Below are 72,089 nucleotides of genomic sequence, written 5' to 3'. Positions count from 1 at the left end.
TTCTCCAAATTTTAGTCATATTATCATGTTGTAAGCTTAGAATATAATAGTTGCACTCATATAAGTGAGTTAGTTATTAAAATTATTAGTGATTATAACTTTTAAATTAGTTTAGGAGTATTTGTTAAAACATATTATAATTGAAATAACATGAGACTTAATAACCTATAATTTACAAGTGGTTTTTGGTTTGATTATTTACATGAGAATATTAATCTTGGTATTACTTAGCAATTAGAATATGTTACATGGGGAAGGGTCTGTAATACAGACCTCTCTCTTTCTTTTTCTCTCTTCTCTCTCCTCTCCCACAAAACCCTAATTTTCAACCTACGGTCAACCACCACCCTTTTGGGCGGTGGTAAGCCCCTTTTCTCGTTTTATTACTAGCTTTTTATGTTTATGTTTCCAATAAATCTTAGTCTCTCTCTAATGGAGAGTTTTTCTACCCATATATTGGGTTATGTCTGCCCATATATTTGGTTCTATCTCTCTTCATGTGAGAGTTTAGAAAATTTGTTTTTGGGTTTTTGTGTCATTAGTAGAAAAACGACGATTTGCGTCCTCTGATTTGCGTCGCACAAACACGGAAGTGACGCAAAAAACCTATTTGCGTCGCATGCCAAAGAGCGTTCGACGTAAAACATCAACAACCGTATCAGGATACGACTAATATGCGTCGCACATACTGAGGGTGCGACGCATATTATATTTGTGCGTCGCATTCTGCTTTGGTGCAACGCATATTCTGCATCTCAGTGGGAGAAATTGAGGATAATGTGCGTCGCACTAGGAGTTGGGTGCGACACACAAAGGTAATCTGCGTCACACATACATAGTGTGCGACGCATATGGTCCACGAGGCCCACTACCACCCTTTTTATTTCATAACCCTAGCATTATCAGCGCCTCTCTCTTATCAGCGCCCTCTCAATTCAGCGCCCCTCTCTCTCTCTCTCTCTCTCTCTCTCTCTCAACTCAACCGCTTCTCTTCCATCTCCGTCGAACATCAACACCGATTTCAGCGAACAAATCACTCATCTTCTCAAATTCTTATCATATTGGACGATTTCATCAGCGAACGATTTCATCAGCGAACACGATTTCATCAGCGACCACGATTTCATCAGCGAACACGATTTTAGCGAACGAAACGAACGAATCACTCTCTCTCTTTGACAGGTTCGAAGTTGTTTCAATTTTTAAATTTGATATATTTTTTCATTTTTAGATCTGATTTTCTTTTTAGTTTTCAAATCTGAAAATTCGTTTTTCATTTTCAGATCTGAAAAATAAAAATTTAGTTCATGCAAATGAAAATTAAAAACTTTGATCCTTTCGTTTTTATTTTTCATATCTATTTTTTTGTTTACTTTTTAGCATTTGCATGAACTTTTTAAATCAGAAATAAAAACGAAAATTAAAAATTTAGTTCGATGTATAGTACTTTTTAGCATTTTTAGGGTTTATTTCAAGATGTTGATTTGTTGATCGAAATTTGTGTGAAGTTGGAACAAATGTCAAGACTTCGTTTACAATCACTTGAATTGAATCCGATTCTACTTCAAAACTACAAAAGATCGACAGACCCCCTTACAGAAGGCTGCATCAGACAACAATGTGAAAGACAAGAGTTTTCAGAAGTGTTAGATCTACTCAACGATCGTGGTTTTATCATATTAGAATTGTATTTATTTTATTTGATATGTATTTGTTTAGTTTTGACTTTTATTGTAGATGTCGTTTGACTTTGAATCAATGAATTAATGTTAATTTTTTTTTTTAAAAAAAAGAATATGTTACATGGGAGTATATCATGTAAAATCATTTCAAAGAATAAAAATATGAGTGACTTATACTTAGTAATATAAGCGACATTATTAAGTGGGTCATTTTAAGTTACTACCTACATATCTCTATTAATATAAGGGAAGGGGGAGCAATGGTGTCCTCTTTTGAAACGCCTATTTTCCCCCCCTTCTCTTTCTAAATTACAAAAGGAATGTCAAAATCAAATACCGAAAATAAATTTACAACACTCACTCACAAATCACTTAAGAGAAGAAACTTTACAAATCACCCATACAATTGAGAAAATCACGTTATAAAAATCACGCAAATCACGCAAACAATCAGGAAACTTTATTAAAACTTAAAATTAATATACAAACTAAAACTAATAACCTAGAACGTCAATACATACAAATCATTTACAAAAATTTACTTACAAATCACTATTCTCAAGAACCATTCACAATTAATGGTGGGCCATGATAAAAAAAATAGAGGTGTATTTGTAGTGAAATCAGAATTTAGAAATTAGACAAGGAAAAAAATTATTTACTTTTTCATAGTGTTTTCTATATATAATGAAACTTTTACATATATTTGGACGTATTGTTTTCTATAATATAATAGCGATAAATTATCAAGGTAAAAAGGTTTATATAAAATATCATTCAAGAATTAAAGTACAACATATCTTTATTATATAAGGGAAGGGAGGAGCAATGGTGTCCTCTTTTGAAATGCCTATTTTGCCCCTCTTTCCTTTCTAAATTACAAAAGGAATGTTACCGAAAATTAATTTACAACACTCACTCACAAATCACTTAGAAGAAGAAACTTTACAAATCACTCATACAATTGAGAAAATCACGAAAATCACTCAAATAATCAGGAAACTTTATTAAAACTTAAAATTTACATACAAACTAAAACCTAGAACATCAATACATACAAAAACATTTACAAAAATTTACTTACAAATCACTATTCTCAAGAATCATTCACAATTAATGGTAGGTCATGATAAAAAATGGAGGTGTATTTGTAGTGAAATCAAAATTTAGAAGTTAGACAAGGAAAAAAAAATTAGTTACTTTTTTATAGTGTTTCCTATATATAATGAAACTTTTACATATATTTAGACCTATCTTTTTCTATTATATAACAACGATTAATTATCAAGGTAAAAAGATTTTTGTAGAATATCATTCAAGAATTAAAGTACAACATATCTCTATTATATAAGAGAAGGGGGGAGCTATGGTGTTCTCGAATGAAGAGACTTTGTTATCCCCTTCCAATTCTAAGTTACAAATTCACTTACAAATCAAAGGGGGGCTTCAAACAAAAATACCAAAAATATAATTATAACAATCACTCACAAGTCAACTAAAATCATAAAATTGCACAATTTACGTTATGCAAATCACTAAAATGAGGAAACTTTAATTTACAAAAACTTTAAAATTCACTTACAAACTACAACCTATGAAAAAATTGACTTGAAATCAAAGTGTTCACTTTCTTCATAATTTATGAAGTACTGTACTTAATTCAAAAATCAACTAAAAAATTATAATATTAGAAATGATAAATAAATTCAATAAAGTTTATATTTTGTTCATAGAATTGAATTTTGAAAAGTAAAAAAAAAATGGTGAGAGACATAAGTGACAGAAACTAAACCAATCAAATTTTGCAACTAAAAACAATTATACTTCGTATGTCTAATGTTCAAATTTTGACTCTTATGTCGAAGAAAATCGAATTTCTGTTTTGAAAAAAAATCTAGCACGCATCGCGTGCAAAAAATTCTAGTCTCTATTATATAAGGGAAGGGGGGAGCTATGGAATCCCCGAATGAAGAGACTATCTTACCCCCTTCTTATTCTAAATTACAAATTCACTTACAAATCAAAGGGGGCTTCAAACAAAAATATCAAAATATAATTATAATAATCACTCACAAGTCAACTAAAATCAAAAAATTGCATAATTTACGTTATGCAAATCGCTAAAATAAGGAAACTTTACAAAAACTTAAAAATTCACTTACAAACTACAACCTATGAAAAAATTGACTTGAAATCAAAGTGTCTACTTTCTTTACAATTTATGAAGTACTGTATTTAATTCAAAAATCAACTAAAATATTTTAATATTAGAAATCATAAATAAATTCAAAAAAAATTCTATTTTATTCATAGAATTTAACTTTGAAAAAGTAAAAAAAAAAAAAAAGCAAAAAAAATGGTGAGAGACTTAAGTGACAAAAACTAAACCAATCAAATTTTGCAACTAAAACCAATTATACTTCGTATGTCTAATGTTCAAATTTTGACTCTTATGTCGAAGAAAATTGAGTTTTTGTTCGAAAAAAATTCAAGCACGCATCGCATGTAAAAAATTCTAGTACATTTATATGTCATAAAAGGTTGGGAAGCAAATTTTACAAACATAAAACTTACCCAGAATAAGGAAAATCGATTTTCCTTCTCAACACACACTCACGCACAAGGAAAGAAGTGGGGGGTTTGAATGGTTGAAGGTCCGGTTGTAATATTCCAAATTTTTAATTTTATTTAATCAATAACTAATCTTAATTATTAAACTAAAAGTGATCAAAATAGTAAATAACATTCACTAAGTTAATTTCTAAATATTGTTAAAAAGGTATTAAGTATTTTGTTTAATAATTTATGGATAATGAAGTGTATAAATCAAATTACTAAAATCTTGTAGTCAACCTTGTAAGTAATTTGGGTGTAAGATTTAAGAATAATAACAAACTCCGATGGCCCCTTTGCCTAAGTCCATGAGCCCAAATAAGTAAAAGAAACTTAAAATCAGAAAATGAGCTCAACTTCAAACCAAACATCAATAAACAAAATAAAGGAAAAAGAGGAAAACCATCTTCCTCCTTTGTCAATGGCGTGCAAGACCGGAACTTTCCAAACCATGGATTTCTTCATCTTCCCTTGTATTACAAAACCAGCAAACATTTTCTAGTTATACTTTTACTCTCACATTTGATCCATACCCACCGAATTAAGCTAAAAACCTCTGATTTTAGTTCTTTGTTTCTTTGAATTCCATGGATTCTCCATGATTTTGAAATATTTAATTGAAGGAAATTGATATAGAGATGAACCTTCCTATATAAATAGAGGAGTTTGAGTTCGAAATTCCATCACAAATAAACAAACAAAATTCAGAAAATAAAATCAATTAAAAGAAATTGGCAACAAAAAGTCAATTTTTAATTTTCTCTGTTTTCTTCGACCAACAGCACAACCACCAAGCAACCACCGCCACAACCTTTGACGAGGAAGTAAAATAACCAGAGGTCGGCCAAGCGCCACTCATTCCCCTCCCTGGTCGGGTCTCTTTCTCCTCCTTCGAACCTCCCTTCACGCCCACTCTCTCTCCTCTCCCTCGAGCTGCACACCACCACCACACATCATCACTCGCCTTTCTACTTGCCGCCCTTCTCTCGCCCTTGACCAAGCAAATACTATTTATGGTTAGTTCTACTAAAACATAGATGGTCAAACTTTAAATTATTTAAGTTATAACATGTTTAACATATACTCCTAAACTAGCTTAAAAGTTAAAGTCACTTATAATTTTAATAACTAACTCACTTATATAAGTGCAATTATTATTAGATTTTAAACTAATAATATGATTATATGACTAAAAGATGGATAATACATTTAATTCGATTTCGAAGTTATGTCTATTAATAAGTATATAAAGGATTCTTATGAACTATTATGTCAAGTATATACTAGAATTTTTTTTTGAATTTTTTTTGAAACAGAAACTCGATTTTCTTTGGTATAAGAGTCAAAATTTGAACATTAGACATACAAAATATAATTGTTTTTAGTTGTAAAATTTGATTAGTTTACTTTCTGTCATTAAGTCTCTCACCATTTTTTTTTTTTTACTTTTCAAAGTTAAATTCTATGAACAAAATAGAAATTTTATTGAATTTATTCATGATTTTTAATATTATAATTTTTTAGTTGATTTTTGAATTAAGTACAGTACTTCATAAATTGTAAAGAAAGTGGACACTTTGATTTCAAGTCAATTTTTTCATAGTTTGTAGTTTGTAAGTGAATTTTTAAGTTTTTTATAAAGTTTCCTCATTTTAGTGATTTGCATAACGTAAATTATGCAATTTTATGATTTTAGTTGACTTGTGAGTGATTGTTATAATTATATTTTTGGTATTTTTGTTTGAAGTCCCCTTTGAGTTGTAAGTGAATTTGTAATTTAGAATGGGAAGGGGGGAAAAATAGGCATTTCAAAAGAGGACACCATTGATCACCCCTTCCCTTATATTATATATATATATAATATAATTATATATATAATATATATATATATATATATATATATATATTATATATATATATATATATATATATATATATATATATATATAATATATATATAATATATATATAATATATATATATATATATATATATATATATATAATTAGTCACGTGAACGTTAAATAAGTCAAACTATATAACTTACATAAATAATATTGTAAATTAAGAATCGTACTTAAAGAGCACTAATACTAATGTTTTCTATTGATTACTAACTTATAAAAAAATACTCGTATTGAAACTTAAAAGAACTCGTTCTTTGGAGCTCAATAAGGATGATATCAAGGATATAAGAAGAGGTGTTATTTATTTTGCAATCGAGGTAACAACTACTGCTGGTACCCGCAATTCCTTTCAAATATATTTATGAAAATATGAGTATATAGTGGAATGGTAAATGTTTTTCAATATTATTATTTATTTTGAGTTGCGGGATAATACTTATTACTTTGAAACTATTCATGAACTGTCATGAGTTATGGAATTATGACTTGATTTTGCTACCTTAATATTGAGGTAGAGCTGAGATGAATAATTGGGATTATCATATATGAATGTTAAAAGTTATGAAACATGATAAAGTAAAGTGTAAGAAGTGGTTTGTTGAGCTGATTGGCAGTCGTGCACGAACCGAGCTGTTTATTAGGACATTGGCTCGTCACTTATTACCAGGCCACTGGCCCTTTATTAGTGTAGGGCAACGCCAGGGGCACAGGCCCTTGCACAGTGGTGCATACACATGGTTGGGAGACGTCCCAGAGCTGATTGATTTTGCAGCAACCAGAGTAAAAATGAGTGAAAGAACTTATGAATCATAGAGGTGATATGACATATATGTTGTTTTCATAAATGTTTGAAATATTCTTTCCCTCTGTTTGCAAATAAAACGAGTTAAAATGAATCTACGTTAGTAGACTAGTTTGTTACTGAGCCTCGGCTCATAACGTTTTCTATTTATATTTTAGGTACGGCTGGGGACGATGGTATTGCGTAGTAGCAAGGATTACCACCTTATTAAATCATCTAGCGATAGTGCTACTAACTTGTAAGGTTAACTTAACTAGAATATAAGACCATATACTTTAATATAAGTTATCAATGTTATATCAAGTAACGTCATCATTATCTACTTTGATATAATATAAGATGTCTAAGATATCGCTATTATATCTCATGATGTTTAAATATGTTATATGATTGTAGCCTCGCACGTGCCACCTTCTTAACCGAAAGTGCGACTATAATGCCTCGACTAAGTAGGTATTCCGCTGCTGATTGGGTCGTCTTAAATAGTGAATAATTGGTCGGGGCGTTACAGAATGGTATCAGAGCAAACGATTTTGAACCATTACGTTTAACCCTATGGTTTTACGTTAAATAAAAACGATTAGGTTATAAAAGGGATTTAAAGATACAATAACGAATTATGGTTACAAAATTAAAAAAAAAATCGAGTTGGGTAAATTGCGAAGTAAAAATGGTGATATATATATATATATATATGTATATATATACATATATATGTATATATATACATATATATGTATATATATACATATATATGTATATATATACATATATATGTATATATATACATATATATGTATATATATACATATATATATATATATATAGCGAGTGTGATCGTAGGATTACGGAAAAAGGGAAATATTTTCTGATTTTATTTCAACATACTGTAAATTGACATGCAGAATGTCGATTGACGTCAACAACGATGTTACAAACGGTACTGAAGATGTGCACGTAGAGGATGAGCAGGATGATGATTATGAACCTTTAGACAAAAATGCCAAAATAATGAAAAGATTAGAAAATAAGAGCACTATGTTAGCTTAGTAAATCCAGGAATCCAGGAGGAAGGTAGTTGCTAATGAAAATGAGAGCACTATGATGTTCAAGAAGTTATCATCTCTTAAACCGCTGTCATATGATGGTAAGCCTGATCCAGTGGTGTTTGAGGATTGGATTAATCGCATTGACCAGTTGTTTGAAACCTTGCAATGCTCTGAGAAATGGAGAGTAGACTTTGTTGTGTTTTATCTCACGGGTCAAGCAATTTTAAGGTGGAAGATTTGTTAAAGAAAAGAAAATTGAACCTGGGTTTGGATGGAGCAAACTTCAGGATTTGATGCGAGATAAATTTTACCCCCCCCCCCCCACTTAGGAAGCAAAAAGAAGATGAATTCCTTCACTTACAGTAAGGTACAATGAGAGTTTTGGAATATGCTAATAAGTTCATGGAGCTTTCAAGGTTTGCACCTGAGTTGGTGACTAGTGAGAAGTCAAGGATGAACCATTTTGAGCGAGGTGTGCATCTCAAGTATCAGGATAGGTTGGCATCTCAAAGGTTCACTTCTTACCAGGATATGATTGATGTTGCTGTTAATGTGGACGGGTAGTATTGCTTTGAGAATCTCAAAATAGCAACTTTAAAAGGAGGGATGATGGAAGGAGTGATAATCAAGGAGGAGGAAAAAGGCCGAATCAGGGTTATCAAGGAGGCCGAAACATGAGGAGGAACGATAACAATGAATCCGGTTACATAGGACAAGGAGGCAACAAACACCAGAACAACTATAGGGCAACTGCGAATAGATCTCAAGGGTGTACCAAGTGCAGAAGAATGAGTCGTTTAGCAAATGAGTGTCTTATTGGCACAAGCATGTAGTCATGAGCATTATGTTCAAGAGTGCCCAAAGCCACCAGGGACCACCAATGCCATAGGAGGGACTACTTCGGGTGATACTGACCGCAGCCAAAACAACAACAATGCCGGAGCATATCGAAATCTACCACGACAAGCACCGACAAGAAGCATCTATGTCATGAGGCAAGATGAGGCTGAGAATGATGATACTGTTACACTGGACCTTCTCTATCCATTCTTTGCTGTCCATGTTTTATTTGATTCTGGAGCTTCACATTCTTTATTTCCCATTGTTTGCCAAAAGCCTGAAATTGCAACCATCATGTGACTTTTCCTCTCTAAATGTTGCCCTACCTACTGGAGAAACTGTGAGATGTAGAGTCATGTATAAAAATTGTCCAATTCTGTTGGTGAAAGTTGAGTTTCTAGCTGACATTGTAGAATTTGAGTTTTTGATTGTGATTTTGGGGATGAATTGGTTGACTAAATATGAGGCTGACATCAATTGTGTTAAGCAGAGTGTGACCCTTAAAGCACCTGATGGCGTAGAATTTCATACCAAAAGATTTGTGCGAAAACCTCAAATCCAAATTGTTTATGGGTTGAGAGCTCAAAGGATGCCTGAGTTTGACTATTTTGAGTACCTTTGTAGTGTCATAGACTTCAATTCCCCTAAATCTTCCATAGATGATAATGTGGTTTGAATACCCAAATGTGTTTCCGATGAGATACTGGTATGCCTCAACAAGGAATTAGATTTTAGCATCGAGATAATCCCAGGACCGGCACCTATTTCTAAGGCACCTTATAGGATGGCCCCAACCGAGTTACAAGAATTGAAGAAACAATTAGATGAGTTACTTGAAAATGAATATATTTGACCGAGTGTGTCACCTTGGGAAGCCCCAGTTTTATTTGTGAAGAAAAAGATGGAATTTGAGGTTATGTATTGATTATCGGGAGTTAAACAAGATAACCATAAAAAATAAGTACCCATTACCCCGTATAAATGATTTGTTTGATCAACTTCGAGGTGCAAAAGTCTTTTTGAAAATAGATTTGAGATCTGGGTATCATCAACTTCATATCAAGCTAGAGGATATCCTAAAAACTACTTTTAGAACCCGATATGGTCATTATGAGTTTGTTGTTATACCTTTTGGGTTAACCAATACACCAGCTGTATTTATGGATGAACAGTGTCTTCAAGCCATACCTTGACAAGTTTGTGGTTGTTTTCATTGATTATATTTTAGTATACTTTAAGAACACAAGGGAACATATATAAGGAGCACTTGAGGAAAGTAATGGATATGTTAACAGAAAATCAATTATATGCCAAGTTGTCAAAGTGTGAATTTTGGTTGAAAGAGATATTATTTCTGGGTCACATCATATCTGAAAAAGGTGTGTTTGTAGAACCCGATAAAATAAAAGCAATAGTTGTAATACCCCAATAAATGGAGAAGGGAAAGGGAGGAGGCGTCGGAAATGGAGAAGGGAATGGGAGGGGGTGCCGGAAACAGGGATGGGGCGCCGGAAATGGAGAAGGGAAGGGGAGGGGTCGCCGGAATTTGTTGTGGTCACAGGCTAAGAGAGGGGAAATGAGGGTGGGATGGGTGGTAATGGTGGGGAGGATTTGAGTTTTTTTTTAAATTTCAAAATCAGTTTTTTGTAATTGAAAAATCAGTTTTTTAAATTAAAAAATGATTTTAAAATGCAATAAGGTTGAATAAAATTTAAAAAATAGAGTAGAGGGTTACCAAATAGAGGAAAGGTAAAAGTTGTCTACCAAATAGAATTAGAAAAAGTTGAGGGTCACCCTATAGAATTTCCCATAACAAAATCATCCCACCCATGACCTTGGACTTGCTGATGTTGTCTTTACCCTCAAAATTTGGAGACATTATGTGTATGGAGCCTCGTGTCAAAATTTTCACTGATCACAAAATCCTGAAATACATCTTCACCCAAAAAGAGCTCAACATGAGGCAATGTAGGTGGCTAGAACTCCTAAAGGACTATGATCTTGATATCCAATACCATCCTGGAAAAGCTAATGTAGTTGATGATGCCTTGGGTCGTAAATCTCACCTGAATACAATCATGTCTATTCCCCAAGCCATTCATGATGATTTGATGAGGATGGAGGTAGAACTCATTTAGAAGAAAAAGGGTGTTTGTTTGAATGCAATGGAGGTAAGGTCGTACTTAACTAAAGAAATAAAGGGAGCTTAGGGAAAGGATTCACAATTAGAACGAATAAAGGTTGGTGTGAAGAATAGGAAGTCAGCTGGTTTTGTGATTCAAGAGGATGGAACTTTAAGGTTTCAAGGAAGATTATGTGTTCCAAATGATAAAAATTTGAAGAAAAGAATTTTAACTAAGTCTCACAATGCACCATATTCGATTCACCCTAGAGGAAATAAGTTGTACAAAGATCTGAGGCAGGTGTATTGGTGGAGCAATATGAAACAGGAAGTAGCGGACTTTGTGGCTAAATGCTTGACATGTCAGAGGATTAAAATAGAGCACCAGAGGCCAGCTGGTTTGTTGCAGCCTTTGGTTGTGCCGGAGTGGAAATGGGATTCAATACCGATGGATTTTATCTTGGGTTTGCCTATGTCAACCAAGGGAATGAATGCCATTTGGGTTATTGTGGATCGATTGACAAAGTCTGGCACATTTCCTAGCAGTGAAGAGTAATTGGAGTCTGGATCGATTGGCTGAACTATATATGAACATGATAGTACGGTTACATGGAGTGCCTAGCTTGACTGTTTTTTATCGTGATTCAAGATTTCAAGCAAAATTTTGGAAAGAGTTACATAAAGCTCTAGGAACAAGGCTTAACTTTAGTACTGTTTTTCATCCGATAACAGATGGACAAACAGAAAGAACAAATCAGATTGTGGGCACTAGAGGAAAAAACTAGAAGGGTTGCGCTTTAAGGGTTGCGTTTTTTTAGAAAACGCAACCCTTAAGTATGAAGGGCTACGATGATCCAGAAAACGCAGCGCTTTTGATACGAAGGGCTATGGTTTTTAGGCCACATGCAACTCTTTATGTGAAGGGCTGCAGATTCCCAATTAACCGTAACCCTTTTGAGACGAAGGGCTGCAATTTTTTGACGTCTGCAATCCTTCACTAATGTGAAGGGCTGCGTTTAGCCCAACAACTGCAACCCTTCACTTTAGAAGGGCTGCGGTGAAGGGCTAAAAACAACCCTTCCTTGACAAAAAAAATGCATACATAACTTTTACTAAAAACTACACGAATTTCCCTCGCTCACTCACTCACTCACTCCCTCGCACTCCTCACTCACTCCTCACTCTCTTCACTCTCTCCTCTCCTCTTCACCATCGATCCCTAACTCAACCACTGACGACGCACACCTTACTCCCTCTCACTCCTCACGTATCTTACGCCACCTTCATTCTCTCCTCTTCTCTTTTGTAGTTGCGGGTTTCTATAGTTGTGGGTTTCATTTTTTGGCATGCGCACCACCACCACGACGCATCACCACCTTCACTCTCTCCTCTTCTCCTTTTCCGGTAATTCCCCTCTTTTTCTTTTTTTTCACTTTCCAAAACATTAATAATTGTGGGTTTCATCTTTTATAGTTGCGGATTTTGTTAATTGGAGGGTGAGGGAGGGTGGGCAGGGGGTTGGCAGGGGTGGGGGAGGGCTTTGGAGGGTGTGCAGGGGGTGTGTGAGGGTGTGGGGGATGGCTCGGGAGGGTGGGCATGGGGTGTGTGAGGGTGTAGGGGATGGCTGGGGAGGGTGGGCAGGGGGTGTGTGAGACCTTGGTTGGCTACGTGAAACTCAGGAGCCATTTGTACTGGCCTCGCAAGTTAAACAAGTATTTTATGTAACTGATCCTGCTGATAATAAGTAGTCAATTGTTGTCTTGGCAAAAGGAGTATCCTCGGCGTTGGTGATATTGATGATGTGGAAGAGTATGATGCATTTAAGGACATCCCAACTTTTACCTATCCTGAAAATAGAGTAGAAGATGATGTGAATATGTCGGAGAACTATATGCGTATAGATCACATGGAAGATACATGTTGTTGAAGATCCTAAGAAACGGCAGAAGGTCAAGAAATCATGAGACATATACTCAGGTATGACTAATTTGTCCACTTCGTAACTAATATAATGATTTTTTGGCTTATTCTTGTTGTTGGTTGAATTTCTGGAACGTTAAATGTGTTTTTAGGCCTACATGGTAAAGGGGGAATGCAGTGGGGTGGCAGTGGTTGTGGAAGTGTTACATATATGGAGAGTGAGGTCACATGGCATCGGAATGCCCATCTAGTGCTCTCCACATTTATAAGATTTCCATCACCACCGCCGCTACCACCTAATGGGCATTCTAGTGCCATGTGACCTGACTCTCTGCATTTGTAACTAGCCAGTAGATTATTATTAGGTTTGTATTAGTTGATTAAATTTCGGGAACAGTAAATGTGCTTTTAGGCCTACCTGGCAAAGGGGGAATGCAGCGGAGTGGCGATGGTTGTGGAAGTGTTACAAATGTGGAGAGTGAGGTTGATCACATGACATTGGAATGCCCATCTAGCGCTCTCCACATTTATAACACTTCCAAGACCACCGTCGCTACCACCTAATGGCCATTCCCTTGCCATGTGACCTGACTCTGTATATTGGCATCCATTCCCACCACCTCCGTTGCGACTACCAGATGGGCATGCCAATGCCATGTGACCTTACTCTTATCATTTGTAATTAGCTAGTAGATTTTTTTTAGGTTTGCATTAATTGGTCGAACTTCGGGAACATTAAATGTGCTTTTAGGCCTACATGGTAAAGGGGAAATGCAGTGGGGTGGCAGTGGTTGTGGAATTGTTACAAATGCGGGGAGTGAGGTCACATGGCATTGGAATGCCCATCTGGCTCTCCCCACATTTGTAACAATTCTATGACCACCGCCGCTACCACCTAATGGCCATTCCCTTGCCATGTGACCTGTCTCTCCATATTGGCCTCAGTTCCCACCACCTCTGCCGCTACTACCAGATGGTAATTCCCTTTCCATGTGACCTCACTCTCCGCATTTTGTAACTAGTGTTTAGATTTTTAGGTTTACATTAGTTGTTGGTAGAGTTTCGAGAACGTCAATGTGCTTTTAGGTCTATTTCGGCCTTTTCCTTTCCAATTTGTAGTATTCGAGTCATTTAACACCAAATTCGCTTTGAGCATGATAATATGAGGTATTATATAACTAGTGTGTAGATTTTTAGGTTTGCATTAGTTGTTGGTCAAATTTCGGGAACGTAAATGTGATTTTAGGCCTATTTCGGCATTTTTTCCATCCAATTTGTAGTTTTCAAGTCATTTAACCAAATTCACTTTGAACATGATAATATGAGGTATTATATAACTACTATGTAGATTTTTAGGTTTGAGTTAGTTGTTCGTTGAGTTTCGGGAACGTAAATGTGATTTTAGGCTTATTTCGACCTTTTACTGTCCAATTTGTACTTCTCGAGTCATTTAACCCCAATTTTTTTTTGAACATGATAATATGAGGCATAATATAACTATTGTGTACATTTTTAGGCTTGCATTAGTCGTTTGTCGAATTTCGGGAACGTAAATGTGATTTTAGGCCTATTTTAGCCTTTTCGCGTCCAAGTATTAGACTTTGAGTCATTTAACTCCAATTTTTTTTATATGATTCTATAAGGTATAATATAAATAGTATGTGGATTTTTACCCTTCAATTTATTGTTGATTGAATTTCGGGAAGGTATATGTAATTTTTAGAACTATTAACTACGGTAAATAATTGAATTCTTATAGTATGTGTTTTATTCCTTGGTTGTTTTACAAGGTTTTATATGAATAGAAGTTTGAAGCGCTTCACCATAGAGGAATTAAATAAAATCCGGGATAGGTTGGCGACTTACCTTTTTGACGATTGCTTCTGAACATTTTGGGAGGATTTGTGATATTATTTTCCTAATAATATGTACTTTGTCAATTATATGTACACTTTATACATTATTTCAATATATTTATTAAGTTATTTTACAATTTTTTATTGCATTATTTCGGGGTTTTTTTTTTAGAAAGGAGGTGTTCGGCGGGGGCGGGGGCAGTTGGGTGGGCAAGGGTGTGGAGAGGTGGCAGGTGGGTGGGCAGGGGTGGGCAGGTGGGCAGGGGTGTGGAGAGGTGGGTAGGTGGGTGTGGGCTGGGGGTAATAGGGGGTGCTGGGGGTGTGGGAGGTGGTCTGAGGGTCTAAGGTGGGCAGGTGTGTGGGCAGGGGTGTGGGGAGGTTGGCAAGTGGGTGGGGAGGTGAGCAGATAGGGGCAGGGGTGTGGGCTGGGGGCAGCAGGGAGTGCTGGGGTGTGGGAGGTGGTCTGAGGGTTTGAGGTGGGCAATAGTGATGGCCACTGGTGCGGGCTGGACGGGCCGGACCATGGGCCGTAGTGGGCTGAGCTGAGATTTCACGGCCCAAGACCGGACCGTGAAATTCATGGACTGGTTGGGCTGGTCTGCGGGGTGAAAAATCTCGGCCCACACCGGTCTGTTACCGGTTTTCACGGTTCGTGGGTTTGGTGGGCTTGACCGGGCTGGCGGCCCGGCATGATAATTTTTTTCAAAATTATTTAATCATTGAAATTATTCATTATTGTTATATAAAATCTTTACAATTAATTAAAAATATATACAAATATTAATATTAATGAATAATTTCATCATTTTAAAATTTTATTGAATTATAATATGTGCAATTTGATTAGAATATATACAATTTGATTAAAATATACACAATTTGGTTCAATATTTACTTGGATTGGGCTGGTCTTGTTCATGGGTCGGGTTGGACCGGTTTCATGGTCCGGGCTGGGCGGTTTTTGTAGTGGGCTTTAGTGGGGTGGGCTCAAGAAATCTGACCCACGACCCACCCACCAATTTCACGATTCGAGCTGGGCTGGACCGGGCTTTTTGCTGGCCCGGCCCACATGACCCACGAGGTGGGCTGGGCTGGATTGGCCCGCAATGTTGGCCATCTCTAGTGGGCAGGTGGGTGGGCATGTGGGTGGGAAAGGGTGTGGGGAGGTGGGTTGGGAGTGCTGGGGGCAACAGGGTGCGTTTGTGGCCTATGGCCTGTGGGTATTAATTTATTTTTTAAAAAAGTGTTTAAATGGGCTGCGGTTTTGGGCATAAACCGCAACCATTCTATTTTTGTAGGGTTGCGGCTTATGAACTAACGCAACCCTTTTGAAAATGAAGGGCTGCGTTTTTTTATTAAACCGCAACCCTTTTAAAAGTGAAGGCCTGAAGGGTTGCGGTTTGGTTAAAACCGCAACCCTTCCTTTTAGGTGAAGGGTTGTTGGCTTTGTTTTGACCGCATCCCTTGCATATTTTTCCACTAGTGGGAGGATATGCTTAGAGCTTGTGTTTTGGATTTTCAAGGAACTTGGAAGAAATTCTTACCTATGGTGGAGTTTTCGTACAATAATAGTTATCAAGCCACCATTGGGATGGCTCCCTATGAAGCACTTTATGGGACAAAATGTCGCACGCCTTTGTGTTGGAGCGATATTGATGAAACACGTGTCAAAGGCCCAAAATTGATTCAGGAAACCACTGATAAGATCCGATTGATTCAATCAAGAATGAAAGCAGCTCAGAGTAGACAAAAGAGTTATGCAGGTCAACGGATAATACCATTGGAGTTTATGGTAGGAGATTACGTATTCTTGAAAATATCACCCACAAAAGGAATCATGAGATTTGGCCAATCGGGGATGCTAAGTCCAAGGTATATTGGACCATATGAGATCGTAGAACTAGTTAATGATGTAGCATATCGGTTAGCATTACCGGCTGACTTGGACAAGGCCCATAATATATTCCATGTGTCGATGTTGCGAAAATATGTCCCAGATCCAAGCCACATAATTAGACATGAGCCTTTACAGCTACGAAATGACTTGACCTATGAAGAGAATAATTGCTATTTGCTGCGGTAATATTGCTGCGGTTTTACCCATACGCAGCAATATATCACGTAAAAAAAAGAAAAATATAAAGTAACCATATTGCTGCGGTTTCGGCCGAAAACCGCAGCAATATGATTTCAGAGGAAAATTTTTAACCATTTAACCAAATATATTGCTGCAGTTTTTGGCAAACACCGCAGCAATATATTAAAATAATAATAAAAAAATATTACTTAGACCTATTGCTGCGGTTCCTACATAAACCGCAACAATAGACTTTTAAATTAATATGAAAGGACCCATTAGGGTTTCCTTATTTCACTCCTCTCACCCTCAATTACACGCCTCTCCCTTTCCCTCCCACTCTCAGTTCCACGCTGCCTCTCCTTCTCCCTCTCAGTTCCACGCTGCCTCTCCTTCTCCCTCTCAGTTCCACGCTGCCTCTCCTTCTCCCTATCAGTTCCACGCTGCCTCTCCTTCTCCCTCTCAGTTCCACGTTGCCTCTCCTTCCTCTCCTCCCTTCATCTTCTCTCTCCCTCTAAACCCTCTCATCCTCTCATCTATCAACGGTCGCGAGGGTTGTCTCGGGTTGCCGTCGACAACTCTTCATTCATTCGTCACACGCATGAAGTTTCGGTTGGTGGCTGGCGACCTCGACCCAATTCATTCCTCACGCGTTTCCTCGACCGCAAGTCGTCGTCGGAAGTTTCGGTTCGTCGTTCGCTCGCAGTCCCTTCGTCCGCCAAAGCTTCAACCGCAGTTCGTCGCTCGCAAACCGGTCTTCGTCGCTCGCAGTCCCTTCGTCGTCGCTTGAAGACCGTTCGACAGCCGATGGGTCGTCCATCTTCGTCGGCCGTTCGATCTCTTTGTTCCTTTTTTTTTCGTTTTTAAGCTCTGTATATAAAAAAAAAAATTAAATGCAACAATATTATTTCCATTATTTTAGTTTTAGGATTTCTGTTTTGATTATTTTCATTTTTATATGTGTGTAGATTTTTTGTTTTAGTGTTTGTAGATCAGTTTCTCATTTCACTTTATTATACTTTTTGTTTTTATTATATTTACTCTTGTAATGAATCAGTTGTTTTTTTTATACTTTTGATTTTTATACTATACCTTACCTGTATTGTAATAATATATTTCAATTTGTATTGTTTATATTTTTGAATGTTATATAATAATATGTTGTCATTAGTTTTAATCAGTAGTGTTTTCTTTTATTTAGCCTTTTTGTCTTTCAAATTTGATGACAAAATACCAAAAAAATTTTTTTTTTTTTACCTGTACGACTACATATTGCTGCGGTTTTCCTAAGAAACCGCAGCAATATCCCTTTTAAATCTGATAAAAAAATATATATTGCTGCGATTTTTCAAATATGTTCAAATATTGCTGCGGTTTCAAACTGCAGCAATATAATTAATATCTATTGCTGCCCTCTTAATTGCTGCGAGCCCAAAACCGCAGCAATATGACACTTTTTAACCGCAGCAAATGGCATTTATTCTACTAGTGAATTGAAATACTTGATCGTACGGAAAAACAACTGAGAAGTAAGGTGTTCCAAATGGTGAAAGTTTTATGGGCTAACCACTTGACCTCTGAGGCTACTTGGGAAGTAGAAGAACAAATGAGAGCGAAATACCCCCACCTTTTCTCTTAGGGTGATATGATCTTTTAAGTAATAAATGCTCTAAGTAAAAGTTATATACTACTTGAGTTGAATGATTATTTGATGGAATGATTTATGACACTGCTTGGTACTCATATATCATGTGGATTGAATTTTTATATGAATGTATATCAATGATATAGGTTCTAACTAAGCTCCAGTTTCGAGGACAAAACTTTTTCTAAGAGGGGAAAGATGTAATATCCCAAATTTTAATTTTATTTAATTAATAACTAATTTTAGTTATTAAACTAAAAGTGATCCAAATTTAGTAAATAAAAATCATTAAGTTAATTTCTAACTATTGTTGAAAAGGTATTAAGTATTTTGTTTAATAATTTATGGATAATGAAGTGTATAAATCAAATTACTAAAATCTTGTAGTCAACCTTGTAAGTAATTTGGATATAAGACTTAAGGATAACAACAAATTCTGATGGCCCCTTTGCCTAAGTCCACGAGCCCAAACAAATAAAAGAAACTTAAAATTAGAAAATGAGCCCAACTTCAAACCAAACATCAGTAAGCAAAATAAAGGAAAAAAAAAACCATTTTTCTCCTTTGTCAATGGCGTGTAAGACCGAAACTTTCCAAACCATGGATTTCGTCATCTTCCCATATTACAAAATCAGCAAACATTTTCTAATTATACTTTTACTCTCACATTTGATCCATACCCACCGAATTAAGCTAAAAACCTCTGATTTTGGTTCCCTATTTCTTTGAATTCCATGGATTTCCCATGTTTTGAAATATTTAATTGAAGGAAATTGCTATAGTGATGAACCTTCTTATATAAATAGAGGAGTTTGAGTTCGAAATTCCATCACAAATAAACAAACAAAATTCAGAATATAAAATCAATTAAAAGAAATAGGCAACAAAAATTCAATCTTTAATTTTCTCTGTTTTCTTCGACCACCAGCACAACCACTAAACAACCACCGCCACAACCACCACTGCCTCACTTCCAGGCCCGACCCTGAGTATTGTTTGGAGGGGCAAGGGACAAGGGCCCAAGACTGGGGGGGCCCAATCCTAAAAATTAAAAAAAAAATTAAAAAAAATAATAATTAATGACCCGAGTGAGTAGTGAATCACACGTACAATTCTACTGCTTCTGAAACAAACTAAAAAAAATCAAACCTTCAACATTGAAAGTTGAAACAAACTCAGAAACTCTTCAAATTCCTTCCGTAGTTCCATATTCCATTCTACTGTTTCTTCACTCCTTCTCTATTTCTCTTTCCAAGATCCATTAAATTCTTCTTTTAATTTCCAAAATTTTCTCTAATCTCCATTAAACTCATTGAAAATTTTCATTTTTCCCCAAAAATTAGCTGTTAAATTTTCCTTAAATATGGCAACGGGAATTTTTTTCTACAATTTAAATAGAGAAGAATTGGATTTCTATAATGCAATACTCATACAATTTAGTCTCAATCAAGTGAAATTATTAAGATTTTATGAAATTAAGAATATGAGTAAGGTTTTGGGGAATTTTGGCTGAGTTTAAGTTCTGATTTGACTGAGTTTAAGTTCGAATTCCTTCCGTCGGTGGTTGTGCGTTGCCGGATTTCCGCCTGCCGGAGCCCGGATACCATCGTCCATCGTAGTCTTCGGTCTACTGTCTACTGTCGCTTGCGAGTTGCGGCCTACTATCTGGCACCACCTGCTTGCTGTCCTGCAGCAGCTTTGGCCCTTGTTCGTGCTGCTGCCCCGCTGCCGCCCTGCCGTGCCGCGGCTGTCGCCTTCCGGTGGTTTCAAGGTGTTGTTGTTCCTTTCTCTTGTCTTTAGTATTCTCAATTCTGTCAAATTGATTGTTAATTTATGTGTTTTATTTATTTTATTTGCAAATTACAATGTTGCCTAAAAAACATTTATCAGGAAGTGAAAAAAGGAAAAAAAGAAAAATTGCTGAAGAGTTAATAAAATCACAACAAGGTGCTATTGACAGATTTGTTCTTAGAAATGTAGTTCATGAAAATTTAAATCAACCAAATGAAAATTTACATGATGGAGTAAATAACAATAATGAAAATGTTCCTAATGAGCCTATAGATGTTCAAAATGAGCCTATTGATGTTCTAAATGAGCCTAATTTGCCAAATGTTGATATTGACATTGATGAAGAACAACCAATTCCTACTAATAATGGTATTGATGAAGAACAAGAAATTCCTTATGTTGATATTTATGATCCTTGTAATTGGAATAACCTTGATAATAAAACAAGAGACATTATAGTTGAAAAGGGGCCTATAAGAGAATTAAATCTTAACTTTCCTCTTGATGATAATAATAGGCATTTTTCATATGCTTATTTTTCTAAAAAGTTGAACAATGGTGAGATTAGTGATAGAAAATGGTTGGTTTATTCTAAACATGTTGACAAAGTATTTTGTTTTTGTTGCAAGTTGTTCAAGTCCATTACTAACAAATGTTTGTTAGCAAATGAGGGTTTATGTGATTGGAAGCGTATTAGTGAGAGACTAAAACAACATGAAAATAGTACCGAGCATATGAAGAATATGTTTACTTGGAATGCAATGAGAGTAAGGCTAGATAAGAATGAAACAATTGATAAAAACTTGCAAGAAGCGATTATGAAAGAGAAAGATCGATGGAGGCAAGTTTTACTTAGAATATTTTCGGCCGTGAAATGTCTTGCTACTCATAATTTGGCTTTTAGAGGATCCAATGAAAAATTATATCAAGATAGTAATGGTAATTTCTTAGGATTGATTGAAATGATTGCCGAATTTGATGTGATAATGAAAGATCATATTAGACGCATTCAAAATCGTGAAATTCATTATCATTATCTTGGGCATAAAATTCAAAATGAATTGATCTTTCTTTTAGCCAATAGTGTGAAGAGTTCTATAATCAAGACTATTAAAAAGGCAAAATATTTTTCCATAATTCTTGATTGTACTCCGGATATTGCTCATCAAGAACAAATGACTTTGATAATACGATGTGTGAATATGACAACAAAAAAGATACAAATTGAGGAGTACTTTTTAGAGTTTTTAGAGGTAAATGATACATCGGGATTGGGACTTTTTATTGAATTACAAAATGTTTTAAAGTCTCTTGATCTTGATGTTGATAATATAAGGGGTCAAGGTTATGATAATGGTTCCAATATGAAAGGGAAGCACCAAGGTGTACAAAAACGTTTACTTGAAATAAATCCGAGAGCATTATATATGCCTTGTGCTTGTCATAGTTTGAATCTTGCTCTTAGAGACATGGCACATTCTTGCACTAGAGCTATTTCATTTTTTGGAATTGTTCAACGCATATATAATCTGTTTTTTGGTTCTACAAAAAGATGGAAAATTTTGTTGGATAATGTTTCCGATCTTACATTGAAATGTTTATCTAATACTCGTTGGGAGAGTCGAATAAAAAGTGTGAAAGCTATTAGATTTCAAGCTCCCCAATTAAGATTGGCTTTATCAATTTTATATGATTCTTGTGAATGATGCAAAGTCAAAGAGTGAAGCGGAGTCTCTATATAACGCACTTGGAAGTTTTGAGTTTTTACTTGGTATGGTTATTTGGTATGAGATTTTATTTGTTATAAATAAAGTGAGCAAAAAATTACAATCTAAGTCCATGTGTATCGACACTACCATAGAACAAGTTGAAGGTATGGTGTCCTATTTCGAAAAGTTTAGAGAGGAAGGTTTCACTTCTAGTATGAATATTGCTAGAAGTATTGCACTTGATATGGATGTAGAGCCTACACTTCCTATAAAACATCGTATTATTAGAAAAAAAACGTTTTGATGAAAATAACCTAGAGGATGAACAAAACCAGTCGCCTGAAGAAAATAACTTATAATTTTAATAATTAACCCACTTATATATGTGCAATTATTAGATTATAAGCTTATAGTATGATAATATGACTAAATGGTGGATAATACATTTAATTTGATTTCAAAGTTATGTGTATTAATAAGTATATAAAGGATTCCTATGAACTATTATGTCAAGTATATATATAAACAATTAGTCGCGTGAACGTTAAATAAGTCAGACTATATAACTTACATAGATAATATTGTAAATTAAGAATCGTACTTAAAGGGCACTAATACTAATGTTTTCTATTGATTACTAACTTATAAAAAATACTCGTATTGAAACTTCAAAGAAATCGTTCCTCGAAGCTCAGTAAGGACGATATCAAGGATATAAGAAGAGGGTTATTTATTCTGCAATCGAGGTAACAACTCCTGCTGGTACCCGCAATTCCTTTCAAATATGTTTATGAAAATATGAGTATATAGTGGAATGGTAAATGTTTTTGAATATGATTATATATTTTGAGTTGCGTGATAATACTTATTACTTTGAAACTATTCATGAACTGTCCGAGTTATGGAATTACAATATGATTTTGCTACCTTAATTATTGAGGTAGAGCTGAGATGAATAATTGGGATTATCGCATATGAATGTTAAAAGTTACGAAAAATGATAAAGTAAAGTGTAAGAAGTGGTTTGCTGCGCTCAATGTTGTTAAAATCGAGATTCTAGTTTGAATCGAAAACAACCTTTAGAATCGAATCGTAGAATCGTAAGATTTTACAAACATGTATAATCAAGATATTGCACTCAATCTTCATTGAATTGCTAAAATTATAAGTTAAAAGACCTACAAATTGAAAAAAAATAGTTGTTTACCCACTATATTGGCAATAACTAACAATATATATCTCTTATTTTCTTTTTTAGCATGATATAAACTTGCGAGGTTTTCGCTAGTCAACAGAAATGTATAGAATCGTCTAGAATCGCGAATCGAATCGTCTACCATATTTTGAATCGTAAGATCGTAAGATTTTAAGATTTGAATCGCGATTTTAATAACTTTGGTTGCGCTAATTGGCGGTCGTGCACGAACCGAGCTATTTATCAAGGCACTGGCTCGTCACTTATTACCAGGGATTGGCCCTTTATTAGTGTAAGGCAACACCGGGGGCACAGGCCCTTGCACAGTGGTGCATACACATGCTTGTGGGAGACGTCCGAGAGCTGACTAATTTTCAGCAACCAGAGTAAAAATGGGTGAAAGGACTTATGAATGATAGAGGTGATATGAAATATATGTTGTTTTCATAAATGTTTGAAATATTCTTCCCTCTATTTGCAAATAAAACGAATTAAAATGAATTTTCGTTGCTAGAGTAGCTTCTTACTGAGCCTCGACTCATAACGTTTTGTATTTATGTTTTAGGTACGGCTGGGGATGATGGTACTGCGTAGTAGCAAGGATTACCACCTTGTTGAATCAACTAGCAGTAGTGCTACTAACTTGTAAGGTTAACGTATCTAGAATGTAAGATCATATACTTTAATATAAGTTATCGTTGTTATATCAAGTAACGTTAATGTTTCTCTGCTTTCATATAATATTAGATGTCTAAGTTATCGCTATTATATCTCACAATATTTAAATATGTTATATGATTGTAGCCTTGCACCTTCTTAACCGAAAGTGCGGCTTGTAATGCCTCGACTAAGTAGGTATTCCGCTGCTGATTAGGTCATCTTAAATAGTGAAACAGTGGTGGGGACATTACAGAATGGTATCAGAGCAAACGATTCTGAATCACAACGTTTAACCCCATGGTTTTATGTTAAATAAAAATAATTAGGTTATAAAAAAATATTTAAAGACACAATAAGGAATTATGGTTAGAAATTTTTTTAAAAAAATTGAGTGAATTAAATTGAGAAGTATATATATATATATATATATATATATATATATATATATATGACATGCAGAACGTCGACCTTTGACGTCAACAACGATGTTACAAACGATGTTGAAGATGTGCACGTAGAGGATGTGCATGTAGAGGATGAGCAGAATGATGATTATGAACCTTTACAGAAATGCCGAAAGAATGGAAAGATCGGAAAATATGACCACTATGTTAGCTGAGTTAATCCAGAATCCCGGAAGAAGGTAGTTGCTAATAAAAATGATAGCGTTGTGATGTTCAAGAAGTTCTCATCTCTTAAAACGCCGTCATATGATGGTAAGCCTGATCCATTGGTGTTTGAGGATTGGATTAATCGCATTGTCCAGTTGTTTGAAACCTTGCAATGCCCTGAGAAATGGAGAGTAGATTTTGTTTTATTTTATCTCACGGGTCAAGCAAGTTTATGGTGAAAGATTGTTAAAGAAAAGAAATATGAACATGGGTTTGGATGGAGCAAACTTCAGGACCTGATGCGAGATAAATTTCACCCTCCCTCACTTAGGAAGCAGAAAGAAGATGAATTCCTTCACTTACAGCAAGGTACAATGAGAGTTTTGGAATATGCTAATAATTTCATGGAGTTTTTAAGGTTTGCACCTCAGCTGGTGACTAGTGAGCAGTCAAGAATGAACCGTTTTGAGCAAGGTCTTCAGCTCAAGTATCAGGATAGGTTGGAATCTCAAAGGTTCACTTCTTACAAGGATATGGTTGATGTTGCTGTTAATGTGGAACGGGTAGTATTGCTTCGAGAATCTCAAAATAGCAACTTTAAAAGGAGGAATGATGGAAGGAGTGATAATCAAGAAGGACCAAAAAGGCTGAATCAGGGTTATCAAGGAGGCCGAAACTTTAAGAGGAATGATAACAATGAATCCGGTTACAGAGGATAAGGAGGCAACAGACACCAGAACAACTATAGGGCAACTGCGAACAGATGTCAGGGGTGCACCAAGTGCCGAAGAATGAGTCATTTAGTAAATGAGTGTCGTATTGGCACAAGCACTTGCTATCGGTAAGGAAGTCATGAGCATTATGCTCGAGAGTGCCCTAAGTCACCAAGGACCACCAATGCCATAAGAGGGACTACTTCGGGTGTAACTGTCCGCAACCGAAATAACAACAATGCTGGAGCATATCGAAATCCACCATGACAAGCACCGACAGGAAGAATCTATGTCATTGAGGCTGAGAATGATGACACTGTTATTACTGGTACCTCTCTATCCGTTCTATGCATGTCCATGTTTTATTCGATTTTGGAGCTTCACATTCCTTTATTTCCCCATTGTTTGACAAAAGTCTGAAATTGCAACCATCATGTGACTTTTCCTCTCTAAATGTTGCTCTGCCTACTGCAGAAACTATGAGATGTAAAGTCATGTATAAAAATTGTCCAATTGTATTGGTGAAAGTTGAGTTTCTAGTTGACCTTGTAGAATTTGAATTATCTGAGTTTGATGTGATTTTGGGGATGATTTGGTTGACTAAATATGAGGCTGACATCAATTGTGTTAAGCAGAGTGTGACCCTCAAAGCACCTGATGGACGTAGAATTTCATACCAAAAGATTGTGCGAAAACCTCAAATCCAAATTGTTTATGGGTTGAGAGCTCAAAGGATGCTTGAGTTTGAATATTTTGGGTACCTTGTAGTTTCATAGACTTAAATTCCCCTAAACCTTCCATAGCTGATATACCTGTGGTTTGCGAATACCTAAATGTGTTTCCCGATGAGATACCTGGTATGCCTCCACAAAGGGAATTAGATTTTAGCATCAAGATAATCCTAGGATCACCCTATTTCTAAGGCACCCAATAGGATGGCCCCAACCGAGTTACAAGAATTGAAGAAACAATTAGATGAGTTACTTGAAAAAGGATATATTTGACCGAGTGTGTCACCATGGGGAGCCCCAGTTTTATATGTGAAGAAAAAAGATGGAAGTTTGAGGTTACGTATTGATTATCGGGAGTTAAACAAGATAACCATAAAAAATAAGTACCCATTACCCCGTATAAATGATTTGTTTGATCAACTTCGAGGTGCAAAAGTCTTTTCAAAAATAGATTTGAGATTTAGTTATCATCAACTTCGTATCAAGCCAGAGGATATCCCAAAAACTGCCTTTAGAACCCGATATGGTCATCATGAGTTTGTTGTTATGCCTTTTGGGTTAACCAATGCACCAGCTGTATTTATGGATTTAATGAACAGTGTCTTCAAGCCATAGGTAGACAAGTTTGTGGTTGTTTTCATTGATGATATTTTGGTATACTCTAAGAACACGGAGGAACATAAGGAGCACTTGAGGAAAGTAATGGATATGTTAACAGAAAATCAATTATATGCCAAGCTGTCAAAGCATGAATTTTGGTTGAAAGAGATATTATTTCTGGGTCACATCATATCTGAAAAAGGTGTGTCTATAGATCTCAAGAAAATAAAAGCAATAGTGGAGTGGCCTAAACCAACTAATGTTCCCGAAGTTTGGAGTTTTATGGGTATAGTGGAGTGGCCTACTTTTAAAGTTACTATTTTGAGATTCTCGAAGCAATACTACCCGTTCCACATTAACAACAACATCAACCATATCCTGGTAAGAAGCAAGTGAACCTTTGAAATGCCAACCTATCCTGATACTTGAACTGAAGACCTCGCTTAAAACGGTTCATCCTTGACTGCTCGCTGGTCACCAGCTCAGGTGCAAACCTTAAAAACTCCATGAAATTATTAGCATATTCCAAAACACTCATTATACCTTGCTCTAAGTGAAGGAATTCATCTTCTTTCTGGTTCCTAAGTGAGGGAGGGTGAAATTTATCTCGCATCAGGTCCTGAAGTTTGCTTCATCCAAACCCATGTTCATATTTCTTTTCTTTAACAATCTTTCACCATAAACTTGCTTGACCCGTGAGATAAAATAAAACAAAGTCTACTCTCCATTTCTCAGGGCATTGCAAGGTTTCAAACAACTGGTCAATGCGATTAATCCAATCCTCAAACGCCAATGGATCAGGCTTACCATCATATGATGGCGTTTTAAGAGATGAGAACTTCTTGAACATCACAACGCTCTCATTTTCATTAGCAACTACCTTCTTCCGGGATTCTGGATTAACTCAGCTAACATAGTGGTCATATTTTCCGATCTTTCCATTCTTTCGGCATTTCGGTCTAAAGGTTCATAATCATCATTCTGCTCATCCTCTACGTGCACATCTTCAACATCGTTAGTAACATCGTTGTTGACGTCAAAGGTCGACATTCTGCATGTCATATATATATATATATATATATATATTTATATATATATTATATATATATATATATATATATATATATATATATATATATTTATTATATAAGTGAAGGGGGGAGCAATGGTGTCCTCTTTTGAAATGCCAATTTTGCCCCCTTCCCATTCTAAATTACAATTTCACTTACAAATCAAAGGGGGCTTCAAACAAAAATTACAAAAGTATAATTATAACAATCACTCACAAGTCAACTAAAATCATAAAATTGCATAATTTACGTTATGCAAATCACTAAAATGAGAAAACTTTATAAAAACTTGAAAAATTCACTTACAAACTACAACATATAAAAAAATTGATTTGAAATCAAAGTGTCCACTTTCTTTACAATTTATGAAGTACTGTACTTAATTCAAAAATCAACTAAAAAATTATAATATTAGAAATCATAAATAAATTTAATAAAATTTCTATTTTAATCATAGAATTTAACTTTGAAAAGTAAAAAAACAAAACAAAAAGAATGGTGAGAGACTTAAGTAACAGAAACTAAACCAATCAAATTTTGCAACTAATAAAAACAATTATACTTTGTATGTCTAATGTTCAAATTTTGACTCTTATGCCGAAGAAAATTGAGTTTCTGTTTCGAAAAAAATTCAAGCACGCATCGCGTGCAAAAAATTCTAGTATATATATATAGGATGGCTCTTATGAGAACACCTCCTCTATGTGAGAACACTTTTTTATATGAGAACAAATCTGGACCTTTGGATCTAATCTAATCTAACCATTCTAAATACACTTATGAGTAATGGCATTTTCGTAATTTAGTATAACCCTTATCCCCTTCTTCCCCACCCCTTTCACGCTACCTTTGGATCTCTTTCTATCTTCTCTTTCTCTCTCCTCTATATCGTCGTTCATGGAATTTTAGTTCTTCAATGTTTTAGTTCGATTATTTGCGGATTCCACGCTATTTTTTTCATAAAGTGTGTTGGTTACTATAATACAACAGAGGGTCACTATGATATAGCAGAGGGTTGTGTTGGTTACTATCTATGATACAACAGAGGGTCACTATGATATAGCAGAGGGTCACCATGATATGGAAATAGTAAATATTATTTTTTCTTGACTAATTTCTTTAACACATGTGATAGATGGGTTATTATGATATAACACATGGTCACTATGAAATTTTCTCATAGTTTTGCAGGCTTAGTTGCTCAATGTCATTTTCTTGATTCTCTTGTTAATTTTCTTCAATTTTAGCTTTAACGGACAAAAAAAAAACAGCTCAAACACATCTGACATATAGTGACCGTTATACATATATAGTCACCCTTCAAATATAGTTTTAAATGTAATCCTAGAATGTCGTGATTTTCAAAGAACAAGTTCAACGCGTGAGAGAGAAAAAGTTGCTTGATACAACAGAGGGTCAATATGATATAGCAGAGGGTCACCATGATATGGAAATAGTAAATATTTTTTTTTTCTTGACTAATTTCTCTAAATATGTGATAGATGGGTTATTATGATATAACACATGGTCACTATGATATTTTTTCATAGTTTTGCAGGCTTATTTGCTCAATGTTGTTTTCTTGATTCTCTTGGTAACCTACAGATGATATTCATTCTCACATAAAAAAGTAATCTCACATAAAAAAGTAATCTCACATAGGGACCTATTCTCACCGGATCCCAACCATATATATATATATATATATATCACTATTTTTACTTTTCAATTTACTTCACTCAATTTTTTTAAAAGTATTATCCATGTTTTAGTCATATTATCATGTTATAAGCTTAGAATTTAATAGTTGCACTCATTTAAGTAAGTTAATTATTAAAATTATAAGTGATTATAACTTTTAAACTAGTTTAAGAGTATATGCTAAAACATGTTATAACTCAAATAACATAAGACTTGATAACCTATAATTAAGTGGTACTTGGTTTAACTATTTACATGAGTATATTAATTAATCTTGGTATTACTTAACAATTAGGAATATGTTACATGGGAGTATATCTGTATATCATGTAAAATCATTTCAAAGAATAAAAATATGAGTGACTTACTACTTAATAATAGAGCAACATTATTAAGCGAGTCATTTTAAGTTACTACCTACATACATTTATAAAGGTTGGGAAGCAAATTTCACAAACATTAAACTTACCCAGAATAAGGAAAACTGATTTTCCTTGTCAACACATACTCACGCACAAGGAAAGAAGCAGGGGATGTGAATGGTTGAAGGTCCGGTGGTGTGGCAGCAATTCTCGGCGGCCGAGGCGGCAAAAGAGAGGCAGAGAGACGGCGAGAAGAGGGTAGGTGGCGGTGTGCGGTGGTGCGTGCGGCTCACGAAGAGGAGAGAGATTGGGCGAGACCACGAAAAGGAAGGGGTCGAATGGGGTGGAAGAGAGCAGCGAGTGGGGAGGGCGCTTGGCCGGCGTCTGGTGGTGTTCCTTCTTCGGCGGTGGTTGAGAAGTGGGGACAGTAGTGGTTGAGGTGGTGGTTGCTTGGTGGTTGAAAAAAACAGAAAATTAAAGATTGAATTTTGTTGCCAATTTCTTTTAATTGATTTTATTTTCTGAATTTTGTTTGTTGATTTGTGATGGAAATTTCGACCTCACTCTCCCTATTTATAGATGAATTGCTATTTTTGAAGATGTATTTTCAGAATTAACAAATCAAAACCATGTGCATCCATGGATTTTCAAGAAAACAAGAAGCTCATCCAACTGTTTTTGAGTGAGTTTCAGTGGGTTTGATGTGTTTGTGACTAGTACACATGGCAATGGATCCTGGATTCGATCCAGACTTGCTAGGATCCGACTCATTTATAAGAGTATGGGTACAGAAATTTTAGATCCAATGGGTCCGGGTTGAGTTTGAGTCTTAGAGAGCATGAGACGAGTCTGGAACCGGATCCACATAAACTAGGCAGTAAGGTTTATCTAAATGCTAAGGTTTCAATGAGTTGTGAGTTGTGAATTCGTTACTGTTGTAACTCTATCTAAGACTTGTAAGTTGTAATATTTTATAAGTTAATTCTTAAAATTTTATTTAGAAAATGTTTAATCATGAATATAGGAACCTATATATACTAGGGCAAAATTTTTTAATTACATATATTAAAAAATAGGAAAAATTGACGATAGAGGTCTCAACTTTGGATGATAATTTTTAAAAGTTATGAATTATTGATTAACATGTGTAGGTCCCAAATTTATGGGGTATTAACTTTTAGCGGGCCTTAGTGACTTGAAACTAGCTTAATAGGTCATAACTTGTAAAGCTTGGGTCACACCAGAAAGGTTAATTGAGGAAGGGAAGTAGGAACTAGGTGAGATTTAAAAAAAAATCGTCAGTTTTAAGTCACCGAGGCCCGCTAAAAGTTAAGACCCCCTAAAGTTGGGACCTACACAGGTTAATCAATAGTTCAAACCTTTTAAAAATTATCGCCCAAAGTTCAGACCTCTATTGTTAATTTTTCCTAAAAAATATAATGAGAACTTAAAATTAAGGACATGTGGACTCGCTAACCTCAAGTCTGAACCACCATCCTCAAAACTCTAACCTTTACTGTTCTTCTTCTTTGACATCCTGTTATCATCTGCTTCTTCAACATCCGGCCATCTACTCCGATCTCCTTCCTCCTACTTCTTTGATCCCCGCCGTCATCTACTTTTCCGATGCCCCCGTCGAATTCTACTTTTCCGACGGCCCATCATCATCTACTTATGTCATATCGTAATCTATTTTTATCGTCTATAATCAACACTCTCCTGGAGAGTGGTTCAGGTTCGAATCCTGGGAGAAACGTTAGTAGTGCACTGGTGCAGTGAAGGAAGGGCAGTCAACTACCTGGTCCTGGTCCTGGGGTGATACCTGAGATAGGTAACCTTCCCCATGCCTAGTGCTTAGCAGTCCAAAAAGAAGTAAAAAGTTCAGTGGTTAGTGGTTACAGGACAAATCAAGAGCAGCTTAATAGTACATCCATCCATATGAACCTCTTCCATTTTTTGAGAGGCATATGTTTTTACCCATATAAAATGTGGATAACTAAATATTACAATAAACCATACATTTGACTGTTTGAGTATTTCCCTTCAAAGTTGAAGAAGCTCCATATCATCCACTGACAAACACAAACTGCAGGCAGGGTTGAAAATCCCTCCTGGCGTCATGTCTGAAATGCAATAAACAGAATTCCCCACAACGATAAGCAGCCCACGACCCTCAAGATCATTTCCGAGGACAGTAATAGCACATTGCACACTCTCAGCTTTTTCATGGAGATACACGAGCTGTCTTGTCGGGAGATCATTCTTCTATTTTGAGTCTATGACTCCAAGAAAATACAACAGTCTTCTGATTTGCTCTGCGAAAGAAAATCTTGAGCAGAAATAATTGAAGATCTTGTTTAAGTTCATCTGTGATACAGCTTGGTACAAGTTGGTCTCACATGAGGGCATGCCACAATTAACCTTTCCTATATAAGATTGATAGAGTATAGATATATTCCTGGGGCCTCAACCATCAGCTTAAGCTTTTGGTTGAGTTGGTCCTTTAACATGGTATCAGAGCCAGGCCCATAGAGGGTCCGTTAATTTATTCTGGGCCAATTGAAAAAAGGGACCTCACATGTGAGGGGGAGTGTTGAAGCTATGATGTATAGCGCACACCACATATGAGTGTCCCACATTGATTAAACAAGAGAGATGGGTTCACTTTATAATGCAAAGGGGTTACTTCCCCTATTGCCATATGGTTTTAAGGTGGAGGTCTATACTCTATCAAAGATAACTAACACAATAAAGTTCTGAATCAAAATTTTATGAAAGAAACAGCTCCATTGAAGCAAAGTCCGAAAGAACCAAGGAGAGTGAATAGATTGGATGATGAAAGAAATTTCTCGACACATATAAATTCCACAGAAAATGCTTACCATGCAGAAGATTGACATGTAACCATGAAGACTGAAGTTATGGACATAGGCCAACCAAAAATCCATTAACGTGGAGATCTACACTTCTTAGAACACACCAAACCCCTTATAAACGTCCTCATCTCCACCAGGGTGATCCAGCTTCATAGACATATTTATCATCATCCCATGAAATTTGACATGCTTGAAGACCAATAGCTAAACTTGGCTCCTTTCCATGCAAGGAAATCCAATTATCAATAGCAAATCTTTTGTCATCCCCACGTGTATGTTCTGCTTTGCATTTACCAAAGGGAGAAACTCCGGGTTTGGTTAACTCAGCAAGTGCAGCTGGCATGTACATTGAATCGCCTATTATTGGAGCCCCACATGCAGCAAGTTGTGCTCGGATCTGTAGACACAATTAGGAACGGTATCAACACCACAAGTTTCTTCCAGTGCACCAACCACCAAAATCTAACTGAAAATGCATATTCATTTCTTTTTTGAGCATTCTGGCCCACAAGGACAAAACTCTATGAGTAAAAGAGCAAATAGGCCAACCTTTGTTTTTCTTTGCGTTCAAGGAATGATAAAAACAGCAGATATAGGAGAAAACATTGTTGCAGAATTAAGAAAAACTGAAACATACAAAAGCATTGATGGTGACATGGTGCTGAATTAAAAAAAGGCTTACGTAACACCATGAGGGGAGGGGGTTCTTATTTATCTCATATCTCTCAAAGAAGATCAACAAGTAGAAAACTCAACTAGAATATTGAACTCGCTATTATATGAAAAGTTCCCATGATTTTTGTCCAAAATTAAGTGTATCTATACCCATGTTGAAGTGTCAAGGATCTGACATGGGTACATGGGCTGAAACGAAGAGTCTCAACAGCATAGAAAAAGAGCATGAGCAATACCTGATGTGTTCGACCAGTCAAAAGATCGATTTTACATTCATAAGCAAAATTCTTGACAGGCCATCCACAGTCGTTTATTTGATACTTCTCTTCAATAGTAGAACTTGGCCAGGGAACTTTTTTGCAATCCAAAACTTCAAGCTGGCATAATTGCCATCCTTTCACATGTTCTGCATTCAATTAAACCCTCAGCTTTATGAAAGCGTTGCATATACAGCACTATACCAGATTACCAGTAGAACATAGCTTTAGTTAAAACAGGCTTATGTCAGAACTTCCAGTCATTTAAACACAAATCCTTTTTTTACCCATCACAATGTATGAAGAATCAACTACTCCTATACAAGAAGTTCTTATGCTGCTGCACTTATATAATTTCATTTTGGGTTAGGGTCTGATTCTCATCAATACCAGCTTGCAAAGTGTACAATGACATCTACACATTAATTTTATTGTAAAAGCTTCCTATGTCCCGAAATAATTATGAAAAACAAGAGGGACAATTGTTGATTATGATTCCATTACTCATCCATTACACTAAAACTAGTTTGGTGTGCATGATGCACAAGTGGGAAAAAAATGAGAATTGAAAACAAAATGTTCCATTATTTAGAAAAAAAAAAAAGAACACATGTCTTACTATCTGTAAATAAAGTTTCAGTACGCATCAAAAAGATAAAAGTGAAATAGATCGTCAGGAAAGATTTTATGTAATTTGTGAATCCATTGAGTTTCCAAAGTATTTTAATTTCCCTACATAGGTTATTCCAAAAAGAGCAAATTATTTTAGAGGCAACTTTTCCAAATCATAAACTCCCTTTGTCCCATACTTAAGTATTTCTTGGCAAATGGCACGGAATTGAAGGAGACAAACAAAGGTGAGTAGGTGGGGGGGTCTGGGCTCAACTTGTACATAAAGTAGGGAAGAAAAGCTTACTAAAATTGAAATATACACTTAAAAATATAAACCATTTTCTGTAATTGCATACAAAAATGTGGGATGGAGGGAGTATTTCCTCTAACTCTCCTAACAAAATTATACTCTCGTCCTAAAAAAAAATATAACTCAAATAAGGTTTGGGCACGCATATTAAGAGTTTTAGTAGGGTAGGGTAGTCTTTTTTGCAAATAGTCGATAAAAGTAAAATTAAAAAATTTGATTCTGAAAATATAAGTAGAGTCTCCCACATCATAAGGGGTTATGGGAGAGAGTGTGAGAGTCAAAGAGAAAGAGTTAGGCTCCGTTTGGTAGGGCGTAAAACGTTTTCCTGGAAAACTGTTTTCCTCTATTTTCTATTTTACATTGTTTGGTTGGCAAAAGAGTGTAAAACTATTTTCCCTTGGGGTAAAATTACTCTCACAATAAGGAAAACCTTTTCCTTCAAATGAAGGAAAAACTTATTCCTTATCTCTTTTGTACATTCTTCTCCCTACCTTCTTACTTTCCCTTTCTTTCCTTTCACTCCATCATTTTTCTTACATGGAACCAAACAACGGAAAACTAATTTTGGAATTGTGTTTTACATTGTAAATTGTTTTCCATGAAAATCATTTTACACTGAAAATGTTTTACACCCTACCAAACGGAGCCTTAGTGGGAGAGTCCACATCACATGAGTTGGGTAGGTAACAATTCTATTTTAGCTAACAAGAAAATGTTTTGTGTACATTCCAATAAGGAATACATGATAACTACATACTGGATGGAGGGAGTATATAATCTAACTGAAAAAGGAAAATACTTCGACATGTGCCGGAAAGGCCAAGTGACGAATTTTGGGCGATATATATGGATTTATATATTTAGATTTGTTGCATTACTAAAAAATTTGATCAAGTACCTTGTGTAAATAGGATTAAGGCTACAAGGATTGGGACCTTCCTACATAATAGTGAGATCGTTGTTCATGTTGTTATATTATTGAAATTTGACAACATTACTAAGTAGGACATATATAGAGATTAAGGGAGTAGACAGCAAATATGTTGACATGGTTACCTACAGAAAGTATACGTGGAGCAAGCTTGGCTGGTTGCATGTAATGGGTGATTATTCCGCATGACACTGGAGATGCAACAAGGGCAAGATAAAGTTTCTTGACCTTCTTATCCTGAAGTAAAAAATCAAGAAGAATATTGGATTTCAGCTTATTAGACTTTGAAAGACATGTTAGTACATAGGCTGGTTCTAGCTGAACCAACATAGAAAGATTAATCATTCAACATGGTTCATATATTTGACTGTCCACATCCAATACAATTGTGTTTGGATCATGCAGGAAACTGCATTGAAGAGACACGATAAACTTACTCTAATTTTTTCATGAAAAACAGAGCAGTAATCCTCAGTTCTGGCCATCACAACACTGCAATGAGTTTAACAATGACATGCTGATTGAGGCAGCACAAAAGTTCAGCTAATGAGTAAAGATACTTTGCAACTGTATCTACATACCATCCTTCAGTACAGTTATCAATCTGATGTGTAGTCAAGAGCGGACTAGCCAGTCCCAAAGCACGAGTAGCAAAGTTTGCACAGCTTTCTTCAATATTGTTAGAAGTTCCTCCTACCTAGACAAGGACGGGTAAGCATCAAACCAGATATTATTTTGGAGTTTTGCATAGGCATTCCAAATGAGTGCATTTAAAGATAGTCATGGCCCAGGCCTTGGCATGAATAGTCCTCGAAAGAAAAAAGAAAAGGAAGCACATCTACCTTCTCTCAAGAATGAAAGTAGTGAACACACTTAGTGAAAAAGCTTTAAAAAGAATTAGTTGCAAAACATTCAGAGCCAGGGAGAGGAACTATTTAATGATGAATAGAAGATCAAATAAGAGCCTTAGTATATCCAACTTTTAAGGCCTAAGATAGTTGTAAATTCTTAGGTGCTCCCGGAAGCACATTTTTTTGCACATTTGTCACATATATTTAACAGATTAGCAATACCTAAAATGTGAAAATATAAAAATGTGCAAAAAATGTGAGAGGGAGCATCTAGTTTTAAGTGCTTCCAGGAGCACTATAGAGGCTTTGCAATCTTAGGGTGTGTTCTCTTTGCCTGAATTTTGTTGAGCTGAATTTATCTAAACTTGTTGAAGCTCATTTATATATCTATTGCCTTTTATCAAAACTTATTTTTTTTAAGGTGAAGAAAATGCACCCTTAGCAAGCTACAGTCCGAAAAAACACTCTGTGCTGCTTAAAATGCTTCATGTAAGCACGCACTAGTGTGGTGGCAATGAGGACAAATTCTTTCAGCTTCTCAGTCCTACCAAGTGAAATTTATTCTTATCTCTCCATTCAAATAACACATACTCTTCCATTTGTAGACAAGAGAAGCATTAGAATGTAGCACGAACTTTAAGGAGACCCATAAGACAAGATGAGAGAGAAAAACCAGAAAATGGATGTTTATCTTTATAAGGCCAAAAGTGAGAAGTGTTTCACTTATTCCGCTATTTACATATGGGACAGTAAACTTTTCAATTAGAAGAATCTGAGGAATCTACATTAGCATTTTCAAGAATTACATACAGAGGTACCAGCAGGCTTGTCCAGAACCACATACGATTCAGTAATAGCTATAATCCTCAACTTCCAATCGATTTCATAGCACCTGTAAAGAATCCGATGCTTCATTTGTGTACAGAAAATATTCCAGTAAGTAAAAGTAACTTAATTCTCACAAACCTGGGGAAGCGTCGTGGATGTACATATACGCGCAAGTAAGTTCCAACTTCAACATGTTCGTCAACATGAGTTATACGAAAGGTCCTTTGTGCTTCCGGAATAGTTTTCCCCTTAAGTGACCGTCTCTTTTTCAGAAGAAGAGGTGAAGTAAAATTCTCATATACTTGAACTTGCTCCGGTGTCGCAGTTGTTGGAGGCTCAGGATGTACAAGTGCATAATATACAGCTCCAAAATGGATAAGATCAGCAACATACCTTCATAAATATTAAAGCAATTGACTATCTCATGATCACACCCAACTTCATCATCAAGGAAACACAAACATAAGGAAAAAAAGGTGACAGAACAGTAAAGCCTCACTTACAGAGCTGGGAGATCCAAAGTTCTGCTAATGTAATCACCAACAGAGCCTTCTTTTAAGACAACCAAGTGTTCAATTCTAGGTGGGTGAGTTGTTGAAGGACATGGTAATAGGCGATCATATTCTGGGTAGCTGAAAATTAACAATGACAATCAAATGTGATGCTCAAAAAGGAATAGATAAAGGCCTATAACTAAACATTATGTCTATAGCAGTCTGCTGAAACTTATGATCTGCAGTTCGTAAAGCATGGGAACTTGCAAAAGAAAAACTTAATGGAAAATGAAGAAACGTGCCCATATGCAAAAATGGTAGAACTTTAGAGTGTTTTTATATTATCACATAAGGGGAAAGTTATCTTATTTTCTAAGAGAAAGATATCTGTTATACTTCCTCCGTAACAAAATAGATGTTACACTTTTTAAATATGGTTGTAACAAAATAGATGTTACACTTCCTTTTTAGGCAACAATCTCTCTCTATCTTTTCTATCACATGGATCTCCTTTTTTCTTTCTCTCTCTCTCCTCTTCAAAAAATTGCCTAGAAAAGTGTGTTTTGAAAAGTGTAACATCTATTTCGTTATGGAGCAAGTATTAGTTCTTCCACAACACTTTATTTGACTTGGATTTGCATAAGTGGGGTGAGACGAGAGTTATGCTATTTAATACAAGAATTTGGGCAAGCAGCAACATCCCAAAGTTAGACCGCAGATTTAGCTAAGAAGGTGCAGATGTGCACAACATTTCCCTCACCATTCAAAAATTACCAATAGGAAAGTTATTTTAAACATGAACCCAGAGTCCCAGACAAAGGGAAAGTCCTTCTGAACATAGAGCAATCAACAAATTGTGACACGGAGGGACACCACAAAAACTAGTCATCCGAAAACCCTATATCATGTTTAGTTTCACACAGTTTTTCTCTCCGTAAGTCTTGTCCCTTCAGGCATCAGCAGATGAACCCCCTGACCACTGTATTTTAGAATGGCACGTCCATCACTTGTGGTGGACCTAGATATTTTTGTTCTTATGTGGGATCAAATGGTGTCACATATAAATGCTGGTGTTGGTAAAATGACAAAGAAAAATCTGATATCCAAGTGAACCTCCAAAGGAAGATGAGAAGCTGCTGCATCAAAAGGTTTTACAAGGATACAAGAACAAAAATCTTATGAACATGCATTCCACTAACGGAAAAGACCAAGCGCATTTAAGCATGTCCTTTACTGCTTTTCAGAAGCTTGTTTAAGACAAAAGAACAGTAAGTTGTTCAGGCTCCACGGTACGTAGTAGCCAGCAGTCTACATAGACGACACTGTCCCATGGTAGTGGATGGTGAATGAGCCAATACCACACCAAACAATCCATTTTCCTCAACGAATGTACAAGTCTAGGGTTCTACTGTGCCTTTTAATGAGCATATGCATGAGGATTCGCAGTCAAGAGGTGTCTCTATCCTAGACCATTCATCTTCGAATATCTCAACCCAATTATAAAATAATAGGCAATCTAATAACAATCATCCTAGGTATTAGCTCCAGAATTCCCTCCTAAAATAGTCACCAATATGGTTATCCCTCGAGAGATCACACGAAAAAACTTGCTCAGCGTAAGTTTTTTCTTTCCAGGTCCCTAAAAGGTGCAAACTAAAAATTGATAAGAAATCCTCAATAGATACTTATGGTCACCCTGTAAAGAAATTTTCCGCCCTCGATCAGGCTAGTAATATACTAATTTTTAGTAATACTAGTAGGCTAAACTCTAAAGGGATTGGAGAAAGTAATGCCAGTGAAATAGTACAACTAGAAATCCGATAGCGCGTTGAATTATAGATGGTCCAGTGTGCAAGTAATTCCAGAAGGGATCAAGTCACCAATAAATAATTCTTCTTTGCACCACCATGTTGATTAATGATGAACCTACATGCTTCCCAGTACTCCATCTTGCATAAGAACGTTTATATCATATCCACATAATCTGATCTTATCATCAGTTTAAACACACAATATATGAGCTCTCCAAGTATCATTGTTACAATCAACAAACTGATTTACCAGGAGAACTACATTACACAATAACATATGTCTAATGAACTGTGTAATACCTTAAAAGTCCGTTAAAAAGTTGTTAATAAACGGTGGTAATGGTAACAGTGACGGTATTATAGGTTTCATCATCGATGTCCATGGTAATAATCCTTGTCCATTCCCAAATAGCTCGTTTCCTTCACATATTTCCATTAACATCTATTACTGTAAGATAGTGACAATCTCCTTGATTGGAGTATGATTCATTGATTGAATATATAAGTATACACACTAGGAAATATGATCTATACAAAAGATATTTGCTAAACAATAATATCTACCATATATAACAAGTATATCTACATAGAATAATGTGAGAATATTTGCAAATTCTCTATCACACCCCCTTAGTCGGAGCAGGAAGAGGCCGGACGCTCAGACTAGATCGGAAGTCAGTGAAAAGTTGTCGGGGAGGCCTTTAGTGAAGATATCAAGAAGGAATATGAAGGACTCGCACATGACCCAAGGCGACCTTCTCACGAACAAAATGTATGTCCATCTCAATGTGTTTCGTACACTAGTGTGTGAAATAGGTAAATGGCCGAGATGTTGTCACAAAATACAATGGTGGCCTTGCGTAGGGGATAAGGATAATGTAGCTCAAGAAGGAGGTCGTGAAGCCAATAAGACTCAGCGACAACATCAGCACTTGAACGAGACAGAGTGGGTTGCCGTTTGGCAGACCAAGAGACCAAGTTATCACCCAAGAAAATACAATAACTTGAGGTGGATCGTTTAGTATCAGTATAAGTAACCAACCGATTCGGAGCAGAGGGATATAGATGAAGACCATGATCAAGAGTGCCTTGGATATAACGAACAATACGCTTAAGAGCGCTAAAGTGAGGCTCACGGGAAGCATGCTAAAAAGGCATACCTATTGAACGGCATAGGCTATGTCAAGACGAGTGAATGTGAGATATTGAAGCGCTCCAGCAAGGCTTCTATAGAGAGTGGGGGTCAGAAACAAGAGAACCATCTAATGCACTAAGTTTTGAGTTGGTGTGAACAAGAGTGGCCACAGATTTGCAGTTGGAGATGTTAGCACGCTGAATAGTGTCCTATTTTTTTTCTGATAAAGAAACATACTGGTGGAGGTGCATTGCACAGAAATCCCTAGAAAATAACTCAGTTTGCCCATCAGTCATGGCAAATTCTACTTTCGGAAGAGAGATGATATGATCGCGGAGAGCATCCAAAGAAGTTGTATAAACAATATCATCCACATATAATAACAGGTAAGCAAGTGTGAGTACCAATGGAGAATAAAGAGAGAAGAATCAGTGGTGCTGCAAGTGAAGCCAATCTGCAAAAGATAGTGAGCAAAGCACTGGTACCAAGCACGAGGTGCTTGTTTCAATCCATAAAGAGATTTACGTAGTTTGCAGACGTATGTGGGAGCCTTAGGATTTACAAATCCAGGAGGTTGATGCATATAAACCGTTTCTTTGAGATAACCATGAAGAAACGTGTTCTTAACATCAAGCCGGTGAATAGGCCACTTCTCACCGATAGCAATGCTCACACAGTCCTAATTGTGGCCGGTCTAACCACGGGATCGATAGTCTCATCACAGTCAACCCCAACCTGTTGAGAGTTACCATTATCAACCAAACACGCCTTATAGCGCTCAAGTTCACCTGTATCCTTGTACTTATGACGAAATAACCACATATAACGAATAACATTAACCCCTTCCGGTCTTGAAGATCCCAAGTATGTTGTTTAGTAAGAGCAGTAAATTCCTCATGTATGGCTGTATTCCAATTCGGGTTTTGGAGGGCCAATTTGGGATTTTTGGGGATGGGAGAAACGGTTTGGGTATGAAGATTGAGAATTTGTTTGGGTTTAAAGATGCCATGTTGGGATCGGTCACCATTTAAGGTGAATCAGGTGAGAGAGGGAAGTTGGGAGTGGTTATTGGACGGGGTGGGGGCACACGCAAAGGAGATTGGGGAGGGCTGATGACAAAATGATCAGCAGGGAAAAGGGATGGGCGCAAGTCGAGGGAGAAGTGGGAAGCTGAAGGGAAGGAGCTGGAGTGAGTGGGCGCAAGTCCAAAAAAGAAGCGCGCGGCCCATTAGAGGGATGTAAGGGAACTGTTTGTGGATTGGGCTCATGAAGGGTGGGAATAATTGGGTCAGGTTTAAGAAAATTGTAATCCTGATTTTATAATGTGACAGTCTGGGAGAAGGAAAATTCGGATTCTTGGAAAGTGATATGATGAGAGATGATCATGGCATTTTTAGATAAATCATAGCAAAGGTAGCCACGATGGTTGCTAGGAAAACCAAGAAAGACACACGGAGTGGTGCGTGGGGCCAATTTGTGAGAGCTGGTGGAGGATAGATTTGGATAACAAAGGCAACCAAACATTCTAAGGTGGTCATACGAAGGAGATCGATGATATAGAACGTCAGTGGGGGTTTTGTTATGAAGTGTTTAAGTGGGTAAGATGTTAAGAAGAGTAGCTGCAGTGGCTAAAGCACATACACAAAAGTAGGGAGGGAGAGAGGCTTGAAAGAGGGGGGAGGAGGAGACGTTGCCTCTTTCGCAGCGTTTGGGCATGGCGGAAGCTGGGTGGTGATGAAACGAACCTTAGGCGCCGAGAGGAGTAAGGAAAAGAGAGAGAAAGAGGATTCTTTTCCTAAGAAAATCTGATACCATGTAAGATAGTGATAATCTCCTTGATTGGAGCATCATTCATTGATTGAATATATAAGTAGGGTTTTTCTAACCTATGCACCTAGTGCAAAAGTTAAGCTTTATCTATTAAACAAATTGATTAACTAAAATAGAATATCTTCCCTATAATTATGCTAAATAGTTAGTTTCCTTGTTAATATATATTGTATCTTGTCTTTTAATCAAATCAAAATTATCATTAATATATATTTAGCATAATTATAGTGAGGATATTATATTTTTAGGGGGCGTTTGGTTTGGGGTTTTTCGGAAAGGGTAAGAGAATCAAATAGGTCGATTCACTTACTTGTTGTTTGTTAACACATTTTAATCATTCCCTTTACCCTCCTCATTACCCCAAAGTCCTCTACTTCCATTACCCATCCCCCCTAAGGTTTCACTTACCCTTTCCCTTCTCTACTCCATGGTCACCTTGACCAATGGTTGACCAGCACTCCAACCACCACAACCACCACCCTAGACATTGTACCACCACCCAAACCACTGACCCACCATCCTAGCCACTGTCACCACCACCTCCGCTACCCTAACCATCACGCTGCCGCCGTAAGCAATTGCCACCACCAAACCACCGGAAAAAAATCCACCACATGCACGCATAAACCCATCACCACTTCCTCCCAAACAACACAACCACCCAAAAATCAACCACCAACACTTGAAAACCCATAAGCCTAAAAACTTGAAAGAAAAAAAAAATAAAGAGTAAGAATGGATGAATACTTCTTCTTATCAATAATTATAACTTTAAGGGTCAAATTCGGCCATGAAAACTTCACATCTGAAGTTTTTATGGTCGAATTTGACCTTTAAAATCTCAAATTTCTCCTTCAATGGTGGTTTAAAAGAAAAGATAGAAGGGGGGGCGGTTACTTGGCGGTGGTGATGGGTGTTGGTAATTTCGCGGTGGTGGTGGACGGTGGTTATCAACAGCAGTGAGGTGGCAGAGGCGAGGGAAGGGGGTAACGTGAGGTGGAGGTGGTTCTTGGAGAGAGAGGGGGAGGGGGAACATGGTGGAGGACTGGTGAGAAGTTGAAGGAGTTTTTTTTATCCCAAACAACCTTTTTAATCAAAGGGTTTTCCTTTCTATTCTCCTTGTTTCTCTTTCTTATACCCTTCCCTTTTCCCCTATCTAAACCAAACACCCCCTTAGTTAATTAATTTATTGAATAGATAAGGCTTAACCTTTACACTATGTGCATAGGTTAGAAAAACCCATATAAGTATACACACTAGGAAATATGATCTATACAAAAGATATTTGCTAAACAATAATATCTACCATATATAACAAGTATATATGGAGAATCAAGATTAGCCTAGTGGTTGTGAGGCCCTCCTTCCACTCCTATGACAGGGTTCGATTCTCACCCCTTGCAAGAAGGATCCCCCATTTCCCCCCTTCCTTGCAAGGGAATTCTCCCTACCTTTAAAAAAAAAATATAACAAGTATATCTATATAGAATAATGTGAGAATATGAACATTCTCTATCAATTACAACTTTATAGGTAATTTGGAGTGGTAATGAAAATTTATCAAAACCAAATATTAGGTGACTAAACTGTAAAATGTTTGGTTTAAAGCATGTTATGTTATTACATACAGAGCACACCATCAATAATTAAAGCAATGAAATAGACTTTAACTGTAACATTGAAATTGCAAATTAAAAGCCATAATTGTAACAAAAAAAAAAAATAGTTAGAGAAAATGAGAGAGAGACAACAGTTGGATTACCCATTTGTTGAGGGAGCTGAAGCAACACAGTAAATAGCCGATTCAGCGTTCCCCACTAACGGGCACCGGAGAGTGGCGGGAGCTCCGATAAAATGGATATGATTGGTCTGAACTCGGCGAGGTGAGATTGGTGTATTTGTTGATATTGGCAGGTAATTAACGGCTCCAATTGCAAGCTGGTTTCCGAGCATATTTGAAATTTAATTTGACTGGAACCTCAACACTTCAACACTTCAACAGCTTGCTGTATTCTTCTATAGGGTGAACTGGGAACTGTGAACTGTGAAGTGAAGGGGATAAGTATAACGACTACTTACCCGTGCCTACTCCCAATTCGCTAACAATTCGTTCAAATGATGAGTTGAAACTTGAAAGCCAAATTCAAGGACTTTTTTTTTCTGGATAACGCTCAGATTATTTCTACTTTAGGCTCAGACTTTGAAATATTTCCCCACTTACACTTCCAGTGCTGCCTAGAGGTCCGAGTAGGGTCATATTCGTCTCATTTTTGTGTTTGGATTACATTCGGGTTGGGTCGTGTCCATATCAATTCGTGTCGGGATGAATCGGATCGGTTTCGATCAATTCGGATTGGTTTAAGTTGGGTCAATTTGGGTAAGGTCGTTCTTGAAAGTACATTACTTCGTATAAGAATCATCTTCGGGTCTAAAAAGGGTGGGTTATTTTCTTAAAAAATGTACGCTTTTTTCAATAGCAAATAAATAAAAACAAATTAGTTAACTTTTTACTTCACAAAAAAGGGTGGTTTCCAGTAATAATGATAAGAGGTTTTTAATGTGTCGTTAAGGCACTAAGAACCGCTTTCCAAACAATATTTATAGTCCTAACAAGCAATTACTAAAAGAATAGTAAGGGCAAGTCAACGGTCGATCCACAGGGAAACAGGGATTGGTTAAAGTCTATCAAGTCTAGACTGCCTAATTGAAAGGTATTTGGGGGTTTGAAAGAGTTTTGGTATCGATTAAGTCTAACTAATAGCACGAACAGGCAAATAACACGAGTTTAAATATCAGATAAAAGACACTAGAGTTAAGGTTACTAGTATGAATAAGAATAGCCAATGAATGCTAACGCGATTGTGATGTACGGAGATGATTATGCAAGGTTTAGTTTCCTTCTAAATTACTTGAGTCCTCTCTCGAATGGTCCTCAAGAATAATCACTTAATCAATCAACTAAATCCTCTCTCGAATGGTCTTTAGTCAATTGATTAAGAGATTCAATAAGTCCGGAAAACCCCTAATAAAGGATCCCCTTAATTTCTACCCAATATCTTGGCCTAGAAATTAAGTTGATTCTTGGGGGTGATAAAAAGAGTTCAAAATTCGATGGAAACATTTGAAATCAAAATACCAAAGTATAAATGTGATCAATATCTATCCTAAGGTTTCAAAACACCAAGATCAATGCATGAACTTCTCTAAACATCACAATCACATCAACAACACATTTAAAACCCTAATTCATACTTTCACCCTAACCCTAGATTATGAAACTACTCACTAATCATGGAGTTAAAGCAATTAAACAAAGAATCTACGACTAATCTAAGGCTAAAACATGATTAAGTAATGATTAAACTAATGGAAATCGCAATTATGAAACTAAGAGAATAAAGATCTAGAATAACCAAAAGCAAGAACAAAGACGGAAAGAATGAAATAAAAACTAAACCTTTGAATTAAATTGAATAAAAAGTACCTTGAAATGTATTGGAAATCACAAACTATGATCACTAATATCAATTCTCAATGGAAACTAAAGTGTTTTCTCCCTAATACAAAACCCTAGAATGTGTGTAAAAAACTAGAATGAAAGCGTAAGTCTTCGAAATAAAACAAAAACTCGTTTAATGAAGCCACGAGCTCCATTTTCTGGAAACGACTGGTGCGGGCGCACCAAGATGAGGTGCGGGCGCACTAAAAACAGGTGCGGGCGCACCTAACCCTTCTGCCTCAAACTGGACAGTTCAACTTAAAACGAGCATAATTTCTTCGTTTTATATCCAAATCAAGCTTTGACTAGTCGTTGGAAAGATATCGAAACGAGCTTTCACCTCCAACTAGAATTACCTTCATCCGATTTATGGTTTGAAAGTTATGTCCATTTGAAGTTCTCCGTTCAAGATTTCATTGTGCAATGTGCTCCTTTGTGCGAGCGGACATGGGGAATGGTGCAAGCGCACCATTTATCAATGTGTGCTTTGTTTTAATTGCTACCTTTTCCAACTTTACAAATCGTAGCCATCTTAGTAGTTTCACCTATATCAAGAACATGGCAAAACAAGGTGAAAGCAAATGTACTAGAAATTCGGTCAAAAATGACTAAAAATCTAGCAAAATATCATTATGATCAAGTATGATCAAGTGAATGAAATAGAAGGGGAAAGGGAGAATAAAGAGGGAAGAAATGGGAGAAAGAGGATCAAAATGAGCTAAAAGGAGTCCATAAAGTATGTTTGAAACACACTTATCAAATAACAGTTCGAATATGAATCTTAATGGTCGTTTTAACATATTTATAGTATATCATTTGCTTATCACGTTAATTATCGCCATTTAAGGATAACCATACTTGGACACATTTACATTAGGACACCAAGACTTAGACAATAATAGTGTAGTGACTTATATTCTACTTCACATTGAGACACTAACACTTAGACAAAAGCAGACACAATTGGACCATTTTTAGCTTCATAGGGGTTGATGAGGGGCAACAAAGCAAGTTGGATTCGGGTTGGGTCGGGTTAATTCTGTCCTAATTTTCGGATCCTTTCGGGTTATCTTCGAGCGCGTGTAATATGTGGGTGTAGTTGGATCCGGGTCAGGTCAGGTTGTTTCAGGTGTTGGTTCTATTTCGTGTGGTTACTTTTCAGGTGAAAACGAGTCTCGAATTAGGTGAACGACTACATGCTTGTTTTGCCAGCTATAAAGCTGCCCTATCTCAAAAGGGTTACGTATTACTTTCACATATTAGGGGCATTTTGGTAAATTAGTGTTTGAAAATACAACATTTATAAACTCAATTGCTATTCAACGCCTTATAATATCTTATCAACACCCTAAATACGTATTTTCATACTATATTGGTATACTTTCCATTTCTTTTATCTCTTTCTCCCCTTCCCTTACTCAGTTACTCCTTTCCCTTCCCTTTTTCTTCCACACCACCACTTTCCTGGCATCGCCATACCATAACTAGCGTCGTCGCCGTCGTACCACCACCACCTTTCACCTATTGCATCGCCTCCTATAACAAAAACATGTTGTTCTTTTTTATTAAAAAGAGAGAGAGGCGTCTGCCATGGATGCCCCAGCCCACCATTGGCATAGGTGTCCATGATAGGTGCCTCTTTTTGTGGTGGAGCGTCTGCCGTGAATGCCTACGGCGGTGCTAGGGCTTTTATGGCAAACTTCTCTCTCTTTTTTTTAACAACAAACGAGAATACTCAATTTTCCTTTTTCAAGTTCTTCACTCTCTTTTTCATGGCTAAAGATTGATATTTTTCGACGCCCATAAACTAAGACCTAGGCGACAAAAGTATACAACCTGAAGATCGATTCCAATTTAATTCCTTTTGTATTAACAATCACTTTTCATGATGTAGGAATTAAATTGAGGACGATTGTACAACTTTGTATAGTAATATTTGTACATATATTCTTTCTTAATTATTCTCCTTTCACGACTCTTTAATATGCTTTTATGCCTTTTAATTGCTTTAATTGACAGTATGATCATCATTATTATTTGCTAAATACTAGTAAACTTAAAAAAGATAAATAGGACAACTAGATTTAGGAACCGTTAATCTTGTGAATTAATAAAGTAATCACCAAAATCAGATCTTATGTGTTAAAATTAACAATGTTTTTCTTTTTATGCAATTAATCGATCTATTTGCGTTTTTGTTTTGCAATTAAATATCTCATTGAATGTACTTAAGGAAATTCACCTGAACAGCTCAACTCACATCTCTTACTTTTGGTTTATAATTTTTCCTGAAAACTAATTGGCAACACTTTCCAAACCAAAAACATTTAAAAAATGTCCTAAAAAAACATTTAAAAAAATTGTCCACAAAAATATATAAAAATTATGTTGTGTAGGCTAAAATATGATTCTTACATGCCTACAAGTGTCATTATTTTATTTGTAAAAAATGGTTTCTCCCATAATAAAGTGGCATATATAAAAGGTAATTTTGCGATTAGATATTCCTATATAAATCGACAAATATATGTGTTTTTGTTTAAGAATTGGTGATTACTATTTAATGTATTTAACATTTATGATTTAATTCAAGCATGATAATTGAAGTTTTGATTATCAGCTCACGACCACCTATTATGGTTAAAATATTATCACTCTTTAACCTTGTGTCATATAGGGCAACCTTTTATTTCATTATGTTTAATATCTCTCGATTGCATTTACCATACTTTCTCATATTCCTACCCTTATCTTCTATCGCCCTTATATATACCAACATTATATACACCAACATTATATGTGTCACCCATTTGATTGATTATTGTGAAATTATTCTTTGCTTTTCGCAAGTAAGAAGTAATTATATCAAGCCACCAAACAGCTTACAACCTAAAATATTCTTTGCTATATTTCTGTTTACTAGTTTTGGGACCCGTGCAAAAATGTACGGGAAGTGATTTGCTTAACAAGACAGAATTTTCAATGAAACCAATAGCAGACAACAAATTTTGTAATGAAAGAATAAGTAAAAGTTATATTAACAAACATTACAAAAATGTGTATGAAGTTATACATTTTAGAACACTTCCTTATAAACAACATTTGTGGTTGTTTTGCACACATTATTCTCTTTATCACAAATCAGAATTTTAAGTCCTTTTTTGCTCGTGACTCGAGAAATAGCGACATATAGCTGACCATGACTGAAAACAGGCCTCGGTAAATACAACCCGACGTGCGACAATGATTGTCCTTGACTTTTATTTATTGTCATGGCAAAACACACAGTCAAAGGAAATTGCCGTCTTTGAAATCTGATAGGAAATTTTGTTGAGTCAGACGGTGTTAGTGTCATTCGTGGGATGAATACCTTGTCACCAACATTGCTTTGGGGAACAAGATCGTGGTAGCGTTGTCTGCTTTGGTTTTGGTGTAACACCTAAAGATGTAAGAGGGTCTTTACCTAGTAGAGCTGAACTTATGGCACGTATCCAAGAGAAGGAACGAGAAAATGTTGATCTTAACATAAAAATAGATGAAATAAAGGAGGACTACGGCAAAAAGATGAATGATATGGCCTCACAATTAAGCATGTTAATGGAAGCTCATATTCAACGAACTAGTGGTCGGGACCAAGCTATGCATAAAATTTCAGGTTACTACGCTTTCTAACCTTTGAATTAAATGTTTCTGATTTGCTTTTGATCATATCCCCCTTCCTTCGTCTTGTGTGGTATTCAACTTTTTGTTATTTAGCTTTTATAAAAATTTCTTTCTCCAAATACAATATGAGCATATCACAGTTATATACTAGGCACAACTCATATTACAACATGAAATTAAATTGATGAGGCAAATTAAACAAGCTAGATATGAATAACTACTACTACTACCAGAAAGTTAAAACTTAAGTTTTCAGAACTCCTTGGCTGTAGGGCAGTGTCTTAATCGAAATTGAGTGTAGTTGGCATATGAGGAATTAGAATATGGTGTAGATAATAAAAAATGCTTTAATTGACTTTTGTTTTGGTCATTTTTTCTTACTTCTTAAACCTTAATATTTTGTTGTGCAATGGATTTTGACACCAGGGTAGTTGACTTTTGGTATTTGTATTAAGTTTGGATGTGTTCCTATGGAAATTGCAATTCATTTTTTATCTCAGATATAGTAAATGTGGCTCTTCCTTTAAATATCCTGATTCTTGTTTTTTGTAAAGTGGCTCTTCCTTTAAATATCTGGACTAATTTTTTTTCTCATTGTTAGTTATACTTCTACTTTGTCTGTTGTGTGTTAAAAATTTATACATAGTAATTTATAATTTGTTACCTTTTATTTTAGGGGCTTAGTAGCGAGGCGACTCGTGATTGGGCAAAACTAATAGTAGCAATGACACGTGGAGGAGATCCTTACGTGAAGCTTGAGTTGGAATGATATGGACTAACATTGCGGGTTATGACATTAGTTATACTTCTACTTTGTCTGTTGTGTGTTAAAAATTTATACATTGTAATTTATAATTTGTTACCTTTTATTTTAGGGGCTTAGTAGCGAGGCGACTCGTGATTGGGCAAAACTAATAGTAGCAATGACACGTGGAGGAGATCCTTACGTGAAGCTTGAGTTGGAATGATATGGACTAACATTGCGGGTTATGACATTTTCTACAATGTGAAAGAACTACAATAGTTATGGTTTTTTTAGCTTGTGAAACTTTTGACAGAGTCTCTAGACTTTTTTATCGTAGTATTGAACTGTTAGCTAAGATTGTAGATATTTTTGTTATTGGTACTTGTGTTTGCACATCTATGTACTTATGAATTATGTTTTATCACGATATTCAGAGTGAGTGGTATATGATTTACAGGTAAATATAGTGAATGCAAAGCAAGAATGGTCAGAAAATGTAACAATTTGGTCCGGCAAAAAAGGAAACAAATACGTTCGTAAGAAGGTGCTATAAAAATCATTTAATAAAAGAACACCGACAAGAATTATGGTCGTAAAATGTGTTGTAAGAAATGCATGAAAAAGAATTGCGACAAGAAATATTGTCGTTAGTGGTGTAATGAAATAATTCCAAGAGTATAATTGCGACCGAAAATTAGTCGTAGTTAGGTCAACAATGACTTCCAAGAAAGCGATTTACGACGAGAAAATCTGGTCGTAAAAAGAATTATTCGAATTTACAAAAACTCAATTGCGACAGGTAATCTCGTCATAGATATAAACGTTTTGCGACGAGTTTTTTACCTCGTCGTAAAATATCAATGACGACGGCTCATTCAAACTGGTCGTAATGTTTTTTGCGATGGAGCCTTTTGCGACCGCGGACGACGGTACGGAAATCTCGTCGTAAAAGGCTTTTGCGACGAGAAACTGTTCATTAGCAACCGGATTTCCCGTGGTTGATGAGGGTTATTCTTGTAGTGAGCTTCAATCACTCGATTGCCTAAATGCTTCACTACCAGCCTCGTGCCATTACACAATCCAGATGTCTGATCAATATTACGAAGCAACATGATAGGCGCACCAACTTATAACTTAATACTATGATTTGGCAGGCCCGAGCACTTTATTGTGTTTAAGAATTCAGTAGAATATATATCATGATCCCCTAAGTTCCCTTAATCTTTACTAATTGCATCACAACTCAAGTAAATTTTCTCATCACCTGGAATTGTGGACAACACATGATCATTTACCTTCTCAACTATTTCATTAGTTGGAGCTAGAATTGCTCTTTCTTGGAAGTATTTGGCTTCCCAAAGGTGATCAGTGAGTGAAGGGTATGTGCTGTCGACAATCGATGATATGGGGTCATCTCCACCGTCTATAAGGATATCTTCAGTGATTTCAATATCGACTTCTCCATCATTGGGCCCTCCAGCTCTGCCATCACCAACGCTCAGTATCCATTCTGACAAGTCCCTTATTTCATTAGCGGTAGACGAAGAAGAACATGATTGAAGTCTCATATTGCGTGTAAGCTTCAAAACCTTACATGAATCCCATAGAAACGAAGAGTTTAAGGTCGCAAATACTATATCTTGCCTTGTACCCTTGGGTATAACAGGCAGAATCTGTCTTAAATCACCACCAAAGACAACAACTTTACCTCCAAATGGTCGATGCAAATTATCTCGATCAACAGCTTGCATAATGTCCTTTAAACTCCTATCAAGTGCTTCAAAGCAATATTTGTGCATCATTGGTGTTTCATCCCAGATAATTAGCTTTTTGTTCTCATGAGCAATGCAGCTAAGTAGGAACCAGGCCTAATAGTTACACACGTAGAGTTTTCACAAACATTGAGTGGAAGCCCGAACCTTGAATGGGCGGTTCGACCTTTTGGAAGAAGTAGGGACGCAATTCCACTTGATGCTACTGACAAAACAATTTCACCCATCTTCCTAATTGCAGCACACAATGTCCTCCAAATGTATGTTTTACCCGTGCCTCCATATCCGTATACAAAAAATATACCTCCTGATTGGCCATTAACAGAGTGCATTATTTCGTTGAAAACCATTAGTTGTTCTTCGGTTACAAATGGAAACAGTTTGTCATATTCCTGAATTAATGAGGGTATGTCATATGAAAGCTCATCCGCTATTAGCTTATTTTGACCTTCAAACACGACTAATTCATCTGGAAAAGGCATCTCATTGAATTTTCGAAGGCTACTGCCATTACTTTGCAGTTTAGCTTCAATATCTGCCAGTGCAAAAGCTTGAATTTGTTCATCAGTTAGAGTTCAATCTGCAATGCGATAGAGAAGATTTAATATTAGCTGCCTTCATTTATGTCATCGTGATCCTTTTTTCGTTGCACAATTATTAAACATGCAAGTAAGCGATACAAAATGTAAGTATGCAAAGTATTGTAACTTGTACCTTTGTTTTTATGAATACAACGTTGTTTATATAGAATGTCATCATATAGTAGGTGCCATGTCTTTTCCCATATGTCTTCTGGTTTAGATAAGCTATCAGACATAAGTAACATGCAAAATAGATTTCGCAGATAATGCCCCGTTTCTCTAAAGCTTGCCTCTGTTATGGCGTCTATGTATTCCTTGTCGTCATCAAGCAGCCCCCTTGCGTAGCAAGCTTCTTTGAAGGTTGGATACACTAAACCATCAACGATTCTTATATCCTCGTAGCACGTCGGGCCTTTTACAAAATTAAGGAGCGTTCTTAGATAGTATTTCTCACCAGAACCTGGAGCGACATGGTATACCCTGCCAAGTGAGAACCCTTTCGACCTAGGTGTCCATTCTCGCGTAGGTTGTTTCCAAACAAATTTCGTGGGGAACTCTACATAAGTCAACTGTCTTGCTTCTTCATACTTTTGGTTGCATTCCATCCACGATAAAAACTTTGTACTATCAACATTAGGTCTATCAAGTACATCTCACACGTCCATCTGGTCAGTGTAGACGACCGTTTGCTCCCCAGGTAGATGGAAACTCAATCTCTCAACAGCAGGGGTTCGATAGTGAATAGGAAATCCATATATCCTCCACACTGCCTCACAAGCAGATATGTAACGGCAGTCGTAATACATTTTAATCTCATCAATCTTTTGTGGATAATCGCAGTTATTTGTTTTGATAAGCAGCAACAGTTACTCTATCGTAACCCTTATTTATGTACTTGAACAAATACTTTATCGATCTGGATTGATTGCACCATTCAACGTTTATATGGGCACGATACTTACGAAGCAGTTGTGGATTATAAGGAAAAATAAACCTATTATTAAGATGCACTCCATTCTTCTCAACCGACGTTCCGTTATCTCTTCTTCTATAAACTGGATATCCTTCCTCATCAACCTTTGTTTCGTCAATAAATCTTTTAGGAAAATGCTTTGTGCACTTATTTTGATCCATGCAAGGTGCATTAGTGTTGGAGGAACCACATGAACCATGTAGCATCATTTCTGTAACAGTCTCATACAAATCCGGATCCTCAATTGGATCTGATAACTCAGCGCATATAATCTTGTCAATATCGCTTGCCTGTGGATATTTGTCAGCAGGGTGCAGGAAAAGAAGTATATGAGCATGGGGAAGGCCACGCTTTTGAAACTCAACTGTATAAACAACTGGAGAAAAAAGAAGATATGTATGCATCATTATTTGAACAACCTTATAAGTAGACCAACTAATCTTGATTGTGTAAAATATTTTTTAAAGTAGTGTGAAATTCAATTAATTCAATCTATATATATATTAAAGATGAAAAAAAGCTGTAGAAATCAACATCATTATACCGGATTTGATTTATACGTACCAGCTTTAACTCGGCCAAATATCTCATTCTCCTTTAGGTCTTTAACCAATTGGTCGAGCTTCATTTTAAAGACTCGACAGATGATATCCGGTCTGTCCTCGGGTCTAAGTCCCCTTTTTTGAACGAATCTGCTTATTTCTGGCCATTTAGCATTACACGTAAAGGTTATGAACAAATCTGGATAATCATACCATCTACAAATGGCCATTGCATCCTGATAGTTCTCTCTCATGCAGCTATGTCCACCTGTGAATGACGGTGGTATAACAACGCGACTGCCATTGGAAGATCCCTCGATCTGTATCACCTCTTTCCACATCCCCTCTTAAATTCTTCACATTATCTGATCTTAAACTTTGTTGGTTATTCTTTAGAAAGGAGAGCCTCTCTGCCTCAATCATAGTGTAACCGTCAACCAAAAATTGTTGATACAACCGACGACATAATAACAAAGTATCGGCTTCTTGTTCACGATCTTGCATTCTGTATGCAAACGATATAACAAAGAATATACCAAACTATTATATGCCTTACTGCACGACTTATACCTGAATCAATTATTTCTACTCGCGCATTAGAATTTGAATAATTGTCAACATGCATATCATTTCCTTCACCATCAATGTCATCTGTAGACAAACTTTTTGTTTTTAATGCATAAACACACAAGTTTACTAATTGTATAACTTATCTACATACTATTTATGGTGTTGTATTAGTTAATTAATATTTACTATAACATACCTGGAATGATTCTCTTTGAAACCGATTCAAGGACTTGCCTACTTCGGATTACACGTGTCTTTGATCTAAATGAACTGCATAATCGCATAGGTTGTATAACTTCCGTTGACAGTGAACATGGCGTAGACGCTATGTCAAGCGACAATAGGTGATGTCAGTTGGTCACAACGTTTTATATATTTATGATCATACTATGCCAAACTGAAATAGTATAAACATGACATATTTCTAATAGTTAAATTTATTACCAGAACTTCGTTTCTCTTCAATTATAAGTTTTCGTTGGTGCCTTGCTATCTTTGATGCATGTTCTTTATCTAACGCACATAATTTTTCAAAACATTAATAGATTGTTTATACAGTAACGTTATTAGACAAATTAACAATCAATAAGTGAATAATTTAGTATAAACAAACCGATACTAATTTGTGTTATAGCACTTAATGGCGATTGAGTTGTCATGTCCACATGACAACTAATATCTTGTGAACTTGAAGATGGTACACTTGTCGAAAATACTGCATTAAGAATAATGTTACATTACTATCTTGCAAGTAATACGTTTTCAAAGTAAAAGAAACTATATACACTCACCATTAGGAATCGGAGTTACGTACGAATTAGTAGAGAAGTTTGTAATTATCGACGATAAAGGAGAGAATCCATAAGTTGAGGAAAACGCTTATAATGGCAAGACATAAACATGTTAGTTGCATATATAAAAAAAAAGGATAACTAATTATTGTCCAAAATGGTTGGATGATACGTGTTAATTACTTAATCTAATTGCGATTTATACCTGATGAAGATCCATTAAGAGGTAAGTTGATTGGCGTGGGCATATTATTTCGTGATCGTATAGGAGCAGAGGTACGCGTAAATCTTGCACGCTTTTCTAACATAATAAAACTTCCTCTTTTGTCTTGCATATTTTTGTTGAGCTTCTTTTGATAACAGTTGATTGAGTGAATGAGTGGTAACTAAAGTAAGAATGTTTCCACGTTAATAGCATAAATTTGACGTATATTTAGATTCGTTTTGAATTCATATGTACGTTCAATGAAATTAATGTTATAATTCTACTTATGTTATAGTAAGTTGTTCTTGTCAAAGTATAGTAATAAGCAAATTAAAATAGTTAACATCTAAGAATAATTAAGGTGTAGTATACTAAAAGCAAACTTTGAAATTCCACGTTTGCTCAATAACATAAACATTAAGTCATTTATATTGTTAATTTACAAATAAAATAATATAAATTTAGCATGAATTAACAATTTTCTTAAATATGTATGAAACAATATTGAATGGATGATAATAACATATTTATTAGTTTACATAAAATAACACTTATGAATGAAATATGTTTAGAATGCTACTTAATGAGAAGGACATGACATTTCTATATTCTCCAAAAAATTTGTAAATACAAAGTATGATTTCCAAGCCCAATATAGATACATAATTATATATATATATATATAATTATATATTATATATATATTATATTATATTATATATAATAATATATATATTATATATATATAATAATTATATATAATAATATATATATATAATTATATATATACTTGCTTTAAAGCCCATTATACATTTCCATCTAAACATAACCCTAATATATCTCTTATATACTACTAATACTACCTAACCTAAACCTTAAATACCTAAACATATGTTAACCTACATATAACTTATATCACCGTAACTATTAATTTTTTTTATAATCGTATACAAGATTTATAAATAGTTTACGACGAATTATTTATTTAGGCATAAAGTGATTTATTTAAATTGGCCTTATAATAATATAAATTGTTTTACAGCGCATTATACATTTCTACCTAAACATAACCTTTACTATAATAAGATTTCCAAGCCCAATATAAATACACAATTATATATATAACTTGTTTTAAACCCATTATACATTCCATTTAAGCATAACCTTTACTATAATACTCTATTTATACTACCTAATACTATCTAACATAAACCTTAAAAACCTAAGTATATACATAAATCCATCAAAACCAAATGCACCAAAACAATACATTTTCTCATTGTTAGAACCGTTCATATTCTCTCTCTCTCTCTTTCTCTCTCAAATTTCTCTCGAACATTCATTTCCTCTCTCTCGAACATGCATGAACATCTTCTCATCAAAAAGCAACTTTCCTTTGCTTCTATATTTTCCAGATTATTTAAAGCTATTTACAAGCAAAAACAAATTCGATTAACAAAGAAGACAACAAGAAATGTGAGAAAAAACAGTGGTTATTAATAAGGTTTATGATTTAATATCAGAAAAGGGGATTTAGAAATTGGGGAATTAAATTTCGGAAGTTTTCTTCACATGCATGCAAACCGGATTTTATGTTGATTGCCATTGATGAAGAACTGAAGAAACGAATTATTTCATCAGATTTCAACTACTTACAGGTGTAGTGGTTTTAAAGATTTAATTTTGCTTTTTTTATAATTAATAATTATATTAGTTCATGAATATATGATAATTTTATAGATCTAAAATTTCCTCTTCTTAAAAAACAGTAAATTAAAAACATGCATCTATATCCTCAATTTGTTTTTCTTTCGTATTTATTTTGTATGAATCTAGATATTTTTTTCACATGCATGTGACAGAAAAAAGAATTAGCTGAAAATATTACGATATCTGAATATCTAATTTGTGTTTTTCTTGTACTTTACATGTTGATCTATATATATTTTGTTGATAATCTTTATGGTTAAATACATTTAAAAAAATCACATATCCTTTAAAATAATGAACGTATTAAATGGTTTTGACTCTACATTTCTCGCAACCAAATAGCACAAAAATTATGAAATATAAAGTATAACTGTAAATTGTGTAATATTGTTAAAATTTTTCTTTTTTACTATTTAGTACCTATATTATTTCATGAATATATGATTAATGCATCAATCTAAAATTACAATTAAATTTGCATGCATATCATCAATTAATTTTTTTCGTATTTATATGTATGAATCGTATATTTTCTCGCACGCATGTCACAAAAAGTACGAAATATAAATTAAGTAGAAATATCATAATACCATTTAAATTTTGAATTTTTACTAATTAGTTCCTATATTATTTCATGAATATATCATTAATTAATCAATCTAAAATTATACCTTTTAAAAAACCGTAGAATAAAAAACTAAAGTATATCCTTAAGTGCTTTATTGTTAAATATAAGCTTCAAGATATTTTTATTTCTCGCATGCATGTCACCAAAAAAAAATTAGTTTAATATCCTATTATCTGAATATTTAATTTTTAATTGTATTTTATGTTGAATGACTATGAAATTTAGTTGATGATATGTATGATTTAATAGATTAATAAATAATAGTATATAAATTTAAAAATAATATCGTAGTAAATAATCATAAATCATTAAAAAAATAATATCGTAAAAATAATATCATTTTAAAAGTAATTTATAATATTATTTCTCGCATGCAACATTTTTTTTACAGATGTGCGTCTTTCTCTCTCTCCAAAATTTTGAAAATGATGATGATCACGACTTTTCCGACGCTATATTGCTTTCAAAAATGGATGTAACTGAATTTGTCTTTTTTATGCTAATGTTTTGTTCAATTGTAGGCGCTGAATAAAATTAGATTGAAATAAGAGTTTAATTGATGGATGAGAGCAAATTTGATGATCAACCAAAATTGTTCATCAGAATTATAGCTGATAAAGTTGACCAAAGCAAGTAATCTCAATTCTGCTTCATCTCACTAACTGATTGCAAATTGTTGATTTATTTATTGAACAAAAATAATTTGTAGTTGATAATATGTAGTTGATCCTTAGTTGATGATGTGTATGACTTAATAGATTAATAAATAATAATATATAATTTTGAAAATAATATCGTAGTAAATAATCATATATCATTTAAAAAATAATATCGTAAAAATAATATCATTTTAAAAGTAATTTATAAATGTATGAAATATCTATCTATAGATATAGCTATAGAATCGTATATCCTTAAAAAGTAGTTGATAATATGTCGTTGATCCTTAAAAAAGTAGTTGATATCCTTAATCGTATATCCTAAAAAGTAATTTTTTTCAATTGTATATTATGTTCTGATTTTATAAATGTAGTTGATAATATTTATGATTTAATAGATTAATAAATAATCATAAATGCTTTTAAAAAACATATCGCTAACAAAGTAGTTGATAATATGTAGTTGATCCTTAAAAAAGTAGTTGATATCCTTAATCGTATATCCTTAAAAGTAATTTTTTTTCAATTGTATATTATGTTCTGATTTTATAAATGTAGTTGATAATATTTATGATTTAATAAATTAATAAATAATCATAAAAAAATATCGTTAAATACATAAGCTATGTTTGTTTTTTTCGAGAGTTTGCTTTGGATGCAAAGGATGGTGGCCATTGAAGAAATAATGTGAGATGAATAAGGTAGTCTTCTCTTTTCCTCTTTATAATTATTAATAATTATATACTTTATATACATGATAAATTAAAGATGTACTCAATTAGCTTGACTTATTTATGTTATAGTAAGGACATTTCATGATGAATAACTTTATTTGTTTAGTCAATGTTTGATTATTCCATAAATTTTCACAATATGAATAAAAAAAATGTAAGAAAGTAGTTTATATTGTTTCATATCTTCTTGAATCATTGTTTTGATTTAATTTTAGATGGAGTAGAAAATGTTAATATATATATGGGAAATAGTAATAGAATTCAACAATTTATGTTTGCATATTTTAAATACGCGATGCATATTTACTATCATGACTAAGCAAGATATAATTAGAAAATATATACACTACAAATATAACAACTTGGAAAAACCATTAGTCATACAACATATGAAACATGGGCCTAATGAATCGTTGGTGTACATAATAATAAGAATAGTATTTTTAATACAAATGTATCCACAAAATATATGCCAACATAGTAATCCTAAATTATACTATACAGTTATACTACAATAATACATACCATTAGGAATATCAATTTCAGGAGATAAAAGATGGGTACACTCAATTCCTGTGCTTTCCTTTATTTTCAATCTAGCTTCCCTTCCTCCTTCCCCTACTGACTTTGTCATCATCATTTGTATTAGACGTTGTCTTTGTATGTAGATCATTATCTCTATTGTTACCTGGAATTAATATGTTTAATATAATATGAATTAGTTAATGTCAATTCGCAACTATGTCTAAAGTAAGTAACTATATATTGAAAAAATAATTGCAAATCAACTTACCATTAGAAATGTCAAGTAAAGGAGTTCTTTCAGTTGAAAGATTTAACCGGCTTCTACTTCGCTTATCGTTCAAAATTGATTTCCTCCTTTGCATAGCAACTTTTGCATCATGAAGTTGATTTGAATTGTTACAAACAACTGGAGTATTGCCACCAATTTCGTTTTCTTTTCCGTAATCTGAAAGTTTCTTTACACGTTTATTATTAGAGGAACTCATTTCTCTAATTATTTTATATTAACGCATAAGAATATGATGTAATTTGAAGGATAAGAACACTATATGATTAATTTGTCTAAATGACCATGAAGAATATATGTACGTTTTTAATGGAGTGGAGGTATTATATAGAGTCTAATATGCTAAAGTTTCCTTAGTAGTTTTATATCTTATCATATATATAATACCATATTCTAACACATGTGATCTAAAGTACCTTAAAATATTATGTGAGCAACGGTTATTACGAATATCATATAATAGGAATGTTTCAAATAATTTTCGAATAAATCAAAGAATAAGTTCCTAGTATTAAGCTTGTCAATATCTCTCACATTTGGAAACAAAATGTTCATGATCATATACTAATAACCGTAATTACGCCCTTTTAATTATGTTGATTTGATGTGCATTTGGAGAACTTTCCTAAATTTGTATAGTTATTTATTTAGGAATAATAACGTCTGTTATAGAAATTATTTTATAATAATTGATATTGTTTTCCTTTAATAAAATATGTTGTCTACTATTAACTTAATTAAATATTCATTGTTAAAAATGTGTAAGATGATGTTTAAAATATATAACATTAGTATCAAAATACATACATATAGTTTATATCACCGCAAAATGATTTTTTTTTTAATAATGTATACCAAAGAATTATAAAGACGAACTATTTATTTAAGCCTAAATTTATTTATTTACGGTTCCTTATAATAATATACATAACATGTAATACTAAAGCCGTCAATCATAGAATAATATATTGTATATATATTATAATATTATATGTATAATATATATATAATATATATATATATATATATATGTATTATAATATTATATTATGTATATATTATATAATATATGTATATATATATATATATATATGTATATGTATATATATATTATAATAATGTATATAATATATATATATATATGATATAATATATATACACATATATATATATATACACATATATATATATAACATATATATATATATATATATATATGGTTATGTATAATTTATAATAGTTAGGTTAACAAATGTTATGTAATGTTCAATATTTGCTTAAACATTATATAGTGAGGAAAACCTATATGGTAATCAAATATATCATTAAATATTGCGTAAACAATCATGTGTTAACCACAAAAGTTTTGAAATGATTGTAAAGGAGAATAACCAAATCCTTAATAAATTCATGCAAATTGTTTAGAAATGTAGGTGAACTATCCAGACTCCATCTTGTCATTCTCTTCTTGAGGCACAACAGACTTGAGTTTCTTGTTAGTTGAAAGCTGCATCCCTAAGGGTGAATGTTATCAAATAATGTTGCCCTTTTGTGGTGTGATGTGGAAGAGAAGAAGACTGTCTCCGAATGAGAGATATCCTATTGAATATGGTGAAAAAATAATGGTTGTTAGAAATGCTAAACAAATATATATATATAATATATATATATATATATATATATATATAATATATATATATATAATATATATATATATAAATTTACATAAATGTGGGTAGAAGAAATTAGTTGAAAAACTAATTAATTATTACCCGTTCTCTTCACATTCTTGCACACTTTCGCCTCACTCTCTTTTTTCACAACAATAGAGTTCTGTTTAAAATAAGTGTACATAAGTAATTACCAATTAATGTTTACATAATGATAGATAATGAAACAAATTGTAAAATCTGTGTATCAATCAAATACTCCAACTTTCATAAAGTTCAATCCACTTGTTAATTAATTCAGGTTCATCGGACGTAGAATTCACAGTGTAGGAATAATTTTGATCAACGCCATTATATATGGCAGAGTGACCTTAAACAAAAATCTTTTCCCAGTAACTTTTGATTCTTCAGGAAACTCATTGTTTTCTTCTACATGTACTTCGATAGTATTATAAATACATAAGAAACCATGTACAACAATTGATAATTAGATATTGTATGATAAAAACCTGATTTTGAGAGGCACATTTCTTTCTGTTCTACCAACCAATTTGGACACTTCTTTCAACACATATAAAAGCATCTCCAGATTTATAGCAACAATCAATTTTATCTTGAATCTATAAGAATTTTCTAAAATTAGCTATTAAACTATAAAATGTGTAATTTATTGAAACTAACATTAAAATTAATGTTATTTCCTTTTTGTAATGGTAAATTAGAAATATAAATACCTTGGTGTTGTACTACGTAAACTACATTCCTTTCTACACCGGATACATCATCTTCCCTAATCACTCCACTCATACATTCTTGCATCCATCGTAATACCAACTATACCCAAACATCTATGTCTCTATTGTGGCTAGGCATACCATACACAAGCCTGAGAAATGAAAAAGTGTACTAAGGATAATTAGTTTTTCTTGTGATGTTAATTATATTTGTTGCATGAAAGACAAAGTTCCATTTCATGTTCATAATGTGAAAATACTTTACATATTCTTGCTTCAAAAAGTCATCACTCTCATTCGTCGATTGAGTTAGTTGGCCGAATATTTTTGTGAGTTTGCAACACATGCTGCAAAACAATCATGTAGCATAATCCTAGACAAATCGTGCTAAATGTGTATGCATTTTGTATGTTCCTACTATTTGTATGAGTTTTTTTTATTAATAATGCATTTTCCAAGAGATCATTTTCCATTTATCTATATAATCAATCTTTCATATGTTCTTATTTTACAAACAAAGTTAATAGCTAATATATAAATATATTTATAGGATATCATGCAACAACATAGAGTTCGAAACTTACATATTTGGTGATATGTGCTGAAACGCAGGTATAATTTCTTTAACTTTATATGACACAACATATATTACATTTATATTAATACTATCAATACATGCTTACTATGTGATCCATAACGTATATTTAATTGGTATATAAATTAAATAATAATACTTAACCATGTTGGTTACTATGAATGGGTAACTATTTTATTCCACCTAATATTAGTTTAGTGCTATATGTAATTAATTTTAAAGCGATGTAATTTGTTGTTAATTTTAAATGTAATAAATTTTATTTGTATTTGATATTGATTAGGGGAACAAAATAAACTCATATTCATAGTTCACCTACATGGTTAAGTACAATTATATTGACATGCTAATGAATATGTTGTTTTATACAAATAATTAGATGTAGTTACAGAATCTCAAATTATATTATTGTGGTAGATAACATATAATTACATGATATTCTAATACATAGTTGCATGATAAAACAAAGGATTATATTATTCTTGTATGAAATTTATTTTGTTGTATTTATGAGTGTTAAGTAGGGCAATTGATATATAACATTGATCATCGTTAAAACTTTAATTATATAAATGTTTAATTATTAAATGTGGCTGATATTCATCTATTAAATTGAAAATTAATATAACTTACCTATCTTTAAAAGCAATAATTAGATAATTGTGTGTTAATGAACATCTTGAAGCATATCGAGAATTTTGAACACGAACACACCTATTATAAAAAACAGATAGACAAATTAATATCTATAACACAATAAAATTTAAAATAAAAATCGAATCTAATATACGTATAAAATATACGAAGTAGTTATGTTAAATATACAATTTAGTCACTTTTTTTAAAATATTCGGAAAAAAAAATTAAGTGGTGCATTTTATTTTACTTTTTCTTGATTCTTCAATACATATTTAATACATATTTAGTACGAAAATAAAATTTAATACAAATCTAATACGAAAATGAAAAAGCTAATACATATTTAATACGAAAATTCAAATCTAAGCGTGGATTAAATAAAAGTACGAATTACCTTTATACATCGTTTTGCAAACTGTAAGATGACTATAATTGCACCATTAGCTCCCTCAGCATTTATGTAATTTATCATCTCATCAGCATAGTGCCCTAGAACACATGTTAGGTTGTCATTCCTAATTAGAAATACGAATGAAAAATTTCATAAGTTGTTATATTAAAGTTTAAATAAAAAAAAAATTGTCCCAAAAAAGATGGTCAATAAATAATAATGTATATACACATACTTTGTGTCCATCAGCTCAATAGTCATGCACCTCGATTTAGCGGTCTTGGTTAGTTCACCATACGCACTCACTTGCCCAATTATATCTATATGTAGTTTAAAAAAAACTTACAACTTAAGGTGTACGTTTCAAAATAAACTAAAAATCATAGAAATAAAGGAAATGATTATAGAACAAATTAAACATACCAATGAGATAAACATCATAAACCTTTTTTTGGCCAAAATATCACCAAATGGAACAAATTCAAAACCATATAGTGGGATATCCAAAGGATTGCAGTCTATTATAGACGATCCATAATTCATTGATATGGTGAATTTATGTTGCGTAGTTAGCTCCTATATATCCAGCATTATCACGTAGCAAAAAATTTGAACTAGTCTAAATCCTCCTTCCTCAATCTTAGGCCAAAAAGCACAATTAGGTTCCTTCGAATACTGGCATGTATTTTGTACCCTATAAACACATATATAATATATTGACTATTAGTAAAAGAAACGAATACAAATACTATATATATAATAAATTACAGATCACTTACATGCACATCCATCAAAATCATTTCAATGCTACCAGCTTCCAATTGTTTCATAAAGTTTGGCTTCTCATAAACCGTTTACACCCACCTTCAATAGTGATATACTTTGTTCCCTGAACCAAATCAGAAACTTAATTATTTTTTAACAGGTCATCATTTCGGGATGCCATTTGTGTAGGAAAATATTATAGTGAAAGATGGAATAAACGGGTTTTCGTAAAAATATGAATTAAATTAGAGTAAGAGCTCAGTGTGTATTTATATAAAGTGAAGTAAAGAATTATTATATGTATCACGTTAATATGAAGCTGTTTAAGGAAATGATTTGGTCAAAATCTAAGACCCAATTCGTACAGTGATTGAAAAATATGAATATCTAATAATCAATGACAATCTTAATCACCGATTATAAAATTGATTATAGTAAGTTGTTACCTTAAAAAATCATAAATCATCAAAAATATATAAACTACATCAAGTAATAAGATATACTATTTTAACATCGAGTAACCATATATTCCTGAAATACAATTATTAGGAAAATTTGTATTATTATAAACTTTTTTTAAAAAAAAGAATAGTATCATGATTCCTTCTGAATTAACGTTGAGATCTAAAAATTATCTATATATAATCGTACAGTGATTGTAGGAATTACTTACCTAAAATTTGAATATCTCATAATCAATGACAATCTTAATAACCAATTATAAGACTGCTTACAATAAGTTATTACTTTCATTTAAATCATTAAATCACTCAAAATCATATCATAAACTACATCGATTAATAATATTTCTAGCCTATTTTAACTTCGAGTAACCCATATATTCCTGAAATACAACTATTACGAATAATTGTATCATTATTACTTTATTTTTTAAAAATAATAGTATGATTCTTCCTTCTGAATTAACTAAAAATCAATAAAAAAGATTTGAATATATTCGTACAGTGATTTTAGGAATTACTTACCTAAAATATGAATATCTCATAATCATTGACAATCTTAATCACCGACTTCCTAATCGAATTTTTTTTTTTAGATATGACAACCTTAATCACCGATTTCTTAATTGCTTATAATAAGTTGTTACATTCATTTAAATCATTAAATCACTCAAAATCATATCAAAAACTGCCCTAATTAATAACATATCTAGCCTATTTTAACTTCGAGTAACCCATATCTTCCTGAAATACAGTTATTAAATAAAAAATAATAGTATCATGATTCCTTCTGAATTAAAGTTGAGATTCAAAAAATATAGGACATATATTCGCAAATCGATGCATATATTCCTAAAATCAGATAATCAACTAATCAATTACTAATTATTTAGCCTATTTATACTTTGAATAAACCATATATTCCTAAAATACAATTATTACGAAAAATGGTATCATTGGTGACATAAGTATATCTCTTGTAAAATCATTGCCCACAAATCGTAATTTTTTTTTGTATAGATAAAAAAAATATAAGACATATAATGCACAACCTTTACCTAAATGATTGGCGTAACAATAATATATTTGATTACATTACTTACAAATTAATTATTCACTCCATATATAATACTGATTTAGAATCGAGAAAAAGATCTTTTATTTGGTAAGTATATATTTGAATCTTAAATAAGCCAACTACTTAAATTAACGTTATTTAGACTTAAACAGTTATAAGTGTGCCTTAATAAACAACAAAATCTGAAATTTAAATCAACCATTTATAAGTTTTTTATTATTAGTGTTTAATCTAAATATATATAGATTGCTTTGATATATGGTCAAACTGAATATAAGTTCATCATAACTTAACAAAATGATTGTCATTTACTATGGAAAATATATAAGATTAATAAAAACTTATCTTATTGAAATTAAAACTCTTATTATGAAAACAACCTTAATACAATTGAAAATTAAACTACAAATCTATATAAAGCAAAAACTTAAAATAACTATTTCATATCTAAGAAAATCTAGTGGAGCAAGCGTAGAAAAAAGGCTGCTTCGCGATTACATAAGTATGCATCACATAAATTATTGAGATCATCAGGACCCCATGCGAAGTAATCCCATTTGTCCACAATGTTGTCATATGCATGAAGGTGCCCTTGATCACACTTTACCAATTCATCTGACTCACGAACAATGCTATTATTTAACCAAAGGGACACCATCATATCTCGTAAAGTTCCTCTTAATTGAACCACTTCATCTATTGGATACTGGTGAAAAACACTTTAGTAATAACGATACACCCCTCTTTTTGCGCTCTTCATCTATATTGCATATAAGCAAAAGTCCCAATAAATATGTGGCCAACACATTACCCTTTGAATGTGCCAAGTCGATGTTTTTCAACCCTTCATCTAACAACACATATGTAAAATACTGTACCTATAGAAAAATAGTTAGTTATGTTCATAATTAAATAAATAAAAAAAATATACATGCGATAAAATTTCGTTAATCAAAAGTAAACAACTTTACCATGCCATAACGCAAAAGTGCTTCTGGGTTCTTGTATTGCAAGCACAAATCAAAAAACTTTGTTTTATTTTCATCATTACGCAAAGAACGCATGTACAGGTGTTCGAAAGAAACCTTCTTATATATCTTCTCATCGTGTGACATTTTATTAATAGCCTTGCAACTGAAAAACAAATTAATTTCATAAGATGACTAAATTGTAAATTTATATCCCGTCAAAACAAAAGAAGTTATAAATATAAAACTAACGTCAATCTGCATGCAAATAAATCAGGAGCACTTGCAGTACCAACGCGTGAAAGAATTTCAATAATAATTTCAGTAGGAAGGGCATGAACAATGTTAGGCTTCTTTGCAGTTGGGAATTTCATGCTTGAGAGTATGAGAATGAAAAAAATCGAAATTTTAATTTGGAGGGTGTATTTTGGTTGAATGAATAGTAAAAACTATGCATGTATATTTAGATATATATAACATTTATAAAAAGGCATGATTAGAGAAAATGAAAAGATGTGTCTTTTGGCAATAATATTTGAGACAATGGAAAGTCACTAATTAATGGCAAATTATACCAACATTTCGTAACTGCATATATATATATATAATATATATATATATATATATATATATATATATATATATATATATATATATATATATATCCCGGCCAATTATTGTTATTTTAATATAGGAATTAGTAGGAAATTCATTAAAAAAAAGACGGCAGTTTATATTTTTTTTAAAAAATGTGACTAATGATTGTATATAGTTATTTGAAATATACATAAATTTACAGCCATTAATGCAATAATTTACTTTAGTAATGTAAATGTTTGGTAATAAATCAATTTTCTAACCGACATATACAAATCTGTATATATATTATATATATTTACATTGTTATAAATGGTTGTGTCTTTTGGCAATAATATTTGAAAAAACGGAAAGTCACTACTTATTGGCAACACATACCAAACTTTCGTAACTGTCAAATCTAAAAATATCCCAATTAGTGCACTATTTAATATAGGAAAATCTACTAAATTCAATATAAAAAAATGACGCCAGTTACTATATTTTTTTTATTAAAAACGTGACTAATAATTGTATATGGTTGTTTTATATATACGTCCAATATTGAATATTGCACTAATTTAGTTTATTATTTTAATTGTTTGGTAATAAATCAATTTTCTAACCGAAATATATAAATACGATTATATATTATATATATATATATATATATATATATTTATTGGTATTAAATTTTCATCATATTATGATTTAAGACATAAACGAAGTGGTGGAGTTATATAATTAATAACGCATAACAAAAAGTAGTAAACTTACATTTTAATTGAAACACTTTGTAAATAAGAAAATTTAAATAACAAATAAAATACATAAAAATTATATTTTGTGATCCATTTGTTTGCTATAAGTAGGCAACTTGCAAGTAAATTGATAAGCACACTCTTCCGCCCAGTAAACGTGTGTAACATCCACAACTTCATGAATGTTGTATAATATGAGCACTATAAGAGGGGGGGGTGAATTATAGTGAGAGAATAAGCACTACTTTTTGCGGAATTAAAAGTAAACTTGGGAACAAACAATGGGAACACGAGAGATTTTACGAGGAAAAACTTCCTAGGCCTAGTAGGAAGAAACAACCTCGACCACAAGGGATTTTAAACAACTTTCCACTATAATAGGCCAAAACAACTCTGATTACAACCTATTACTTTTCTCTCGATTCTCAACTTAAGTCACTCAACTCAAGTTCCCAACGACAGTTCCCAACAACTGACGTTTTCTCTCAAACTTCACTCGAAGTTCCTTTCTCTTTCTCTTTCTCTTTCTCTTGCTTCACTCAAAGCTTTCTCACACTTACAAGAGTTCACTCAAACCCTTTTTCTCAAAAATACACTTTGTAAAACAATGGAAGAGTAAAAAACTCGATTAATGTAAGTATGAATTCTCTTAAGGAAAGGCACTGACACTTTAGATAACTTAAGACAAATTAACTAAGTCAGACACAATTTTTCTCAAGTGAATTAGGCGCCTATTTATAGACATTTAAGACAAGACATGATTTCCACTAACTTAGACCATTATCACATGTTCTCCATGATTTCTAATTAATTAATTAAATTAAATTATTTATTCTAAGTCATGTACATCATCCACTAACCATTACTTCATTCATAGAAGCAGTAACAAATACGTGGTTTTGCAAACTTGGAGAATAATTAATCTTATTTAATTTAATTAAATACTTGGAGGATAATTAACTTAGCCACTAAATCCACTAACTCCATAAACTTGAAGCAGTAAATCATTTAGGCGTGTAAGCTAGAATTTAGGAAATAAATAAATAAAAATCCTTTAGCTATTTTTAGGAAAAAATCTTTTTCAAAATCTTTTAAAAAACCGGAAAACAGATTTTTTATTTCGAAAAATCCGAAACTCTTTAAAAACCGGAAATATATATTTTTCGAAAACTAAATCTTTAATAAAATATAAAAGATAAAATATATATTTTAAAAAGATAAGATTTGAAAATCAGTTATTTTAAAATCAGAAAATCTATTTAAAATCTTTTCCTAACAAACTTAAACTAACTTCCTAAAATTATGGATCTTAGTCAAATTATCCCTAAAAACTCTAACAACTATATTGGGCACACAATACTTAGGCGCACAATATTAGTCACTTAGAGTTCCTAAATTAGTTTTAAAGTCTTGTTCCCTAATTATTAAGTCTTGTTCCTAAGCCTTGTTCCTATAGTGCCAGGTCTGTTCCTTTCATGGGAACAGAACCAAGTTCCTTTGAGAATTCACCACGAACTTAATAAAGCTATTACTCAACCTTAACAAGAAGATTAATAAATACCCTAATGTATTCTAATCTTCATTCCATGCTTGATTCTTCATTTCTCGAACATCTTTACTTCGATCTTGATTAATTCTCCGCTTTAATCTTCAATCAAGTATTCTCTTAGCTCGAGCATGAATTACCTTGCAACAACATAAATAAAATATACTATGTCTTTTGTGGTTAGGTCATCTTCAAAACTCAAGGGTCAACAATTTCCCCCTTTTTGAAGATGGCAACAAAAGGCATATACTAAAAATAATATATATAAGTCATATAAAAATAATTTTAACAAAGTATGTAACCAAGTTAAATTAACTATTATAGACTCGTTATTTTATTTTGTAAAGTCGAAATATGAGAACATAATTCATAAAAAAAAAATTTACTCTGATTTGCCTTATCTTTCCCCCTTTGGCATCTTCAAAAACATAGTCCACGATTTCAAAAAGATGAATTATATTCACTAAACACATCACACCACCAAACTTGTAAGAAATAAGTTGGTTAGTATAAGCAAATAAAGCATTCAACTCTCAAAAACCGCAATCCAAGAATATTAGCCATTCATTTAGACGCACACATGCAAAAAGATCAAACTTAGAATTAAGCAAACCAAGAAGTTCCATTGTAGCATGATTAAAGGAGAAGGATAGAAAAGACAAATATTAAACAAAGTTCATGTTCCCACACAAAATAAAACAAGCTAAATGAGAAAAGTTTATGTTTTAGGAGAGGGAGGTTGTTCTACTTCTTCCACCACATCATGAAGTTTGCCATCACTTCTTGATGATTTTCGGCCATGTATCATTTCCCTTGAGCACAATTCTTCCAACTTCAACAATCTTGAGTTCATAGCATGAATGAGGAAGAAAGTTCACCAAGCCGAGCCATTATTTCTTGTTGTCCATCCAAGGCTTTGTCAACTTTGCTCATAACCCCTTTTACCAACCCATTTAAATCCTTAGCTTCCGTAGCAAACTCCATCATTGCTTCCGAATGACCCATAACCAAGGAAAACAAAGAATCCAACCTTCTAGCATGAGCTAGAGTATATGTAGAACCAATGGTAGGATTTTGAGAAGCGAGGGAGCTTGAGAAGGCTTGGGTTTGCGGTTTGTTCCTTAGGTTTGGGAACAGCAGGTTGTTCCTCTAGAATGGGAACACCAACTGTTTCCTTAGCTTTAGGAACAGAACAGGAGGGTTTTGAGGTAGAGGGAGGGATAGAATCATCTTGTGGTGCTAGGGTAGAGGGTGAGGCAGATTTTTGTGGAGATGGAGGAAAAGGAGGATTGGTTTCCATGGGAACAGGAGTCGGTTCCCTAGAAGGAGGTAGGTTAGATTCATAATCTTCCCTATCAATCACCTTTACTTCATCTTCCTCACAACTTTCTTCGCCATCAAGTATAGGAAAATTAAGCACTTTCATATTTTGAACCCTTTGACTAGCTCTAGTGCTCTTTCATAACCGGTTTACCACCTCATCAACCACCTTCTTCCCTTTCTTTTTAGTTTCTTCTTTTTCTTTTTCAATTTTCTTTTCTTTTTGATTTTTCTTTTCTTTTTCTTTTTCATTTTCTTCTCTTCAACTTCTTTTCTTCTTCTTCTTCTTCCACTTCTATCACATCATCATCATCCTCATCATCATCAAGATTAGCACGCCCTTAATAACTTCTCCATTCACAACACAAACATTTAAGTTATTCAAGGCACGCACATTCAACATATTTCCCGTGGACAACTTATGGACTGAGTTCCC

At 33.9% G+C, this 72,089-nt stretch overlaps 3 protein-coding genes and 1 pseudogene across 7 annotated transcripts; 1 reads left to right on the top strand and 3 right to left on the bottom strand.

Annotated features, from left to right (window-relative positions):
* The first annotated feature begins 19,668 nt into the window (after window positions 1-19,668).
* On the top strand, window positions 19,669-22,010 carry LOC109133641 (uncharacterized). Its single transcript, XM_019247207.3, has one exon. The coding sequence runs from the start codon at window positions 20,379-20,381 to the stop codon at window positions 22,008-22,010; it is 1,632 nt and encodes a 543-aa protein (XP_019102752.2). The 5' UTR covers window positions 19,669-20,378.
* A 3,981-nt stretch (window positions 22,011-25,991) lies between these two features.
* LOC104882832 (RNA pseudouridine synthase 6, chloroplastic) lies at window positions 25,992-44,494 on the bottom strand. Of its 5 annotated transcripts, none has more exons than XR_008967472.1 (11): window positions 44,029-44,494; window positions 37,500-37,628; window positions 37,135-37,389; window positions 36,979-37,060; window positions 35,899-36,014; window positions 35,755-35,809; window positions 35,443-35,554; window positions 33,444-33,613; window positions 32,539-32,929; window positions 29,764-31,971; window positions 25,992-27,574 (listed from the first exon to the last, which is right to left on the bottom strand). XR_008967472.1 is itself a non-coding variant. In XM_010667246.4 (9 exons), exons 1-9 carry the CDS (start codon window positions 44,217-44,219, stop codon window positions 32,657-32,659), a joined length of 1,383 nt encoding a protein of 460 aa, XP_010665548.1. In that variant the 5' UTR covers window positions 44,220-44,494; the 3' UTR covers window positions 30,259-32,656. The 5 variants fall into 5 exon arrangements, 1 of the variants encoding a protein (XP_010665548.1); XR_788460.4 differs by having other exon boundaries at window positions 25,992-27,515; XR_007268656.2 differs by lacking the exon at window positions 25,992-27,574 and having other exon boundaries at window positions 30,259-32,023.
* Window positions 44,495-48,832: 4,338 nt separating this feature from the next.
* On the bottom strand, window positions 48,833-54,127 carry LOC104882876 (ATP-dependent DNA helicase RRM3-like; annotated as a pseudogene).
* Window positions 54,128-66,939: 12,812 nt separating this feature from the next.
* Window positions 66,940-67,824, bottom strand: LOC130589832 (F-box protein At2g35280-like). Its single transcript, XM_057391428.1, has 4 exons — window positions 67,703-67,824; window positions 67,454-67,616; window positions 67,294-67,360; window positions 66,940-67,178 (listed from the first exon to the last, which is right to left on the bottom strand). Exons 1-4 carry the CDS (start codon window positions 67,822-67,824, stop codon window positions 66,940-66,942), a joined length of 591 nt encoding a protein of 196 aa, XP_057247411.1.
* Between the last annotated feature and the right edge of the window lie 4,265 nt (window positions 67,825-72,089).

This window comes from Beta vulgaris, chromosome 8 (genome assembly GCF_026745355.1).
Source record: "Beta vulgaris subsp. vulgaris cultivar EL10 chromosome 8, EL10.2, whole genome shotgun sequence".
Lineage (NCBI taxonomy): Eukaryota > Viridiplantae > Streptophyta > Magnoliopsida > Caryophyllales > Amaranthaceae > Beta > Beta vulgaris.
This window is presented reverse-complemented; position numbering and strand designations above follow the sequence as displayed.

Excerpts from the sequence above, each read along its gene's own strand:
- LOC104882832 (XM_010667246.4), bottom strand. The coding sequence starts at position 44,219 with ATGCTCGGAAACCAGCTTGCAATTGGAGCCGTTAATTACCTGCCAATA. Across the intron at positions 37,629-44,028 it reads TCAGCTCCCTCAACAAATGG|CTACCCAGAATATGATCGCC; the intron begins GTAATCCAACTG and ends GTTAATTTTCAG. Across the intron at positions 32,930-33,443 it reads TGACTGGTCGAACACATCAG|ATCCGAGCACAACTTGCTGC; the intron begins GTATTGCTCATG and ends TTGTGTCTACAG.
- LOC109133641 (XM_019247207.3), top strand. The coding sequence starts at position 20,379 with ATGTTGCCTAAAAAACATTTATCAGGAAGTGAAAAAAGGAAAAAAAGA.
- LOC130589832 (XM_057391428.1), bottom strand. The coding sequence starts at position 67,824 with ATGAAATTCCCAACTGCAAAGAAGCCTAACATTGTTCATGCCCTTCCT. Across the intron at positions 67,361-67,453 it reads CACTTTTGCGTTATGGCATG|GTACAGTATTTTACATATGT; the intron begins GTAAAGTTGTTT and ends ATTTTTCTATAG. Across the intron at positions 67,179-67,293 it reads CGACTTGGCACATTCAAAGG|ATGAAGTGGTTCAATTAAGA; the intron begins GTAATGTGTTGG and ends AGTATCCAATAG.